The 66,888-nt window shown below is 54.9% G+C and overlaps 6 protein-coding genes across 14 annotated transcripts in view; 1 reads left to right on the top strand and 5 right to left on the bottom strand.

Moving 5' to 3' along the window:
• RALGDS (ral guanine nucleotide dissociation stimulator) overlaps positions 1-6,058 on the bottom strand; it is a 66,595-nt gene extending 60,537 nt beyond the window's left edge. The window contains exon 1 of the mRNA XM_061199695.1: positions 5,944-6,058. Within this exon, the coding sequence (XP_061055678.1) occupies positions 5,944-5,961 (18 nt within the window). The 5' untranslated portion in view covers positions 5,962-6,058. The remainder of the gene's footprint in view (positions 1-5,943) is intronic.
• Positions 6,059-9,929: 3,871 nt separating this feature from the next.
• GBGT1 (globoside alpha-1,3-N-acetylgalactosaminyltransferase 1 (FORS blood group)) lies at positions 9,930-19,671 on the bottom strand. Of its 4 annotated transcripts, none has more exons than XM_061199698.1 (7): positions 19,228-19,671; positions 18,214-18,395; positions 17,551-17,616; positions 13,095-13,145; positions 12,977-13,012; positions 12,118-12,252; positions 9,930-11,007 (listed from the first exon to the last, which is right to left on the bottom strand). In XM_061199698.1, the coding sequence occupies exons 2-7, from the start codon at positions 18,282-18,284 to the stop codon at positions 10,323-10,325; spliced, it is 1,044 nt and encodes a 347-aa protein (XP_061055681.1). In that variant the 5' UTR covers positions 18,285-18,395; positions 19,228-19,671; the 3' UTR covers positions 9,930-10,322. The 4 variants fall into 4 exon arrangements, with proteins under 4 accessions (XP_061055681.1, XP_061055680.1, XP_061055682.1 ...); XM_061199697.1 differs by having other exon boundaries at positions 19,242-19,671; XM_061199699.1 differs by lacking the exon at positions 19,228-19,671 and adding an exon at positions 18,920-19,210.
• Positions 19,672-36,860: 17,189 nt separating this feature from the next.
• LOC133097666 (ral guanine nucleotide dissociation stimulator-like) lies at positions 36,861-41,661 on the bottom strand. 4 transcript variants are annotated; one of them, XM_061199689.1, is made up of 5 exons: positions 40,454-41,661; positions 39,455-39,652; positions 38,791-38,889; positions 37,792-37,985; positions 36,861-37,608 (listed from the first exon to the last, which is right to left on the bottom strand). In XM_061199689.1, exons 2-5 carry the CDS (start codon positions 39,643-39,645, stop codon positions 37,583-37,585), a joined length of 510 nt encoding a protein of 169 aa, XP_061055672.1. In that variant the 5' UTR covers positions 39,646-39,652; positions 40,454-41,661; the 3' UTR covers positions 36,861-37,582. The 4 variants fall into 4 exon arrangements, with proteins under 4 accessions (XP_061055672.1, XP_061055669.1, XP_061055670.1 ...); XM_061199686.1 differs by lacking the exon at positions 40,454-41,661 and having other exon boundaries at positions 39,455-40,326; XM_061199687.1 differs by lacking the exon at positions 40,454-41,661 and having other exon boundaries at positions 38,791-38,886; positions 39,455-40,326.
• Positions 41,662-41,758: 97 nt separating this feature from the next.
• MRPS2 (mitochondrial ribosomal protein S2) lies at positions 41,759-45,342 on the bottom strand. The gene is made up of 4 exons (XM_061199685.1): positions 45,270-45,342; positions 45,056-45,181; positions 44,432-44,561; positions 41,759-42,880 (listed from the first exon to the last, which is right to left on the bottom strand). The coding sequence occupies exons 1-4, from the start codon at positions 45,307-45,309 to the stop codon at positions 42,271-42,273; spliced, it is 906 nt and encodes a 301-aa protein (XP_061055668.1). The 5' UTR covers positions 45,310-45,342; the 3' UTR covers positions 41,759-42,270.
• A 939-nt stretch (positions 45,343-46,281) lies between these two features.
• On the top strand, positions 46,282-50,773 carry PIERCE1 (piercer of microtubule wall 1). 2 transcript variants are annotated; one of them, XM_061200888.1, is made up of 3 exons: positions 46,282-46,494; positions 47,524-47,602; positions 49,969-50,773. In XM_061200888.1, the coding sequence occupies exons 1-3, from the start codon at positions 46,352-46,354 to the stop codon at positions 50,116-50,118; spliced, it is 372 nt and encodes a 123-aa protein (XP_061056871.1). In that variant the 5' UTR covers positions 46,282-46,351; the 3' UTR covers positions 50,119-50,773. The 2 variants fall into 2 exon arrangements, with proteins under 2 accessions (XP_061056871.1, XP_061056870.1); XM_061200887.1 differs by having other exon boundaries at positions 49,934-50,773.
• A 4,314-nt stretch (positions 50,774-55,087) lies between these two features.
• Positions 55,088-62,858, bottom strand: PPP1R26 (protein phosphatase 1 regulatory subunit 26). Of its 2 annotated transcripts, XM_061199682.1 has the most exons (4): positions 62,753-62,858; positions 61,733-61,954; positions 60,638-60,758; positions 55,088-59,815 (listed from the first exon to the last, which is right to left on the bottom strand). In XM_061199682.1, exon 4 carries the CDS (start codon positions 59,350-59,352, stop codon positions 55,783-55,785), a length of 3,570 nt encoding a protein of 1,189 aa, XP_061055665.1. In that variant the 5' UTR covers positions 59,353-59,815; positions 60,638-60,758; positions 61,733-61,954; positions 62,753-62,858; the 3' UTR covers positions 55,088-55,782. The 2 variants fall into 2 exon arrangements, with proteins under 2 accessions (XP_061055665.1, XP_061055667.1); XM_061199684.1 differs by lacking the exon at positions 61,733-61,954.
• Between the last annotated feature and the right edge of the window lie 4,030 nt (positions 62,859-66,888).

The raw sequence follows: 66,888 nt of genomic DNA, 5'->3' as shown, positions 1-66,888 counted from the left end.
CCTCCCTTCCAACACGCCACGCTGTCCTGTGGTCAAGGGGCTCCTTCCTGGCTACCCACAGCCCTCATCCCTGTGAACTAAACTAAACTAAAGCAGCCCCTAAGAGGCCCACAGGGCCGATTGCCTTCCATCCCCATGGCACCCCATTTCCTCACACTGGGGAGCAGTGAGCCTCCACGGGTTTAGTGCCTGTTCCAGGACACTGAGTGCTAAGCACTGAGCTGGGATACAGACACAGGTGTCCATCTCCAAAGCCAGTGAATGGCCTTAACCACGAGGCCGCCTGCCTCCCCTGGACCATGGAGATGGATGCAGATGGGCAGATGAAGAAGCAGTGGCTGGCCGGGTCCTGGTCCCTCACCCTCCCACCCCAAGGCCCCATAGGTGGCATAATTTATGCACTGAATGGTGAACACACGGGTACAAGGGTAGCTGTGACTACAGATGGGGAAACTGAGGCTAGTAAGAAGGGGCATGCCAGGGTCACACAGCCAGTCTCCAAGGTGGCCCAGAACAGAAATCCTCTATTTCAGCACTCTACCCGCCGCCCACCTCCAGCAACACCCTGCCTTGCCATCCTGCTCCAGGCCCAGGTTACTCATGGCTTCAGGATGCAGGGGGTGCAAAGCACAAGACACCATGCTCCCCCCAACTCTGGCTGGTACTGGGCTCCATCTGCTGTGCCCTTTGACCCTGCATTTTATGACATTCTGCTACCATCAACTGTCACTCAGGTGTCCAGGAAATAGCCGTTGCTAGGGGACTGGCCTGATGCCCGCTGGCTGGCTGGCAGGGTGGGGCAATGGGGAGGGGGGAGCAGGCTAGGGTTTCCCTCAGGAAGACTCAGAGGGTGAGGCTGCTGGGTGGAAGAGGAGGGTGTGGGGGATCAGCCACAAAGAGTGGCTAAGGCATACACACAGGCCATGGGAAAGCCCCAGCCCTGAGCCTTCCTGCAGGCAAGTATTTTGGGGACCTGTAGTTGCCAAGCAACTCCTCCAGGTTGCCATGGGAACTCTCCTTTCTCCTGGGACTTATCATTTTTAGGGGGATGCCCTCTCCTCTCCACCTCCTCACCCTGGCTTGGCTGCCCTGGGAGGAGATATTGACGCCCCAAAACCTTATTCCCCCACCCCCAGGGAGACCACTCAGCCGTGACTGTAAGAGAAGACTCTTTGAGGTTCAAAAACCCAGAACCCTAAGAAAATGCAGAGAACAGAGTCCAAGGCCTTCATTAGAGAGGGGTGAGGATGAAAGGGGTTCATTAGCTCTGTTTACGTCTCCACGCCTGCTGTTAACCACCACCTTGGGGCCTGCCCTGCCCTGACCGTTGGGAGCTCACTGTAATTGGAAGGAATTTGCCCCCAGTGCCCATGCTGGGCCCCTCCCAGGCTTGTCTGCACGCAGGGACGCGCCCTCACCAGCCCTGCCACTATCTAGCTGTGGGAGTCCCTTGGCCTTCCAGGGCCTCAGTTTCCCCACCCAAAAGGGAGGATGGCAGCAGTGCTGATCTTGCAGATACAACGAGACACTGCAGCCCAAGGCCGGGCGCAGGGAAAGTGCCATGGGCTGGCTGTCGTTACAACAGGCATCTCCGCAGCCCGGGATGGGGGTGTGGGAGTGGCCTAGAACTCTACAGCGCGTGGCCCCATGGCCAATGTGCCACTGCTGGCCGAGCGGCCACCAAACCCAGGTCCCCAGGCTCCCAGCCCAATGCCTTCCCCATTGGATGTATTGCTTGTCCTGTACCCTTGTCCCTTGTGTCTATGGTCTGATCCCCTCAGATGGGAGCCAAGGTGCTCCGCACGGGCCAAGTGCTCAGCTCTGAGGCCCTGGATGAACATCTGCTGCGTAAATCCCTCAGTGACCCACTGCCAAGGCTACTGGCCCCGGCCTTGTGAGATGCGGAAGCGCCCAAAGGACACAGTAAGAAACGGCCTCCACTTCCCGGGCCACGGCCACGCGGGGCACTTTGCTCCATCTCACTGATGCCTCGGGGAGCCCAGGGGCCCTGCTCCTCAGCTCCAGATGGTACTCCCCGCTTTGTACAACCGGGCAGAACCCCACCAGGCGGGCCGTGGGAGAGCTCAGGCAGCATCGCCCCCTCTTTGGGCAGGGTCTCTGGGGAAGGGACCCCTCAAGCCTTGACCTGCTCGGCCTGCCCACCCATCCCCATGGCTGCCTTCTGTGCTCCCCCCAACATCTGGGACGCACGGTCACCGGCCCGGCGGTAATGGGAGAGCTGTCTGGAAACCGCCAGTGTAATCATAGCTGCAGGGCCCCTGCAAGCAGCTGAGAAGGGCCGGCTCAGCTTGCAGGTGAAGCAGGAAACGAAAAACTAACCCTTGTGGGTCTGACCGAGCCGGGCTCCGTGGCTGCCCATCCAGGTCGCCACCCAGTCACTACCCCGGGTCCCCGCCTTGTTTGATTTCCTCCACAGCGCGTCACCCCTGAACTGACTGTGCTCCTGGTCTGTTTACAATTTTGTGTCTGTGATCTCCTCGCAGCTGGAAGGTGAGACCTTTGTCTACGCGCCGCGGCTGCTCAGAGCCGCGCCGGGGCGGCCGCAAGGAGGGCACAGCGCCACCTGCTGGTGCTGCGCCAGGACGCGCCGAGCTGGGGAGCCGGGCTGTCCCTGACAGGGCATCCCCAGGCTCCACTCACACCCCAAAACCTCCAGCCGGGGGCCAAGCCCCGGAGACCTGATCAGACCCCAACTGCTGCCCCCATCCCTGAGGACACCTGGGTACCTGGCCTTCGGGGGTAGAATCACTCCAGTGCCCTTATTGTGGATTGAACTGTGTCCCCACAAAAGATAAGTTGAAGTCCTAACCTTGTGCACCTGTGAATAAGACCTTATTTGGAAGTAGTCTTTTTTTTTTTTTTTTTTTAGGAGCACTCTTTTTTTTTAAATTAATTTTTACTGGAGTATAGTTGATTTACAATGTTGTGTTACTTTCTGCTGTACGGCAAAGTGAATCAGTTATACATCTACATATATCCACTCTTTTTTAGATTCTTTTCCCATATAGGCCATTACAGAGTATTGAGTAGAGTTCCCTGTGCTATACAGTAGGTTCTTATTAGTTATCTGTTTTATATATAGTGGTGTGTACATGTCAATCCCATCTCCCAATTTATCCTCCCTGCCGCTTTCCCCCTTGGTAAGCATACGTTTGTTTTCTACATCTGTGACTCTATTTCTGTTTTGTAAGTAAGTTCATTTGTGCCATTTTTTAAGATTCCACATATAAGCGATATCACATGATATTTGTCCTTCTCTGGAAATAGGGTCTTTGCAGACATGATCAAGTTAGGCTGAGGTCATACTGGAGTAGGGTGGGCCCTAATCAAATGACCAGTGTCCTTATAAGAAGAGGGAAAACTGGACACATACACACAGAGGAGGCCACGTGAGTATGGAAGCAGAGTTTGGAGGGATGTATCTACAAGGCAAGGAACATTAAGGATTGCTGGCAACCACCAGAAGCTGGCAGAGGCAAGGAAGGATCCCCTCCTAGAGTCTTCAGAGAGCATGGTGCTACCAACATCTGATTTTGGACTTCTGGCCTCCAGAACTGAGAGAGAATAAATTTCTGTTGTTTTGAGTCACACAGTTTATGGTACTTTGTTACAGCAGCTAAAGGAAACTAATACACCACCCCACCTCCAGTGGACCAAGTCCCACCTCTGCTACCCCGGCCAAGTGCAGCCAAGCCAGTGTTCCAGGCAGAGCCCAGGAACCTGATGACCATGCAGGTGACCCGGGGCAGTGAGGATGGAGTGCAGGTGAGCACTCAATAGATGCCAGACCCAATCATCATCCTCATCTTCAGCATCATACTTCCCCTCCTCAAATCAACCCTGACCACAGGACATTTCCTTCCGGAATATCTCTCTGCACCCACCCATTGCCTAGACGAATCCCACCAATAACCCGAGAATGATCTCAGAGACAGACCCCACCCTGATTGAGCCTCAGTTGAGACCACAGCCCAGCCTCCTGGGGGACCTCGAGGCAGAGGCTCCCAGCTGAGCTGAGCCTGCATCCTGGTCACAGACAGTGAGAGGGTCAGTGTTTGTCCTTGCACGCGCTAAATTAGGGGAATGCTGTCACATGGCACAGACACCAGGACATCCTTCCAGGTCTTGCCCTGCCCTCCCCCCTGCTCTCCTCCTCAGCTCTCCCAGCCACACTGGCTCCTGTCTCACTTCCTCCTGGCTACAAAATCTTCTGTTTCCAAGTCTCTGCACCTTTGACCTTCCCCCAGGCTCACTGCTTACAGAGTGTGCAGGGCTGGCTGCTCTTGTCTTTCTGGTCCCAGCATCAATGTCACCATGGAGGCCTTTTAGACCCTCCAGGGGCTCCTGGGCCTCCTTCCAGGGCCCTGACTCATTCCCTAGAGCACTTGCTCTTCTCTCTCACGTGGATTTGCTTTCCTGCTTTTGTCCATCTGCCCTTCTAAGCTGTGAGCTCCTGGGTGAGTGCCCAGGGCACAGTAGCTGAATCAATAGAGGATCTTGGAGCCCCCCTCCTGCCTCTGAGCAGCTCATATTGTGGACCTGGAGGCTAGTAATAAAAGGTGCCTGTTGGGTCGGAGGCAGGGGGATGCCCAGAATGACTCCCGGGTGTCCCTTCCCTGCTCCAGTTGCTCCATTGAGCAGAGTGAGCACAGCCCGCCCCCTGGTGGTCAGCCCCAGCACTGCAGCCCCAGGCAGGAAAACCAGAAAACAAAACACACACCTTTGTTTGGGCGTAGTCAAGGCAGCGACTCTCCCTGCCCCAGAAGGGCAAAGGAGCAGGACCTGCCGGCTCCAGGGACGATGTGCAGGACCTCAGAAGCCTCTTTTGCTCCCCTCTTTCCCGCCACTGTCCTGGTGTCCAGTTCACTCCGGAGGCCTCCCCACTCCCACCAGGGCAGTGACTCCACCCACTTCCAAATGAGGAACCCCAGGTGCCAACAAAGATGCGGTCCAGTGCTCTGCCTCATTCTGTACCACCCAGGTCCCCAGTTCCCCAAGCCCCCAGGCTGCCCTCTGCTCAGAAGGACCTCGAAGGAGTAGAAAGCATTTTCTACTCGGAAGACTTGGAGCACAGTGGGTCAGGGATGGAGAACCAAGGCCAAAAGACTCTTCTACGAGCTGCAGGACCCTTGGGATCACCCCATCTATGCACCCCAAATTACAGTAGAGTAAACCAAGGACTTCTCTCCTGTAATTCCCTCCACACTAGGGGGGAATCTCATCCTAGTTCCAGGTGCCCAGAGTGGTGGATGCAGGACCCCAGAAACTGTCCTGTCCAGGCTGCCCTGGGGATTGTCCCTGCCTACGCCGACCCCTGGGAACCTTGGAGACGCCCAGCCCGTCTGCCTGACACCTCTGTCCCTCACGCTTTGAGCCCTGAGCATGTTGCCAGGAGACTAGATGGTCCTGCCCCGTGGTAGAGCTGCCTCCAACAGATTTCTTCTTTCCCCCTTGTCACCTCTGTGTCCACTCTCCTCTGAATCTACGCCATGGTCCCCACCTGTGAAGTCAATGTGTGTGTATGTACCTGTGGGCGCGTCGGGATGCCGAGAGGAAAGGGCCCCTCATGGGTGGGGGTGGACAGGTGTCCCCCAGAATCTTAAGGGCTCTCATTCCCAAAGGAAACCCCATGGTAGTGGCTGAGCCCTGGCATTGGAGGCTGGAACCCTCCCTTCTCTTCTGGACTCTGCCCACCTCGTGGCCCCGGGCCAGTCCGTGTCTTTCTCCTGGCCTCAGTTTCCCAACTGTACCAGGAAGGGTTGGACGCGGAACTGCTGCGTAAGCGCGCGCTCAGCGTGGACTCGGCGCGGTGCTCCTTCCCGGCTGGATGGGGTGTGGGCGGGGGGGGGGGGGGCGGGCACGCGGTCCTTCCTCCACCCCCTGGCGATGGGGAGGGCGGTCGCGGCCGGGCGGGGCACTCACCTGGCAATCTACCATCATCCTCAGCCCTGGCAACACATCGCCGGCCCCAGGGCGGGGCCCAGGGCTCGCAGAGGCCGCTCGCCTCGGCCCGCGCGCGGCGCAGGGGGGCGCCCGGCTGCGGGGCTCATGGCGCGGCCTCCCGTCCCCGCCGGGCCCGGGGCTCCGCCAGCGCCACCGCCGCCGCCAGCGCCGCTCCCATTGTCTGCGCCGCGCCGCCGGCCGCTCGGGCCCCGCTGTTGGGTTCCGCCCGGGCTCCCGGGCTCCGGCCGGGTGGGCGGGGACCTCCGCGGCCCCGCCCCACCCCGCCCCTGCCCTGCCCAGCCCAGCCCACCGCAGGTGTGAGGGGCGGACCCCGCCGCGCGAGCTCGGGGACGCGCAGCGGTCTCCCTCTCGCTGGGTGACGTGGGTGGACTCCGCCGGGGCAGCAGGGCCTAGAGTCTACGGCCGGGAGCGCACACGGGGCCTGCGCGGGCCCGTGGACGGCGCGTGCACGTGAGCCCCGCCTTGCCGCGCGCTCGCGCGCAGCGCACCGGGGAGTCACAGCGCGTCTCCCACCTCCGCCACCTGTTCTGTTCCTCTTGTGCCCCCTAGGACCTCCAGCCGCCCCAAACCCAACCGGGCGGGGGCTGGGCCGGGTGGTAGTGTAGACCTGGAGATGTGAAATTGTACACCCCCATCCTTCTGTCCTACCCCGTGTGCCACCTGCTGGGGCCAGCTCAGTGCATGGCTGGGACAGGCAGTCCTGGAGGCGGCAGTGGACACGGGGTACAGAAAAGAAGGTCAAGCCGCCCCTACCCCCGCCACACTCCCTTCCTTGTTTTCCTGGCAGGACTTCCGGACACGAGGTCCAGCCTGCCGCCAGCTGCAGCCCTGGCTGTTGAAAGGGGGCTGGAGGAGCCCAGGGAGGAGGGGCCCCCCACTGGGTGAATGGCTGTCGGGGGTAGTTAGTGTTAGTAAGAACACCCTCTGGGTGCTCAGTGATTTTGACTTTTTTAATTTGTGAACAGTGGCCCCAGCACTGAAGGTCACTCAGCTCTAAGTGACCAAGTGACCAGCTCTAAGTGAACGGGGGACTCAGAATCATTGCTCTTCACCTTCACGGAGCCCGCGCTGACCATCAGAGGCCTTGTCCTGTGTTGGGCACCCTCAGCCAGGCCACCTCCTGAGTCCAAGCACTTTGGGCACCTTCCCCCTGCTTTAATCCCCAACACTCCCTCCCAAGGTCAGAGTGGCTGGCCTTATCTTCAACGGAGGAAACTGAGGCTCTGAGAGTCACCACACGAGCTTGCCTGTCACAGGGCTGTGACGTGGCCCCCCTGTGGGTTTCAACCCAGATCATTCTGACCCCAAAGGCTGTGCTTCCACAGGAGTCTGAGGAGGTGGCCTCTGAGCCCAGCCTTGGAGCTGAGTCCCTCTTGGATGGGGGGCTTCAGGGAGGGGCGCTGCAGGCAGGGGCTCTGAGGGGGGAGGGCTTGGTGGGGTCCCTGGGGGAGGAAGGCTGTAGGGAGGCTGGGGTAGGGGTGAGGGGTGTACACACTGGGGAGGGTGTCTGGACCAGACCACACAGGGGTCTGTCTGAGTGTGGGGCAAGGAGTTGGGGGTCATTGCAGGTTGGGGGCAGCAGGGGACACGATCCATGTGGTTTTATCAGAGCCACAGCATCTCAACTGGAAGGAGCTTAGTGGGTGCGCTATTCACCCCACCCAAGCGTGCATCCCTTAGATGCAGCCAGGGATGGGGTCTGCCTCAGTTTCCTCCTGTGCACAGTGGGGGCTATGGTGGTCATCTGCCCCCTCCCAGGGTTGGGCATGTTGCCTAGCTAGGTCCCAGACCTAGCTACTTCTCCAAGTACCTGCCCAGAAGTCAGTGCCCAGAGGTCTCCCAGCCATAATCCCATTTGATCATCACCCCAGGGCCTCAAAGAGATGGAGTAACCTGCCCAGCATCCCTCGTGTGCTAGGACAGACTCAAACCCGTGTTCTCTCAGCTGCCTCACATTCATGCAGTCATTCAACAAACATTCATGGAATGCCTCCTGGGTTTCGGGTACCAGGGTAAACCTGGCTGACCGCCACCTGTACCCTCTTGGGGTTTACCAACTGGGGAAAGGGGTGGAGATGGGCAGAACACTGTCAATGATGACATAGGGATGAGGATTTATGGGAACACTGAAAGGCACCCACCCTGGAGGGGGGAATAAATCAAGGCAGGCTTCCTGGAGGAGATGTCAGGAGTTTGTCCCCAGGAATTGGCCAGGTGATTGGACAGGGAGGCCTGACCAGCAGGCCGAGTGAGTGGAGGTGTGCACGGCCGGGCCCTGTGGCAGAGCAGGGATGCTGGACTGTAGGGAGTGGGGAGGTGGTAGGTGGCCATGAGGGGACGGCAAGTTTTAAGTTTCAGGGGCCTCCATGGCAGGGGGCACTGCAGACATTTTGCATCTGTAATTTTGTCTGTTTCTATTTCCGGCACTTCCCCTCCCTCTGCTGGGTCGGGCCTGTCTCCTGCCACCCTTCCCACTCCTACCAGGCCCCTTACTTCTTCCCACCCACGGAGCAGCTCTGGCCCCAAGCCCTCAGCTCCTTTTTGGAAAGTAGCCAGGACCCTGGTTTAGGTCCAGGAGTTGGGCACTGTAACTCACTCCACTGTGTCTGAGGCCTGCGCCCTGGGATGGGGACCAGGGTAGCCATAGTGCCTGGGGTTTGGGCCACGGCTGAGAAGGGCCCATCAGCTGGGCTGGGAGTGAGAAGGGGCTCACTTCCCCGCTGCAAGGATGATGCTGCCCGGGCCTCAGGGCCTCAGGGCCACCTGCTCCTGAGGGCTTCTCTGGTCTCCACATCAGGGGCCCTCTCCCTGCTCCAACATGGAAGCTCCTTGAAGGCAGGGCCTGCTCATTCAACACTGCTGGCCTCACACACACCGTGGGGCAGGTCCAGGCACCATGGTAAGGTGCTCCCCACTAGGGACACATGGGCCATGGGTCCACCCTTGTCTCTCTGCCCAGGGAGCCCCTCGGGGCCTCTCCCTGACCATGCTCTCCAGCGCAGGCTGTCTCCTCACTGCGGTCACTCAGTCTGTCCACACTCTTGTAGTCTGTCCTCGCTTGCCGCCCAAAACACAGGCTGCAGGAAGAGTGGACTTGGGGCTGGCCCCAGTTTTGCCAGGGGTGGTCAGGTGGGTGGGTTCCTGCTCCTCCCGACATGGCCACAGACTGCACCGCCCCCCGCCCTCCGCCTCTGCCTTACGTGGCAAAGATGCTGCTGCCCCCAGGGGAGTGGACACTGGGCTGCCCCCCACTGCATCTCTGTCCCACCAGGCAGAGGGAACCACCGCAGGGCTCTGAAGCCCCTCTAATCCTGGGCCTGCACCATGGCCTTGGGGCCCCACGCCCGCCAGGGGCATCCCAGGGCTGAGGCTGACCGCGGATGCAGGAACCCCGGCAGACATATTCGCTATGTGCTCAGGGACCAAGAGCCCACAGGGTATCCAGCTGGTAGGCTCTGCTCCCCCCGACTCAGGAGAGCAGCATATCCGGCGACATTTCCACTTCACCCATCTCCCAGGAGAAGCAGGGTGAAATCCTGTCTGTTGCAGCGGCCAGCATCAGCCCAGGTTCTCTGGAAAACTGTACCCCGACCACACCTACCCGAGCTGAGTGTATTTGCAATCCAGGCTGTCTGCATCCCTGCGGGCTGGTGGCCAAGATACTTGGATGTGCAGGTGAAGAAACCCCGGTTAGGGCCGAGCACACGCCACCTTTATTAAAAGCTGCCCAAACCCTCTTACAAAGGAGGCGGCTGGTGCCAGGGAGTGTGGTGCACCTCAAGGGAGGTGGGACATGAAACCAGAGAGAGCCTAGACCTGGTCGATTTCAAAGGCTCACTCAGGGTCCTGAGCGAGGAATTGGCTCCGTGTGGCTGGGGGACATCACAGCACCCAGGACCTCTGCAGCCAGAGAAAAGGGGTCCGGGATGCCTTGCACACGAGTGTTAGAAGTGCAACTTTAAGGGCAACAGGCAACAGAAGGGGGACAGAGGGGGAATTTGAGGTACTGGGCGGGGCTGAGGCTCCAGAGCCCGCCGCAAGGCACGTGTGCTGGGTGAGGCCTGCCGGGCCCTGTCTTCTTCCACCTCTGGTCTCCCCTCCTCCTGTCCTGCTGTTCTTGGGCCACAGGCTGTGTGATCTTGGCGTTCTCCTCATATGCACACCGCCCTTCACAGTTTACAAAGGCCTTTACAGGCCCATTTTCCCATTGGATTCTGCCGGCAGATTGAGAGGTAGACAGCACAGGGCTGGTCTCACTTAAGGCTTGAGAAGTGAGGCTCCGGTGAGCTGGGCGCTCACTGGGGTCCCCCCTATCCACGGCAGCCCCGGCTCAGCCGTCAGCTTCTCAGCCAGTCGGTGTCCTTGTCCAGGGTAGAAAAGCGGATCAGCTTCAGGCTGGGGGGCTGGGGCTTCCTGTCATCCCAGAGGTACTCGGGGGACAGCACTTTGGAGGGCTTATGTGAGATGAAGCGGCGGTTCAGGTGACTCTCCTCCTGCCAGGCTGCCATGATGCCGTTGGCCTTGTCTGCCAGGATGCCCATGTGGCAGCCCCTGGTAAACTCGTACACCCTGGCCACCCGCCCCCCAAAGACCGCCCCGCCATAATAGAAGTCCCCCTCGCCATCCGCCACAAAGGCGGTGGAAAGAGGCCGGCGCTCGTAGGGGAACTGCTGGCGGGGGACAGCGAAGTAGCCGGGGTGAATGGCAGCTACCAGGTCCCCCAAGGTCTCGGGGCCCCACGGGTTCCGGAACACCATATCCACATCGAGGCAGAAGAGGTAGTCGATCTCCCGGTGCACCCTCTCGGCAATGTGCTGGCTGATGGTCTCCATCCGGCGTGTGGAGATCTCCTCCCAGCGGGAGTGCCCCTGGATGGGGGTGATGCTGACGAGGCGGCCGGAGCCCAGCCGGACCCGAGGAATGGCCGTGGGGTCGTTAGTGAAGACATAGTAGTGCACCCGGAACCCCTGCATGAAGAACTGCTCGGCTGACTCCAGGAAGTGCTGGACGAACTGGGTGTACCTGGTGGAGAGAATCCCATCATGCACCATGGCCTCAGCAGGGCCGCTGCCTGGGTCCCCACTATGTGCTGGCACCACACGGACAGGGCTGGGGTTGGCCAGGCTGGCGTCCACCTCCCAGCTTCCCATCTCAAGAAGTCACTCAGGTCCGCCCCTCGGGGTCCTTGTCTGTCAAATTCCCACAATCTTAGTACCAACCTCTTAAGACCGTCCTAATAATGATACTTGATGACTCATATTCACAGACTGAGCTAACTTTTATTGAGCACTTACTAAGTGCCAGGCAGTGTTCTAAGGGATTCTTCTCTCCTTCTAGCCTCATAAACTCCCTAGAAGGCAGGGACCACAGTCCCCACTTCCTAGGCACAGACACTGAGGCTCAGAGAGAGGAAAGTAGCCAAGAAGCGGGGAAGTGGCTGAGTCAAGGGAAGGTGAGTGGTGCTGGGTGCTGGGTGCCGACTGGGCCGGGGGTGGGTGGGGAAGTCCCCTGACCCCCGCTGGGCCATCCATCATCTGGCCAGTGCTTAGTTGCTGGGGACCCATTAGGGTCCCTCTCTCAGGAGTCCCAGAAAGGGACCCAGAGGGAAGCTGCCAGGTGATGGCTCCTAAAGGAAAGGGCAGGCGGGGTGAGGAAGGAGAGGGGAAAACAGGAGGTGTCCAGAGAGCCCGCAGGCTGGAGGCTGGAGGAGAGAGGGTCCCCAGGGCAGGGTCAGCTCTGCCTGGGTCTCTTGACCTGCCTGTGGCCTGACCACGGACCCCCAATTCTATGAGGTGGTCTGGGGGGCTTTCCACTCCTTCACACCTGCCTGGATGCTTCAGGGGAAGCAGAAGGGGTGAAGGGACAAGGGTGTCTCCTGACAAAGGCTTCCGCTGCTCCCTCACCTGGGCTGCCTCCCCCTCCCCCCTTCCATGCCAGGGCCAGACCCCCTTCCTCCAGGAGGCTCCCCTCCCACCAGCATACTCCACTCTGTACCTTCCCACCTGCACAGCACCTGGTTCACAGCCTCCCTGGTGCCCGGGTTGGGGTCCTGTCTCTCCCCAGACTATAAATTCCTGGGGCTCAGAATTTATAACCCCCCCTCCCCCCAGCCCAGCCCAGCCCACTACTCACTTCCCCACGGCAAACACTGTGACCCCGATGGTCAGGTTCAGCGGCTGATAAATACGATGCAGAAGCTCGGGGTCGAAGGTTCCCTCGGAGACAATGGGCGCTAACCAGGGTGTGAGGGTCAGGAGCTCTGTGGGCCTGGCAGCAGAGGAGGCCATGGGGGCTGAGACCCTCCCCTGGGGAAAGCCTCCCTCTCATCTTGGCCCTGCCAAAGCTGTGTGACCCTGGGCAGCTTCATCCCTGTCTCTGGGCCCCAGTATCCTCATGTGGAAAGTGGGGATAGTCATAGCTACTTCCCAGCATGGTCAAGAGGACCAGGAGTTAATGCATGTCCAGCGTCTAGAGGAGCCTGGCATTTCCGGTGCCCGCTAAGTGCCTCGGAGACGGGGGTCATCAACGTCATCATCAATGATGGATCGAGCACGACTATGCAGAAGGCACAGTGCTCTGCATTATTATTATTATTATTTTTGGCCTCGCCACGCAGCTTGAGGGATCTTAGTTCCCTGACCACGGATTGAACCCAGGCCCTCAGCAGTGAAAGCACGGAGTCCTAACCACTTGGACTGCCAGGGAATTCCCTGCTCTGCCTTTTGCAAACACCGTCTCATCTCGTCCTCCAACCTCCTATCAGGTGGGTATTATTATTATCCACCTGTGCAGAAAAAGCCCAGAGTGGTTGGGTAACCTGTCCAAGGTCACACAGCTAGTGACAGAGCTGGACTGGAGCCCAGGTCCCAGACTACCCAGACCCCGAGGCCAGTGGACACCTCCAGTACCCCAACTTCCAGATCAGAGGCCTGTGCCCCCGCCTCTACCCCAGGTGTCCCCATTCTGTGCCCACGCCCTAACCAACACCTACTTTTGCTCTAGCAGCTTGGGTTGAGGGTACTGTGACCTGCAACCAAGAAGGGTGAGTGGTTAAGGGGAGGCAGCCCCCAACCCCGGGGCCACAAAGGGGGAAGTGACGGTCTGCTTACGGTGTCACGGGCTGGAATGGCTTCTCCCCCTTGTACTGCAGCTTCATGTTGCTGGTGGGAGAGGTGAGACAGAGCCATCAGTGCCGGCGGGGGGCAGAAACACTCAGCAGGGAAGGATGAGGTCGAGGTGAAGCACCCTCATGGGACAGGCACCCCCAACCCCCCAGACACCCTTGACCCTCCCCCACTGCTCTGTCCACTCTGTCGGGGCTGGACTCCTATAGAGGCGGTCTGTCCAGGGTCACCGTGTGGCAGGGCAGTGATTCCAGCCTGGTACCATTTGTCTCCAAAGTCTTTTTCTGTATCTCTTTCAAACATATTGCTCTGGAAGAGCCTGGGCACTGGGGAGAAGGTTTGCGGAGCTGCAAAGGCCCGGTGAGCCCAGTCCTGCCACTTTCTAGCCTGGGTGGGCGAGTTACTTAACCTGAACCTACGGTGATGGTCAGTTGAAGGACCCAGTTACACAACCACCAATCAAGGCATCGCTGTGAAGGTACGGATTTTGTAGATGTCAGTAACATCTACACCAGTTGACCCCATGTAAGGATCATCCTCCGTAGTCTGGTAGGCCTGATATGGTCAGTTGAAAAGCTACAGCATAGAACTGAGGTTTCCCTGAAGAAGAAATTCTGCCGGTGGACAGTAGTGTCAGCTCCTGCCGAAGAGTTCCAGCCCACCCTTCCCGATGGCCCGCTCTGTGGATTTCAGACTGGCTCAGCCACCCCACAGTCGTGTAAGCCGATTGCTTTCAATCAATCAATCAGTCAGTCAGTCAGTCTCCCTCCCTCTTCCTGGTCCTGTTTCTTTAGTGGAACGCTGACTGATAACACCCATTTTCCCTCATCTGTAAAATGAGGCAGCACCCTTAACCCTTAGAGCTGTCGTGAGAGGTAAGAGAGGTATGTGAGTCGGGGCCTGTCAGCCAGTGCCCAGCACGGAGCGAATGGTAAGGGCAGCACCCTGGCCCCTTCTTGGCAGGCTGTCTGTGTGGCCAGCCTCCACTAGCTGTGGCCAACCTGGGGGGATTAGGAAGGAGGGCTGATTAAGGAAGGTGGTGGCCGGCGATAGGGTCAGACACAGGAGGCTGCTGGTGACATGCCTCTGGCTCTGCCACCAGCTGGCTGGAGAGACCAGGGGCCGGACATCTCACTCCTCGGGGTTTAGTTCCCTCACCCTTAAAATGGGGACAATAATGTCACTCCCCAGGGTGGAAGTGAGGCCTGGGGAAGGGAAAGGCTTGCCCAAGGCCACCCAGGGACCGGGTCAGAACCTGTTCCCGCAGAGGCCTGCGCTCGCCTGTAAGGCTCAGACCACCTGAGGATGTGGGTGCCTGCCATTCACTTGGGTCTCTTCAGTACGTCACCTACGACGGGATGGCTTAAGCCTCCTGGAGCTTTCCTAGTTTTTTCAGTCTATGCTTTGTGTGTGTGGTAAGATATACATAACAAAGATTTCCCATTTTAACCATTTGAAAGTATACAGTTCAGGGGCATAAAAGGACATTCACATTGTTGGGCAACCATCACCATCATCCATGTCCAGAACTTTTTCATCGTCCCAAACTGAGACCCTGTCCCCCTGAAACACTAACTCCCCATTCCGTCTCCCAGCCCCTGGTAACTATTATTCCTACTTCTGTCTCTATAAATATGACTATTCCAGAGATCTCTTAGAAGTGAAACCCTGTTATAGTTGTCCTTCTGTGATCAGTCTATACTCTGGAAGCAACAATTTTTAAAAGTTGATCCATCCAGTTGGCCCCCTGCCCTAGTTTCACACAGACAAGCACATTTCAGGTCCCTGCTCAGAAAGGGATAGGGGGACTTCCCTGGCCTTCCAGTGGTTAAGACTCCACACTTCCAGTACAGGGGGTGTGGGTTTGATTCCTGGTCGGGGAACTAAGATCCTGCGTGCTGCACAGCACAGCCAAAAATAAATAAAGAAGACAACATCTTCAAAAAGAAAAAAGAAAGAAAGAAGAAAAGAAAGTGATGGGACTCTGAGAAGGTGGTCAGAAGTGAGAAGGGGAAAGGGGCCCTTGTTCCACACTTCCCTGGCCATCGGTATTTCCCTTCCCCCCACCAGCCTGCACACGCTCCGCTCTGGCCACTTTAAAGGGTTAGACATAAGAATTCCAAAGCCACAGATGAGCCAGAGCCAAAAAAAGGAACTTCACATTTCCCAACCTCTGAAGGTCATGAAACTAAAAGTAAAGAAGAGATCCAAATGAACAGAGGGGAAGATGTGACCATTTCAAACAAACAATAATCTCCAACTTTAATCTATTAAAAAAAAATAACTCAGTAGAACCAAAAGATAGACAAACTGCAAAGAAAAAAAATGTAGCAAGCACTTTCGGTCAAGGGTGGTGATAGAGGACCCGCCAACAGGCCAAGGAGAGAAGGTGCTGGAGCAGGCGAGTCACCAAAGAGGAAATTCAGTTAATGGGAAGGCGTGGGGGAGGTGAGGGCCTGGGAGGAACCAAAGAAATGAAATTTAAACCATATCGCACTTCCCACGTCTGGAGTCAGCAAGGTGGTTTGCTTTTTGTTTTTCATAGCACCTAATACTTCCAGCACCAGCCCCGGTGCAATGCAGCTGCAGGGGGGTTGGGGGTGGTGGTGGTGTGTGTGTGTGTGCCATGGTCCCCCTGTAGAGCAACCTGACGCGATGGATGGACACCTCAGCCATATCCTTTGGCTCAGAAACTTACCAAAGGAAAGGATCTTTAAGATGGAAAAAGCTGCATATCCAAAGTTGCTCATTACGAACTAATTTAGAATGCTGGGAAACTGCAAACAACCTAGATGCCGCAAACTTGTTGGTGGGAAAGGGAGAGGGATTCAAGAATTAGGGCCCAGTCCCTGGGTGGAATAAAATGATGGTGACCAGACGCCAAAAAAGAAAGCCAGTTCTGGGGAAACTGGATAAAAATCACAAGAACATTGTGGCCACAACTACTTTCAATATCAAGCAGCCTTTCTGCTTTTTAGAACAATCTGTTCAAATAGAAAGCGTAGCAACCAACGAGCTGACAATGAACTTTGGAGTCAGAATATGACTTGGACCAGCAAGACACAAGAGGGTATTTTTTTTTTCTTTTGTCTTTTCTGTTATCCAGCCTCCTAATTTACTGTATTCTATGTTTATAATAGTGAAACACACTTTGTTGTTAGTTAGTAGTCTATGATCCAGATTTTAAACTTTCCTTTTGCTGTCATGAAAAACAAGACTGGGCGGCCAAATGTCCCCTTGAGACTGTCCCAAATCACCTTTTTCACTCTTTTTTTTTTGGACTTTGAAAATTATTGTTATTAGCTTTAATCTGATGACATGGAGGACTTGGCTGGGAAACACACTGGTTCTTATAAACCAGCACTTATTTGGGGCATGAAACAAACCACGGTGAGAGAAGGCCACTGGGATCAGGCCGTCGCTGTCACAGAACAACCTGCCCAGGGCAGAGAATTATTCACTAACGACAACAGCGCTGGGGCGATCTGAACGGCAGACTGTTTGATCCCATCTTGGCAAGTCTGAGATACATTTGATATCGGATATAAAAAGTGACGCAATCAATAGGAATCATTTCAAGTTCTAGATTCATCTATAACCAAATCTTTTTCACTCTTAACTGACAAAATGTCAGATTTGTTATGTGGGGGAGACTGGTCACATGTCCATTTGTTCTTTGAAGCCACAGAGAACACAAAATTGAGCAAAATGTCAAGTCCTGGACTTCCCTGGTGGCGCAATGGTTAAGAATCCGCCTGTCAATGCAGGGGACACGGGTTCGATCCCTGGTCCAGGGAGATCCCACAGGCCACGGAGCAACTAAGACTGTGAGCCACAACTACTGAGACCACATGCCACAACTACTGAAGCCCGCGCACCTAGAGCCCGTGCTCCGCAACAAGAGAAGCCACCGCAATGAGAAGCCCGCGCATCTCAACGAAGAGTGGCCCCGGTCGCCACAACTAGAGAAACCCCGTGTGCAGCTAAGAAGACCCAATGCAGCCAAAAATAAAAAAATAAAATTAATTAAATAAATAAATTTATTAAAAAAAAAAAAGTCAAGTCCTAAAAGCACTCTTTCCTGAGCACCTCCTACGTACCAGGTGCGACACCAGGATATTTACAGGCATCATTACAGTACCCCATGCTCTGCCTGGCTCGGGGGGCACCTCTATCATCCCATTTTACAGATACAGCAAGTGAGGCTCAGAGCTGTGCAACATGCTCAAGGTCACAACTGTGGAGGGGGCACTGCAAGGACACCCAAGGACTGAAACAGGGGAATTTCACTCCACATTTGTGGCAGCTCATAAATTACCTACGTGCTTATCACACTGCTCAGGATCATGAGCTTAGGACCTAAGAACCTACAAAGTGACCTTAAAACCCCTCTCATCTCCTCCACTCCGGGGGCCCCCAATATTCCCTGGACCATACTTACAAGATCTCTGGGCAGGGGAGATAATAGGGGACATAGGAGACCGACAGCCAGTTCTCGGCATACACCCTGGGAAGGAAATAACACCTGTTGACTTGACTTTGCACCTGAGGATGAAAACTCACTTTGCTGCATGTTAGTGGGAATGCAGGCCCCGAGTGGTGCACCTGGGATACACCTCCCCTCCCGCCCACCCCGCCCCCGCCCAATCATTCCTTGGGTCTGGCTGACCTCGGAGGACAAAGCCTCCTGGTCTTCTGCAATGAGTCATTAGCCATGCAGCCATTCATTCCTGGGACAGGAATGTTCTTGACGCCAGGCCCTGCACACTAGGGGCTGGTGGTGGTGGGGGGCAGCCCCCAGAGCTTTGTGGGAAGAACACATAGGGTGAATTCTGGAGCATAAACAGGAGTTCCTCATTAACATGGCTAGAAGAATAGTCCAGGCAGAGGAAAGAGCAAGTGCAAAGGCCAGGAGGCCAGTGCAAAGCAAAATCCATAAGCCAGGCTAGTTCAGTCTTACTGGGGCTGGGGTGAAGGGACAGGTGCACCGAGAGAGGTGGGTGGGACCTGGGAATCCTGTGAAGGGGTCAAGGTTTGGGGGTTGAGATGCTGAGAGAGGGAGGGGTCTGGGGTAGGGAGGGAGGGCTCCATGGGGCATGCTCACCACAGAGAGCAGAGGGCCATGCCCACCAGCAGGCAGAACCCCAGGCCCAGGGCTAGTCTGGGGCAGTGCATCGCTGGGTGGGCAGCATCTGAGCCTGGGTACCTGCAGAGTCTGGGTGTGCCAGCCCACCTCTCTCAGGGGTGTCAGGCTCGGAGCCTGTGTCTCCGGGGTCCGGGAAACACCTGCAAAGGAATGCTCCTTAGCCACAGGACAGTGGCCCCATTTTTGCTGCCCTGCCCTCCCCTGGGCGGCCCCACCAGGGGAATGTGGATTCCAGTTGTCTCCTGGTCCTGCTGGACCCAGGCCCAGATCTGGCAGTTCTGAGGGACAGAGGCTCAGGACTCAGCCAAAGCCTGCTGCTGTGCCTTGCGAAAGGCGACTGGCTCCCTGCCTTGTCTCTCAGGTCTCCCTGCTGACCTCCTTCTGTGATGAGCTAAGGGCGGCCATCCTAGGGACTAGGGCAACAGCGCTTGGGGGGGGGGCGGGGCTTGGAGAAGGATTCCAGGGGAAACTGCGAGGACGCCGGAAATCAAGCCCAGAGCCCGCACCACGGGGACACACTCGGCCTGGGGAGGGGGTGGTGCGCGGAGAGGGGCGGCATAGATCCCCCGGGATGGGGGTGGGGGCAGGGGTGGTAGCAGCGCATTCCTCCGGGAGAGGGGGCCTGGGCTCTCCCGGGACCGCGGGAACGCGCTTCAGCTCTCACCCGCTCGGCGGTAACCTTGGGCAAGGCGCTCTCCTGCCCGCTCCACCACAGCCTCGGCGTCCTCCTCAGCTATAGGGGGCTTGGTGCGGTGGCAAGACGCAATCCGCACCGCCCCTGATGTGCGGGAAGGGCTCTAAAGCGCTGGGTCCGGCCCGGGTCACTGAGAGCGCGGGACGCCTGACAGCTCTGCGGGGGTCCGCCCGAGGTCAGACAAAGATCCCCGGGCCGGAGTTTTGGGGCTTTGGCCCCGGCTCGCCCGGTGGCCTCTGGCAGGCCCGCTCCCTCTCCCTCTCCCTCCCTCTGCGGACCTCCGTTTCCCCACCCGGGTTTGGGGCGCGGCGTCCTCCAAAGCTCCGCGTCGACCGTCGGCTCCGCTGGTTTCTTCCTCCGGTGGGGCCCAGGCCGCCGGGGCCGCTCCGCCGACGCAGAACCACGCCCGAGCTTCGGCCGCCCCAGCCGGGGATCTGCACCCAGGAGCTTGGGGCCGAGACGCGCACCTCGACTTCGGCCGGCCACTGCAGGCTCCGGGCTCGCGGCGCTGCTCCTCCGGCCGGGCGCGGGGCGGGGACAGGGAGCGGCGCGGGAGCGCGACTGTCCCTGCGGGCTGCAGACTCAGCCCCTTGCGGCCAGACCAGCGTTAGAACGGACGCAGGGGCGCAGCCCGGCCCTGAAAACAGGGTCTCGGTTCGCCTGCAGTCCGGCGAAACCCAGGGCCTGTCGGGCGCCTTTAGTAGCGCGCTGGGTGGGGCCTGACTCAGGGCCCGCCGGGGTCGGGGCCGGGCGGGGTTCGGGGGAGGGGAAAGGAGCCGCGCGCCCCGCCCACCGGCCGCAGCCCCACCTACCCTCCTGCGTGCCCCGCCCACCTACCGCTGCTCCTCCTACCCACCCGCCCGCCCCGCCCCGCCCCGCCCCGCCCACCAGCTGCAGCCCCCAGTCGCCAGCGGTACACGCGCGCCGGGGTCCCAGGGCCTTTAACCTCTGCTGGCTACCTGGGTCGTGGCCTCCGACGCAGGGGACCCACCTTCCAGGCGAGGAGCGCGGGTCAGGGAACTCCGGGCTGGGGTGCGGGTTTGAGAAATCAGGGAAACGATTTGAGGGAAAAACTTTATTGTTTCTAGAAGAGCCTCGAAGCAATTACCGGATGGGAAACCAGTTGGACGTCGTACTTACTTTCCGGGTTAGGATCATCACTCTTTTGCTCAGGGCCCCTGAGGCTGGCACGCCGGCCTGGAGACCGTGAGCGGCTCCCGGAATCCCTCGGAGCCTCTGTTTCCTCCCCTGTGAAGGGAGTTGGCCATACTTTCCTACCAAGGCCTGTCCGAGTTATATTGACCCTGGTTCATCCCAGGGACTCCAGGAGCCCCAGGGGGACCGTCTTATATGTCTCCAAGTGTAGGCCAAGCGCAGAGGGTGGAGGCAGAGGCGTGGCGACGGAGGGGGCATTCAGAGGGACAAAAAGGAAGGCACCCTGATGATAAATAAGGGAGCAGTAACAAGGGCCGGGGAGAAACCCGATACAATTAGGATGAGGTGAAAGCTATAGGCATTCAGTAGAAACCGCAATTCGAATTGTGAATTTTGATCTTTCCCCGGCTGTCTATGGATTATGCGGTGGGATACTCTCGTGATGCTGGGCAGCATGGTGGCAACTCTGTCAGCCACTCCATCACCAGGCTAAACAAGGATACACTCATGACCATTCTGTACCCTGACAACCGTTCTGTTTTTCACTTTCAGTATAGTATTCAGTAAATTACATGAGATGTTCAGCTCTATTATAATATAACCTGCCAGCTAATGTACGTATTCTGAGCAAGTTTAAGGTAGGTTAGGCTAAGCTATGATGTTCAGTATGTTCTCACCTTAGGATGGGTTTATCAGGATGTAACCCCACTGTAAGTCGAGGAATATCTGTGCAGAGAAACAGCATGGGAGACAAAACAATAATCAAGGCTCAGAGATGTTATAGCTTTGTTCGAGGTCACAATGATGCAGCTTAAAGTTGCAAACACAGATCTGCCTGGTGCATGGGCACAGCGTCCCAGGTCCTTTGTGGGTGTCATTGCCTGTGTCCTTGGGATTTCCCTTGAGGACCTCAGGTTCCTGTAAGGCAGGTTTTTTTTTTCCCCAGAGTCTGCAGGGGCCAGGCACAGGCCCGGGGAGCTTGTGACCTCTGGCTGAAAGGTCGTGCTTCCATTTTTAGCTGCAAACACCTGATTCCCTGGGACCTGGTCTGGGACCAACTGATTGGTTTTTCTCATTCAGTTTGTGTTTTTACAAAGTTCTCTGGTGTACCTTCCGGACACTGGTCCCTCCCTGGTAATAAAGAGGTGAGCCAGGGACTTCTCTGGTGGTCCAGTGGTTAAGACTCTGCGCTTCCACTGCAGGGGGCATGGGTTCAATCCCTGGTCTGGGAACTAAGATCCCACATGCTGTGCGCCGGGGCAGACCCAGCCCTGGGGTCCTGGCAGACACACCAGCATTCTGTCAACAGGCAACAGCCATCCCCTGGCCAAACCAGCATTCCCTGTTTTTCCTGTCACCCTTCCCGCCAGGAGAGGACAAATTCAGCCTAAGGACAGCCTCAGGGCTGGTCTGGGAGGAGCTGGGTGAAGAGGTGAGGGAAGATAAAAGGTCCCTGGACTCTCCTCTTGGAGAGTGACTCGGCAATAGGACCCTGTTACCCTCCCCTTCAACTGAGTTTATCTACTTCTATAAACCAGAGAAAACAGAGACATATATAAATTGCTTATATGCATCGATGGTCATCTGTGCCTGTCTCTGAGAGCCCTGCAGGGGACACCCCCAGGAGCTGGCAGGGGGAATCTGGTGTCCTGGCAGTGGGAACACTCAGACAGCGGTCCCCACTGCCCTCACCACCGCTTAGTGGGCTATGACCGAGTTAGTGGGATAGCTGGGACTTTTAAGTAAAATAGAAAACATTGGAGGGTAGCCCTCCCAGGATGAGCCAGTGTTTCACGGCCTATGAGTGTGTGTGTGTGTGTGTGTGTGTGTGTGTGTATACACTGTTTCAGATGTGAAGTGGTGAAGTGTGTTCCAGATGGGGATAGGCCAGGGAACAGGCCACAGCCTGTCTGTGTCGGGGAGGGCCTCTGACATCCCTGCTCAGGGCTCCATTTCCGAAGAGGAGGCGGAGCCAGTCAAGGGAAAGGGGATGCAGGGGAGGGGAAGCCTTGTGCCTTTGGACCAGAGGGATCTGGCTTTAACCCCAGGGCTGCTACTTACAGGCCAGGAGGGATCTTGGCATCTCAGTTTCCCACTTAGAACAAGGGGGAACTGTAGTCCCCAGCTCAGAGGTTCTTGTACAGATGCTCGAGGTCTGCCCTCAAGCTCTGGGCCCACATTAATGCAGCTGGAGGATGCCTGAACCTTCGTCCCAGGGCCTCACCAGGCAGTGACCTCACCCAGCCAGCTGCTCTGAGCCAGGCAGGCTCTTGGGTCATCTAGCAGCCTGGCCCCAGCAGCCTCCTTGCAGCTCTTGGGCAAGCCCTCATCCATTGTGAGGGCTGTGAGGAAGAGTCCAACTTCTTCCTTTGCATGTGAATATCCAGTTGTCCCAATACCATTTATTGAAAAAAACTATTCTTTCCCCATTGAATTGTCTGGTTGCTCGTCAAAAATCAATTGACTACAAATGCGAAGGTTTGTTTATGGACTCTCAATTCTATTCCATTGATTTGTTATGTCTATCTTTATGCCAGGACCACACTGTCTTCATTACTGTAGCTTTGTAACAAGTTTTGAAATCAGGAAGTATGCGTCCTCCACTTTTGCTCTGCTTTTTCTGTGTTGTTTTGGCTATTCTGGATCCCTTGCATTTCCAAATGAATTTCAGCATTGGCTTGTCAATTTCTGCAAAAAAAAAAAAAAAATGGCAGCTGGGATTTTGCTGTGGATTGCATTGAATCCGTAGTTCCATTTGGGAAGTATTGCCATCTTAATAGTATAAAGTCTTTTGATCCATGAATGTGGGATATCTTTCCATTTATTTCAGCCTTCTTTAATTGCTTTCAATAATGTTTTGTAGCTTTCATTGTATAAGTCTTATACTTTTGATCCTAAATTTATTTCTGAGTATTTTATTCTTTTGGATGCTATCGTAAATTAACTTGTTTTCTTATATTCATTGTCAGATTTTTCGGCGTTAGTTTTAGAAATACTATCGATTTTTAAATTGACATATAACAGTATATTAGTTTCAGGTGTATAAGATAATGATTTGATATTTGTATATATTGCCCAATGGTCACCACAGTAAGTCTAGTTAACATTCACCACCTCACATAGTTACACGGTTTTTTTCCTTCTGATGAGGACTTTCAAGAACCACTCTCCTAGCAAGTTTCAAATATTCAACACAGTATTGTTAACTCTAGTCACCATTCTGCACACTACATCCCCAGGACTTATTTATTTTATAACTGGGAGTTTGTACGTTTTGACCCTATTCATCCATTTTGCCCCCATTTACTCCCTACCTCTGATAACCACCAATCTGTTCTCTGTATCTATGAGCCCTTATTTTTTTTTTCTTTAAGATTCCACGTATAAATGAGATCATATGGTATTTGTCTTTCTCTGTCTGACTTGTTTCACTTAGCATAATACCTTCAAGGTCCATCCATATTACTGCAAATGACAGGATTTCCTTCTTTTATGGCTCAATAATATTCCATTATATACATACCACATCTTCTCTATCCACGCATCCATCAATGGATGCTTACGCTGCTTCCTTATCTTGGCTACTGTAAATAGTGCTGCAATGAACATTGGGGTGCATGTATCTTTTTGAGTTTCATTTCCTTTGGGTAAATACCCAGAAGTGAGATTGCAGGATCACATAGTAGTTCTATTTTTAATTTTTTGAGGAACTTCCATACTGTTTTCCATTGTGGCTGCACCAATTTACATTCCCATACAATTGATTTTTTTGGTATTTATCTTGTATCCTGCAACCTTGCTGAACTTGTTTATTAGTTCTAATAGTTTCCCCCCGTATTCTCTGTGATTTCCTATATACGTGGTCATGTAATTTGCAAATGGAGATAGTTTTACTTCATCCCCTCCAGTCTAGATGCCTTTTATTTCGTTTTCTTGCCTGATGGACCTCCAGTGAAATGTGGCACTGAGCTGGCAAGACTGGTCACTGCTCATCTCGTTCCTGATCTCAGGGGAGGCTTCAGTCTTTCCCCACTAAGTGTGACGTGAGCTGTGGATTGTTCCCAGATGCCCTATATCAGGCTCAGGAAGTGCCCTTCTGTTTCTAGTTTCTTGAGTGTTTTTCTCATGAAAGGATGTTGGGTTTTGTCCAATGTTTTTCTGCACTTAGTGGGAAAAGCTTTTACAGCAGCTTTTAAGCCATGAAATCATCTGCCTCCCCCTCTTCCTCTGTGTTTCTCCCTCACCAAACACACAGAACCTCCCTGGAAGCAAATCAGAATCCAAATATTTAACACTCACTGCAAGATGGTTAAATGATTAGTGTAGCCCTCTTGATCCTGTTATCCTTGCCCTGGCTGCTGTGTAACTGGGGGTGGACCAGCCTATTGGACACCACAAACAAGTGACAGCTAGAAATTCAAATATTAATGATGATTTCCAGGGGTGGCGGCTCCCTCTTTCTTGCATATGCCACGATTGCCTCTTCTCTTTGCAGACCGTAGAGTGAAAATATTTAGCATCAGAGGAGAGGATTGTGCACGAAATAGCATGTATTAAGTTGTGTGCTAAAAGGTAACAATGAATGGGCAAAAGACTTGACTTCCCCAAGACATGTATTAAAGGAATGATAACATATTCTGTGCAGACCTTCCTGTTGTGGAAGTCCGCATTCAGAAAATCCTGTTTTTAGTTTATTTTTCTGAGGCCTTATATGTCCGCCTCTCTGTTCCAGGAGTCTGCATGCTGACCGTGTTGTTGGCCAGCCTCATGAGTGTAAGCTCTCTGACCACATTCTGGATTGTTGCAGGTAAGAGGGCTCTGGGGGTCTTCTGTGTGTCTTTAGCCAGGACAGTGTCAGCCAGGCTCTTCTCAGAACACCAGGCAGCGCTGGCAGAGCCCAGAAGGCAACACCAGGCTTGCATACCACCGGGCACTGAGTCTAAGGCCTCAGATAACAGTGATTGTAAAGGGGAAGCAGGAAGGACAGAGGCGAGTCAGGGCCCTCCACCAGGATACACCCGTGTACACACACACACACACGACTTATACACATGTGCGTGTAGACACACACGCACGTGTGTATATGTTGTGTGTATATATAGAGAGAATTGATTTTAACATGCGGGCTCATGTGAGCAAGTGGGCTGGCAAGTCCAAAGTCTACAGGACTGGACACTCCGGCGGGCTTCTAGATGCTGTGTCTTCTTTTTTTTTTTTTCCCCTGTAGAGTATTTAATTTAATTTATTTATTTGTTTGTTTGTTTATTTTTAACATCTTTATTGGAGTATAATTGCTTTACAATGGTGTGTTAGTTTCTGCTGTATAACAAAGTGAATCAGCTATACATATACATATATCCCCATGTCTCCTCCCTCTTGCGTCTCCCTCCCACCCTCCCTATCCCACCCCTCTAGGTGGTCGGTCACAAAGCACCGAGCTGATCTCCCTGTGCTATGTGGCTGCTTCCCACTAGCTATCTGTTTTACATTTGGTAGTGTATATATGTCGATGCTACTCTCACTTCGCCCCAGCTTCGCCCTCCCACTCAGTGTCATCAAGTCCATTCTCTGTGTCTACCTCTTTATTCCTGTCTTGCAACTAAGTTCATCAGTACCAATTTTTTTTTTCAGATTCCATATATATGCATTACCATACGGTATTTGTTTTTCTCTTTCTGACTTACTTCACTCTGTATGACAGTCTCTAGGTCCATCCACCTCACTACAAATAGTTCAATTTTGTTTCTTTTTATGGCTGAGTAATATTCCATTGTATATATGTGCCACATCTTCTTTATCCATTCATCTCTCGATGGACACTTAGGTTGCTTCCATGTCCTGGCTATTGTAAATAGAGCTGCAATGAACATTGTGGTACATGACCCTTTTTGAATTATGGTTTTCTCAGGGTATATGCCCAGTAGTGGGATTGCTGGGTCATATGGTAGTTCTATTTTTATTTTTTGAAGGACCCTCCATACTATTCTCCATAGTGGCTGTATCAATTTACATTCCCACCAACAGTGCAAGAGGGTTCCCTTTTCTCCACACCTTCTCCAGCATTTATTGTTTGTAGATTTTTTGATGATGGCCATTCTGACCAGTGTGAGGTGATACCTCATTGTAGTTTTGATTTGCATTTCTCTAATAATTAGTGACGTTGAGCATCCTTTCATGTGTTTGTTGGCAATCTGTATATCTTCTTTGGAGAAATGTCTATTTAGATCTTCTGCCCATTTTTGGATTGGGTTGTTTGTTTTTTTGATATTGAGCTGCATGAGCTGCCTGTATATTTTGGAGATTAATCCTTTGTCTGTTGCTTCATTTGCAAATATTTTCTCCCATTCTGAGGGTTTTCTTTTCGTCTTGTTTATGGTTTCCTTTGCTGTGCAAAAGCTTTGAAGTTTCATTAGGTCCCATTTGTTTATTTCTGTTTTTATTTCCATAACTATAGGAGGTGGGTCAAAAAGGATCTTGTTGTGATGTATGTCATAGAGTGTTCTGCCTATGTCTTCCTCTAAGAGTTTTATAGTGTCTGGCCTTACATTTAGGTCTTTAATCCATTTTGAGTCTATTTTTTTGTATGGTGTTAGGGAGTGTTCTAATTTCATTCTTTTACATGTAGCTGTCCAGTTTTCCCAGTACCATTTATTGAAGGGCTGTCTTTTCTCTATTGTATATTCTTGCCTCCTTTATCAAAGATAAGGTGACCATATGTGTGTGGGTTTATCTCTGGGCTTTCTATCCTGTTCCATTGATCTATATTTCTGTTTTTGTGCCAGTACCATACTGTCTTGATTACTATTGCTTTGTAGTATAGTCTGAAGTCCGGGACCCTGATTCCTCCAGCTCCGTTTTTCTTTCTCAAGATTGCTTTGGCTCTTCAGGGTCTTTTGTGTTTCCATACAAATTGTGAAATTTTTTGTTCTAGTTCTGTGGACAATGCCATTGGTAGTTTGATAGGGATTGCATTGAATTTGTAGGTTGCTTTGGGTAGTATAGTCATTTTCACAATGTTGATTCTTCCGATCCAAGAACATGGTATATCTCTCCATCTGTTTGTATCATCTTTAATTTCTTTCATCAGTATCTTATAGTTTTCTGCACACAGGTCTTTTTGTCTCCTTAGGTAGGTTTATTCCTAGGTATTTTATTCTTTTTGTTGCAATGGTAAATGGGAGTGTGTCCTTAATTTCTCTTTCAGATTTTTCATCATTAGTGTATAGGAATGCAAGAGATTTCTGTGCATTAATTTTATATCCTGCTACTTTACCAAATTCATTAATTAGCTCTAGTAGTTTTCTGGTAGCATCTTTGGGATTCTCTATGTATAGTAGCATGTCATCTGCAAACAGTGACAGTTTTACTTCTTCTTTTCCGATTTGGATTCCTTTTTTTTCTTTTTCTTCTCTGATTGCTGCGGCTAAAACTTCCAAAACTATGTTGAATAATAGTGGTGAGAGTGGGCAAACTTGTCTTGTTCCTGTCTTAGTTCCTGATCCTGAAATGGTTTCAGTTTTTCCCCATTGAGAACAATGTTGATTGTGGTTTTGTCATATATGGCCTTTATTATATTGAGGTAAGATCCCTCTATGCCTACTTTCTGGAGAGTTTTTATCATAAATGGGTGTTGAATTTTGTCGAAAGCTTTTTCTGCATCTATTGAGATGATCATATGGTTTTTCTCCTTCAATTTGTTAATATGGTTTATCACATTGCTTGATTTGTGTGTATTGAAGAATCCTTGCATTCCTGGGATAAGCCCCACTTGATCATGGTATATGACCCTTTTAATGTGCTGTTGGATTCTGTTTGCTAGTATTTTGTTGAGGATTTTTGCATTTATGTTCATCAGTGATATTGGTCTGTAGTTTTCCTTTTTTGTGACATCTTTGTCTGGTTTTGGTATCAGGATGATGATGGCCTCGTAGAAAGAGTTTGAGAGTGTTCCTGTCTCTGCTATATTTGGAAGAGTTTGAGAAGGATAGGTGTTAGCTCTTCTCTAAATGTTTGATAGAATTCGCCTGTGAATCCATCTGGTCCTGGACTTTTGTTTGTTGGAAGATTATTATTATTTTTTAAAATTTTATTTATTTATTTATTTATTTATGGCTGTGTTGGGTCTTCGTTTCTGTGCGAGGGCTTTCTCCAGTTGCGGCAAGCGGGGGCCACTCTTCATTGCGGTGCGCGGGCCTCTCACTATCTTGGCCTCTCTTGTTGTGGAGCACAGGCTCCAGATGCGCAGGCTCAGTAATTGTGGCTCATGGGTCTAGTTGCTCCGCGGCATGTGGGATCTTCCCAGACCAGGGCTCGAACCCGTGTCCCCTGCATTGGCAGGCAGATTCTCAACCACTGCGCCACCAGGGAAGCCCCCTGTTGGAAGATTTTTAATCACAGTTTCAATTTCAGTGCTTGTGATTGGTCTGTTTATATTTTCTATTTCTTTCTGGTTCAGTCTCGGGAGGTTGTGCTTTTCTAAGAATTTGTCCATTTCTTCCAGGTTGTCCATTTTATTGACATATAGTTGCTTCTAGTAATCGCTCATGATCCTTTGTATTTCTGCAGTGTCAGTTGTTACTTCTTTTCCATTTCCATTTCTATTGATTTGAGTCTTCTCCCTTTTTTTCATGATGAATCTGGCTAGTGGTTTATTAATTTTGTTTATCTTCTCAAAGAACCAGCTTTTAGTTTTATTGATCTTAGCTATTTTTCCTTCATTTCTTTTTCATTTATTTCTGATCTGATCTTTATGATTTCTTTCCTTCTGCTAACTTTGGGGGTTTTTTGGTTCTTCTTTCTCTAACTGCTTTAGGTGTAAGGTTAGGTTGTTTATTTGAGATGTTTCTTGTTTCTTGAGGTAGGATTGTATTGCTATAAACTTCCCTCCTAGAACTGCTTTTGCTGCATCCCATAGGTTTTAGGTCGTCGTGTTTTCATTGTCATTTGTTTCTAGGTATTTTTTGATTTCCTCTTTGATTTCTTCAGTGATCTCTTGGTTATTTAGTAGTGTATTGTTTAGCCTCCATGTGTTTGTATTTTTTACAGATTTTTTCCTGTAATTGATATCTAGTCTCATAGCGTTGTGGTCGGAAAAGATACTTGATACGATTTCAATTTTCTTAAATTTACCAAGGCTTGATTTGTGACCCAATATATGATCTATCCTGGAGAATGTTCCATGAGCACTTGAGAAGAAAGTGCATTTTGTTGTTTTTGGATGGAATGTCCTATAAATATCAATTAAGTCCATCTTGTTTAATGTATCATTTAAAGCTTGTGTTTCCTTATTTATTTTCATTTTGGATGATCTGTCCATTGGTGAAAGTGGGGTGTTAAAGTCCCCTACTATGATTGTGTTACTGTTGATTTCCCCTTTTATGGCTGTTAACATTTGCCTTAAGTATTGAGGTGCTCCTATGTTGGGTGCATAAATATTTACAATTGTTGTATCTTCTTCTTGGATTGATCCCTTGATCATTATGTAGTGTCCTTCTTGGTCTCTTGTAATAGTGTTTATTTAAAGTCTATTTTGTCTGATATGAGAATTGCTACTGTAGCTTTCTTTTGATTTCCATTTGCATGGAACATCTTTTTCCATCACCTCACTTTCAGTCTGTATGTGTCCCTAGGTCTGAAGTGGGTCTCTTGTAGACAGCATATATGTGGGTCTTGTTTTTGTATCCATTCAGCCAGTCTATGTCTTTTGGTTGGAGCATTTAATCCATTTACACTTAAGGTAGTTATTGATATGTATGTTCCTATTACCATTTTCTTAATTGTTTTGGGTTTGTTATTGTAGGTCTTTTCCTTCTCCTGTGTTTCCTGCCTAGAGAAGTTCCTTTAGGATTTGTTGTAAAGCTCGTTTGGTGGTGCTGAATTCTCTTAGCTTTTGCTTGTCTGTAAAGGTTTTAATTTCTCCATCAAATCTGAATGAGATCCTTGCTGGGTAGAGTAATCTTGGTTGTAGGTTTTCCTCTTTCATCACTTTAAATATGTCCTGCCACTCCCTTCTGGCTTGCAGAGTTTCTGCTGAAAGATCAGCTGTTAACCTTATGGGGATTCCCTTGTATGTTTTTTGTTGCTTTTCCCTTGCTGCTTTTAATATTTTTTCTTTGTATATAATTTTTGATAGTTTGATTAATATATGTCTTGACATGTTTCTCTTTGAATTTATCCTGTATGGGACTCTCTGTGCTTGCTGGACTTGATTGACTATTTCCTTTTCCATATTTGGGAAGTTTTCAACTATAATCTCTTCAAATATTTTCTCAGTCGCTTTCTTTTTCTCTTCTTCTTCTGGGACCCCTATAATTCGAATGTTGGTGAGTTTAATGTTGTCCCAGAGGTCTCTGAGACTATCCTCAATTCTTTTCATTCTTTTTCCTTTATTCTGCTCTGCAGTAGTTATTTCCACTATTTTATCTTCCAGGTCACTTATCCATTCTTCTGCCTCAGTTCTGCTATTAATTCCTTCTAGAGAATTTTTAATTTCATTTATTGTGTTGTTCATCATTGTTTGTTTGCTCTTTAGTTCTTCTAGGTCCTTGTTAAACATTTCTTGTATTTTCTCCATTCTATTTCCAAGATTTTGGATCATCTTTACTATCATTACTCTGAATTCTTTTTCAGGTAGACTGCCTATTTCCTCTTCATTTCTTTGGTCTGTTGGGTTTTTACCTTGCTCCTTCATTTGCTGTGTATTTGTCTGTCTTCTCATTTTGCTTAACTTACTGTGTTTGGGGTCTCCTTTTTGCAGGCTGCAGGTTCGTAGTTCCTGTTGTTTTTGGTGTCTGCCCCCAGTGGGTAAGGTTGGTTCAGTGGGTTGTGTATGCTTCCTGGTAGAGGGGACTGGTACCTGTGTTCTGGTGGATGAGTCTGGATCTTGTCTTTCTGGTGGGCAGGACTGCGTCCAGTGGTGTGTTTTGGGGTGTCTGTGAACTTATTATGATTTTAGGCAGCCTCTCTGCTAATGGGTGGGGTTGTGTTCCTGTCTTGCTAGTTGTTTGGCATAGGGTGTCCAGCGCTGTAGCTTGCTGGTTGTTGAGTGGAGCTGGGTCTTAGCGTTGAGAGGGAGATCTCTGGGAGAGTTTTTGCCGTTTGATATTACGTGGAGCTGGGAGGTCTCTGGTGGACCAATGTCCTGAACTCAGCTCTCCTACCTCAGAGGCTCAGGCCTGACACCTGGCTGAAGCAACAAGACTCTGTCAGCCACCTGGCTCAGAAGAAAAGGGAGAAAAAAGAAGAAAGAAAGAAGGAAAAATAAATAAAATAAAGTTATTAAAACAAAAAATTTAAAAATTATTAAAGATAAAAAATAAAAAGTAATAAAAAAAAGAGAGAGCAGCCAAACCAAAAAACAAATCCACCAATGATAACAAGCACTAAAAACTATACTAAACAAACAAACAAACAAACAAAAAATGGACAGACAGAACCCTAGGGCAAATGGTAAAAGCAAAGCTATACAGACAAAATCACACAAAGTAGCATACACATACACACTCACAAAAGGAGAAAAAGGAAAAAAAAATATATATTTAAAAAAAAGGAAGAGAGCAACCAAATCAATAAACAAATCTACCAATGATAATAAGCTCTAAATACTAAACTAGGATAAACATAAAACCAGAAACAAATCAGATGCAGAAAGCAAACCTCAAGTCTACATTTGCCCCCAAAGTCCACCGCCTCAATTTTGGGATGATTGATTGTCTACTCAGGTATTTCACAGATACAGGGTACATCAATTTGACTGTGGAGATTTAATCCGCTGCTCCTGAGGCTGCATGGAGAAATTTCCCTTTCTCTTCTTTGTTCGCTCAGCTCCCGGGGTTCAGCTTTGGATATGGCCCCGCCTCTGTTTAGGTCGCCTGAGGGCATCTTTTCTTCGCTCAGACAGGACGAGGTTAAAGTAGCAGCTGATTCGGGGGCTCTGGCTCACTCAGGCTGGGGGGAGGGAGGGGTACGGATGCCGGGCGAGCCTGCAGCGGCAGAGGCCGGCGTGACGTTGCAGCAGCCTGAGGCGCGCCGTGCGTTCTCCTGGGGAAGTTGTCCCTGGATCACGGGAGCCTGGCCTTGCGGGCTGCACTGGCTCCTGGGAGGGGTGGTGTGGAGAGTGACCTGTGCTTGCACACAGGCTTCTTGGTGGCTGCAGTAGCAGCCTTAGCGTTTCATGCCCGTCTCTGGGGTCCGCGCTGATAGCCGCAGCTCGTGCCCGTCTCTGGATCTCGTTTAGGAGGTGCTCTGAATCCCCTCTCCTTGCGCACCCTGAAACAGTGGTCTCTTGCCTCTTCGGCAGGTCCAGACTTTTCCCCGGACTCCCTCCCGGCTAACTGTGGCGCACTAGCCCCCTTCAGGCTGTGTTCACGCAGCCAACCCCAGTCCTCTCCCTGGGATCCGACCGAAGCCCGAGGCTCAGCTCCCAGCCCCTGCCCACCCTGGTGGGTGAGCAGACAAGCCTCTCGGGCTGGTGAGTGCTGGTCGGCACCGATCCTCTGTGCGGGAATCTCTCCTCTTTGCCCTCCGCACCCCTGTTGCTGTGCTCTCCTCTGTGGCTCCGAAGCGTCCCCCCTCCGCCACCCCCATCTCCGCCAGTGAAGGGGCTTCCCAGTGTGTGGAAACCTTTCCTCCTTCACAGCTCCCTCCCACTGGGGCAGGTCCCATCCCTATTCTTTTGTCTCTGTTTTTTCTTTTTTCTTTTGCCCTACCCAGGTATGTGGGGAGTTTCTTGCCTTTTGGGAAGTCTGAGGTCTTCTGCCAGCGTTCAGTAGGTGTTCTGTAGAAGCTGTTCCACATGTAGATGTAGTTTTGATGTATTTGTGGGGAGGAAGGTGATCTCTGCGTCTTACTCTTCCGCCATCTTGAAGCTATCCTTAGATGCTGTGTCTTGCGGCAGACTTTCTTTTTCAGGAAACCTCGGTTTTTTGATGGCTTGTAAGGCCTTCACCTGATGAGGCCCACCCTTTAAGTAATCTCCTTTACTTAAAGGCAAGTCAGCCACACCTATAAGTACCTTCACAACATGTGTGGACTAAATCACCAGTTTGATCGAATGACTGCACACTATGGCCTGGGCAGGTTGACATGTGAGACCAACTGTCACGGCCCACCTTCTTTTGACTTGGTACCCACAGCTCTGCTGTAGCCATGTTGAGTCTCTAAGTGAAGACAGTAAGAGAGTCGTTCTCCCTCCTAGTGAGACACGTGGACACTCTCCCCAGGGCATGCAGAGTGCTGGGGTGATGCTTACTTTTCTCCTTGACAACCTGTAACTTAAACCCTGTGATGTGAGGGTAACAGTTATTGGTGCATCTTATGGTCTATGTTATGCTATATGGTAAGAAGATAAAGGAAGGGAAGAAAAGAAATGTATTTGATGCGTGCACAAGTGTGTGCGCGCACAGTCTACAGTCGTGAGGTTGGTGAACTTTTTGTCCTCTTGCAGCACCAGTGCCAGCTCGACTACCAGCTCCCAAGCTGGCACCACTGTCAGTGCCAGATCTTGTACCAGTGCTAGTGCCAGATCTGGCATTAAAGGCATTTCTGGTACAAGCCCGACAGCTAGAGGTAGCACCAGCTCCAGAGCTAGAGCCAACTCCAGCACCAGCTCTTGCTGCATTCCGGAGCTGGAGCTGGCTCCAGGGCCACCTCCAGATTTAGAGCCAGTGCCAGGTGCAGAATGAGAGCCAGCTCTGTCACTAGATCTAGAGTCAAGTCCAGTGAGAGAACTAGTTCCAACATCAGCTCATGGAAAAGCCCTCAAACTCCAGTGAGCTCCACAACTGGCTCTAGCACCAGCTCCAGGGCTGGAACCAGCTTTGGCACCAGCTGTCTCACCAACTGCAGGGATGGAAGCAGCTCTATCATCAACCTATTTGCCAGCTCCAGCACCAGCTCTAGAGTTTGGATCAGACCCAACACAAATTCCAGAGTAACAGATAACAACAGGAACTGAACTCGAGTCTGCTCCAGCACCACCTCTGGCAACACAGCTAGAGCTACAGGCAGCTCTAGAGGTAGAGCTGTCTCTAGAGCTAGTGTCAACACCAGAACTAGCTCGAGCATTAGCTCCTGAACTAGAGAGAGCTCCACTGCCAGTTCCAGGTCTAGAGCCAACTCCAAGCACCAGCTCAAGAGCGCAAGTGATATCTGGAGCCAGCTCCAGCCAAAGCTCCAGACTCAGTGTCAGTTCCAGCACCAGCTTCAGCCCTGATCCATTGCTAGAGCCAGTTCTATTACCACTAATAGTTCTGGCTCTCCAGAACTAGAGCCAGAGCTGGCTCCATAGCCAGAGTCAGCTCCAGCACCAGAGTTCGAGCCAGCTTCATGGCTACAGTCAACTCAGGCTCCAACACTGGCATCAACTCCTGAGATAGAGCCAGCTCCAGCTTCAGCTCCAGTGCTGGTCCTGGCCAGGGCTGGTGTTATCCCACGAGCTGGAACTAGCTTGAACATCAGCTGTCATGTCAGCTCTATCTCTGGAAGATAGAGACAGCTCTATCACTGACTCCTGTGCCAGCCCCAGTGATAGTTCTCATGCCCACTTTAGAGTGAGAACCAGCTCAAAGCCAATTTAGAGCCAGTGCTAGGTGCCAAGGAAGAGGTCGCTCCAGCGCCAGCTCTACCATCAGCTCCAGAGTTACAGCCATTCCTGGGACCAGCTCCAGAGCGAGAGTCAGCACCAAGTGCAGAGCTAGAGCCTGCTCCAGCCACAGTTCAAGGACCAACTCCAGAGCCAGAGCCCCCATGAGAGCCAGCTCCTGCAGCAGCTCCAGAGCAAGAGCTGGCTTGGGTACCAGTAGCAGACTTAGAGCCAATGCCAACTCGGGAGAAAGAGCCAGCTCCAGCAACAGCTCTAGCACCAACACCAGAGCTAGATCGTGCTCTGGCACCAGCATGATGCCATTTCAGAGATAGAGGCAGCTCTGTCACCAACTCCTAGGCCAGATTCTGTGCCTGCTCTAGTGCCAGAATCTGCCCTGACACCAATTCCAGAGGTGGAACCAGTGCCAGAGCTACAACCAGCTCCACCACCAGTTTTAGCACCAGCTACAGAGCTAGAGCCGGGACTGGCTGTACAGCTAGAGACACAAGAAGCAGATCCAGCACCAGACCGGAGCTGGAGTCAGCCGCACAGTCAGCGAGAGCTCCAGCACCAGGGACAGCTCCCGCGCCCTATCCACCGCGAAATCCACAGCTGCTTCTGGCACCTGCTGTAACATTAGCTCCGGAGGTACAGCCGGCTCCAGGACCAGATCCACAGCTCAAGCCAAACCAGTACCCACCCAGGAGTCAGCTTCAGTGGCCGCTCCAGAGCCAGAGCCAGAGCCAGAGCCAACGACCGCAATAGCTGTACCACCAGCTCTGGTGCCAGTGTGAGAGACAGCTCAAGAGCGCTGTCCAACTGCAGAACCAGGTCTAGACCGTCTCTGGAGGTAGATCCGGCTCCAGCGCCTTCCCCAGAGCTAGAGCCAAGTCCAGCATCAGCTCTTGCATAAGCTCCAGTGCCAGTTCTAGGAGCAGAGCCACCTTTGAACTAGAGCCAGCTCTATACCAGCTTCAGCACCAGCTCTAGAACTGGGCGGGGCTGGGTGTGGGGCTGAGGGGCGGGACAGTCCTTTCTGGGTAGGTCACTCCCAGGTCCCTTCATCACCTCCACTCCCAGCTCCTCCTCCTCCCTCCCTGAGGTCTCGGCCTTTGGGGCCTCTGAGGCCCCGCTTTCCCAAGCAAGGCTCAAAGTGGGCAGAGACTGCTATGTTGGAAACTGTGGCCAATACCTTAAAAACTGTATATGTTTTGACCCAGAAAATCCACCTCATGGATTCTGCCCTAAATAGAGATTTATGGACGCAGATGTTCCCTTCAGCATGATTCTGAGAGTGAAAAATGGCAAATGGCCCATGTCCCATAGCAGGGGCTCTTCGGAAATTGATTTGGGGCCCCAGAAAATGCGGAGGAGGAAGACGATGGACTGATCAGCATCCCCCCAGGGGAACCAGGTTCCAGAAGGGCACACGTGCCCGGAATCCTCCCCACCCGACACCCACAACTGCACACGCACACATGTGCACGTGGGCACACACACCATGCGAGAATTCCTGTGGGTAAACTCCTGGGATTAGCTCTGCAGGTAAAGGGTTGCACCTGTGGAGCTTTGGGGTCCTGCGCGCTGTTCTCCCAGAGAGGAGTGTCCTTCCACGCTTCCCTCTAGAGGATCTGCTGGGCCTCTGCTTCCTCACACTGTCCCCAGGGCTGGTCGCCACCAGACTAGAAACCTGTCAGTGTGGTGTTGACAACGCTGTCTCTACAGTGTTTACATCTGCATGTCCTCATCGGGAGGTCAAGCATCTCTGACCTGTACCGACCACATGTGTGGCCTCTTGTTGGAACCGCACGTGTTTGTTCTTTGTCCCTTTTAAAAATATTGACTTTCAAGATTTGGGGGACCACAGGGGTGTCAAACCTTTCTCTGGCCCTGGGATGTGAGGAATGCTGTTCCAGTTTGTGGTCTGTCTTCCCAGCTTTCTATGTGTTTCTTGTTTCTGTTTGGCCATGGGAGGAGCCAGGCGTTTCCCTTCTGTCTTCTGGCTCTGGGGCTGTACTCAGAACAGGGGTCTCTACCCTGAGATCACACACATATTTACAAAAGAGACTTCAAGTTGTACCTCTCATCTTTAATCCATCTGGCATTTCCCTTTCATATAACAAAAATGCTATTTCAAGTGAAAAAAGAAAACAAAAATTAACTACTCCCCTCTTAAAATATGTGGCCTACACAGAAAGCCACCTTGTATAATTCCATTTATAGGAAACATCTAGAACAGGTAAAGACACAGAGACAGAAAGCAGATTACAGGTTGTCAGGGGCTGGGGGAGAGAGGGATGGGGAGTGAACGCTTTGGCTCAGGGTTTCCTTCTGGGGAGTGAAAGTCGGCCCGAGACCCTGGGGAAGGTTGCACAGAACTGTGAATATACTCGATGCTCCTGAAATGCACAATTTAAAATTTAAAAAATTAAACTTGGTTCTGTGAAGACGTAAAAGACACCATAAATAATGTGAAATGAAAAGATAAAATTAAAAACCAAATCAGAAACAGTAACAGGGGAGGGGAAGGAGAGTGCGGGGGTGGGGGGGAGCGGGTAGAAGTGGGTCAGGAGCTGACGCTGAGCATGGTGCCAGAGCTGGTTCTCCCCGCAGGGGTAGTGGGTCCTGAGCCGGCTCTGGGTCTCCTCCGGAGCAGGTGCAGCCATGGGCCCCGGATGCAGAGGTGCTGACGCAACTGATGGTGACGCTGGCTCCTGCTCTGGTGCCGCCGCTCGAGGCGTCCCTCCAGCCACTGATGGAAACGCCTCCAGCTCTGGATCTGGCTTTAGTTCTGTTGCTGCTTCTGCAGCTGGATCTAGGTCTTCAGATTGTACACGGGCTGGTGCTGGAGCCAGTTCTAGATCCTGAGATGGCAGTGACCGTGCAGGAGGAGATCAACGTGCCTGCCTTCCAAACGTGCCTTTCCAAAGAAAGGAAACAACCCGCTGCCTTTTACAGAAGTTCCACTCCAGGAATCTGCGACAGGATGTCCTCCCCGACAGCGGTCCCCACGTGGGCGGTCTGAGGCAGCCTCGGGGGCTCCTCCGTGTCCAGCACCGACCCCTCCCCTCACGCTCACACACACCCACCCCGATCTCCTCACCCTCCGGCTCTGCCTTGGTGAGCTCTGTGTGCTCCAGCTGGGCCAGGAGAAGGTGGGCCCGGCGCTCCAGGTCGGAGCCGGGCATGTTGAGCTGCACGTAGGCCACCAGCTGCTTGAGGCAGGGGAAGTCCGGGGGCTGACAGAAGTCCTCAGAGTACTGGTCCAGCCAGGTGCCCAGGATGGAGGAGACGGCACTGGGGGCAGGCGGGCGGGCAGCAGAGTCAGGGGCCTGGCCTCTCCTTCCACGCGGCCCTCCCCTGGCTCCCCCATGGGGGCTGGGCTTCTGGGCCCGCCCCTGCCCCACCTGCACTGGGCTGCCAGGCAGGGGCAGGCCTGGTCGGCAGTCTTGGCAGGAAGGGGCCCTCCATCCCTGGTGACCACCTCTCCCTTCCTCGGGGGAGCCTGACTCTCTCCTGTCTGCCCCCAGCCCCCCGGGCCCTCCCCACTGGAAAGGAAACTGCAGGAGGGCAGGGAGGGCCGCGCCCGCTCTGTTCATTGCGCTGGGCTGGCCGCACACAGTAGGCGCTGCGTAAACAGGGGAGGGAGGAGGGGACAAGCAGAGCGTGCCCCCTGCCCGGCCTTCACGGGCCTCGCGCACCGGCGGCTGCCTTAGTCTCCGCGCCGGAGTGCGGGGCTCGTCCTCCCAGGGACGCTCTTCTTGGTGGTGGGGACGTAGCCGGCCCCCTGACCCTGACTGAGCTCCCGTGAGCCCCAGCTGAGCACTCACACTGGGCTGCGAGGCTTAAGTGTCAGCAGCTTGGCCCCCCACACCTCCTGTCCTGGGCCCCGGATCTGAGCGGGGATGGATGCTCTCAGGGGCCGGCTCTCAGCCCCCAGCCTCCCCTCTGCTCCCTGGGGACATGGGACCCCAGCCACAGCTCTGACTCCTTTCCTCCTGCAGGAGGAGCCCCCAGACCTCAGCCCTCTAGCGGGAATCACAGGATGTGTGGCAGCCAGGGTTCTGCCCAGCCCCTCCCATCGGACGCAAAGTCTACTCACTTTTTCAGTTGGTCCTGAGGTCCGCCGTCCTCGCTGGAATAAGGGAGGATGCACCCGTATCTAGAGGAGGCCGTGAGGGCGTCACATCTACCGTACCTGCTATGATGTCTAGTGTTACTGGCTGACCCCCCGACTAGGATGGAAGCCCAGGAGGGCAGGGATTTTTGTCTGCACCGTTCACTGAATTAAGCCAAATGCCTAGAAAAGTGCCTGCACACAGTAGGTGCTTCGTATGTATTGCTGAATGAATGAGCCCAACCAGCACCTTACAGATACCTGAGTCGGCCTGGGCCCTCAGCCAGCCCCCAGCCAGCCCTGCTCTGGCTGCTCCCAGGAAGGACCCCTGAGATAGAATCTGGAACCTCCTTTACAAATGGGAAAACTGTTCTGCCCAGGGGCTGGAAGCAGAGAGCTTCTCCACGGGGCAGAGGAAAACCTTAATTAAAACCACCCCATCCCTCAGCAGCCCTTTCCACAGGGCCAGCGCCGGCCGCACTGTCCACGCTTATCCGACAGTCCTGACAGCCCTGGGAGGTCGGGCCTCTGGGCAGCCCGGCCTTCACGTGAGCAAACTGAGGCTCAGAGAGGTAAAGCGACATTCCCAAGACACACAGCCAGTGGGTGGGCGGGGAGCCGCTGTGCCGGGGAGGGGCGGGGCGCTCACCTTTGGAACAGCAGGTCCAGGACCCGCTGGGTGGTGGTGAAGGCTCGGTAGGTGCACAGGAAGATGGTGACATAGGAGAGGTCGCTGCCCTGGAAGGCGGGCACCAGATGCTCCACCAGCTTCTCCAGCGTGCCTGCCTTCACGGTCCGCACCTTGCAGGTCTCATACAGGTTCAGGACCAACTCATTCATACACGGGCTAATTTTCAGACAAAGGAGGGACAGTTCAAAAAACAGTGTGAGAATACTCAGGCTCGTATGTTGAGATGCAACAGTATGTAAAGAATTGGCTTTGCACGTGGCCAGGGCCAGGCCTGGAGAGCACTGGTGGTGAAGGGAGGGGCCCAGCTCCTTGGGTTGGGACTGGCCACTGGAGGCAAAGTCCTGGGCTGGACCCTGGGGAGTGGCCCCAGGTGGCGTCTGGCCCCAGCCATCTGCAGGCCTGATTCTAGAGACCCCTCCACACCCACACTCACCACGAGCCTGTTCTGGCCCGAGTGGGTGGCGTGGTGCACCTGCCCTCACCCACCCTGGCCCCAAATCCCCCCCTGAACCTGGCTCTTCCAGGCCCCTGGGACACCAACCACTCAGGGCACAACTCTGCCAGACCCCAGGAAAGGTCAGGTCTAATGGGCAAGTCGTCACCGCGGCAGCAGGAGGGGAGAGCTCAGGCCCTTGCTCTCCAGGCCTTCGGGGCTTCTGGCCTCTCTTGGTGTTTATCTCCAGGTTGGCAAACTTGGAGGTCCCCTCCTGCAGGGAGGCTGCATCTGTATCTAGAGGAGGCCGTGAGGCTGTCACATCTACTGTGCCTGCTGTGATGTCTATCGGGGCTGGCTGACCCCCGACTAGGGTGGAAGCCCGTGCTCTGCCTCCCCCCTCCTTTTACCTGAGCCCCTCTGGAAGTGCGCCCCCGGGCCGGCCCTGGCCGCTCTTGCTGGAGCTGCCCCGATCTGGGCTCCGGGCCCCGTCAGCCCATGCCTCCCTCCAGGTCCTCGCGTACCTGAAACCACCCAGCTCATCTGTGTCCGATCGTCCGCCGAGTCACCTGCTCAGTGTGGCCACCCCTGTCCGCCCTGCTCCCAGCGTCCCCAGGACCGGCAGCACAGCCAGTGACCGATACACACTCTCATTGTCCCTGCTGGTCTTCACCGGCCTGTGTCTGGTGCAGGTTCCAGGGGGATCCTCAGGGGACAGAGGATGGCCAGGGCCAGGCAGGCCACCATGGGGAATGCGGTGGGGTAGGGGCGCTCCGGGGAGCCCGCCCTCCAGGGCTGCTCCCCTCCACCCAGCCCGAGTCAAGGGCGAGAAAACAGGGCCCCCTTGTGTGTCCCTCGTCGCCCTGCCCAGTGCTGCCCTCCCCAGACGGCCTGCTTTTGAAGGGCGGTGTGGACCCTCCGCCTTGAGGAGGCCCAGTTCACGTTCCAGGGCTCCCGTCCACGGCCAGTGAGCCTTCTCACACTGCGCTGATCTCGAGGGTCTTGGCTGCCCACTCCGGCCTCCCTGGAGCGCCGAGCAACAGGCCCGGCCAGCTCTCTCCAGAGGAGTTCGGGAAATCTCACCCGCACACACCGAGGGAGGTATCTTGTGGGGGTGAAGTCTTGGGGGGACCCCTCAATTTACCTGTGAATTTGCATGCCCATACTTCATGTTCACACATTAAAGCAATGCCTGTCAGTTGGTGGTTTCAAACTGGTGTTCAGCTCCTTGCACCTTCCAAACTGTGAACCCTTCCAGAAAACATCAGCGACCTCCACCTTGCATGCCCCCCCGAAAGATGCTGAGCGGGCCCTGCGACCAGTCTTCCTGCCCCCGTGTGCCACTGTAGGGCGTGGAGTGGCACGCATCCATCCACATGAGGCCATCCTGTCCTGACCCCACCAGACCCTGCTGCCTGGACCCTCGGCAGCAGACAGGGTCCTGGGGTGGTCAGGTACACTGGGAGCCACGGGGTGGGGTCCTGGAAAGCGGGGACCCACACCTCATCCCAGCAACACAAGTGTTGCCAAGGAAGGTCCCACAAATGAGGGGGCATCAAAAAGTTCCTGTGAACAGGGTCCCATCTTACCCGACCACCTGGGGAGGATGCCTGTTCAGGGCACGGGCAGGACACGAGGGCCTCGAGCCTCAACACCGAAGACGGTGTCGAGGGGCAGCTGGTGCTGTCCCATCCAAACCCACGTGCACATGCCTGCCTGTCTCCCTGAAGCTCAAGGACCCAGGGGGCAGGAAAGTGTCTCGTGTGCTCCAGGGGCCCCGTGGGTGCCGATGAAAACCAACCACACAGACCACACTGCAGAACCAATGGTCCAGGTCCCCGTTCTGCCCAAATCTAAGTTTTATTCCTGTTGAAATCATGCTGTCTGCTTTGCCCAGCCTGTCCTAACCCGGATGGGATCTTCTTAGTGGCTCACCCTGCAACCTCACGTTATAAAATAGCCCCTGAAACCAGGCAGCAGGGAAGCAGCCCAACCTAGGGGTATTTTGGTTGAGAAAAGTCAACCTGGTGAGAACCTTCCTAACATACAAGGGACTCATCTCGAGGTAGAAGCAAGGACTTCAAACTCCAGGGACGGGATGTTTTCCAACGGGTCCTTTTCAGGCAGGCCACTTGCCCAGTGAGCCTGCTGGGCCCTCGGGTCTGAAGTGGAGCCCCGGGCGGGCAGCTGCTGAGAAGCGCTCCTAGCGGCAGGGACCAAAAGCCTGGAACAACTGGGAAGGTGCTAAGGACCATGCCGGGGGTGGGGGTGGGTATGGGGGTTGGTTCCCGGCTTTGGAACAGACTCGGCTGCTGCTTCACTCGGGAGAAGAGCAGGCAGGTCAAGGGGAATGACCCAAGTCCAGCTCGGCCTGCACTCCCGGGGAAGGAGGGTCAGCTGGACCGCGGCCCTTGGCGCCCTCCTGGCCCTGCAGTCGGTACAGGGCCTCGACCTGCTTGCGCTTCTCTTTGGCCCGGCTGATGGAGGTCCGGAAGAGCCTGCAGAAGAGCTGCACGGCCTCGGGCGAGTCGTCGTTGCCCGGGACGGGGTACGTGATGAGCGACGGGTTGCAGTTGGTGTCCACGATGCCCACGGTGGGGATGTTCATCTTGGCCGCGTCCCTCACGGCTATGTGCGGCTCAAAGACGTTGTTGAGTGTGTGCAGAAAGATGATGAGGTCTGGCAGGCGGACCATGGGGCCCAGGAGGAGGGGCGCGTTGGTCAGCAGGCCGCCCTTGAAGTAGCGGGTATGGGCGTATTCCCCGCAGTCCCGGGCCGTGTTCTCGATCAGGTGTGAGAACTGCCGCTTGCGGCTCACAAACAGGATGATGCCCCCGCGATAGGCCACGTGGGCCGTGAAATTCAAGGCCAGCTGCAAGTGCGTCGCCGTCTGTTCCAGGTCAATGATGTCCTGGTCCAAGCGGCTCCCGAAGATGTACGGCTCCATGAACCTGCCGGACACCCACCAAGGCCAGTGTGAACCAGCCCCACGTGGCCACCTCCACCCGCCCTTTCTCACGCGCCCCCCCCAGCCCCGGGCCCCTGCACGGGGGGCACGGCAAGCCCAGGGCTGGTACAGTCTGCAGCCCTCACCATGACGACGGCAGCGGGGATGCTGTCCCAGGAGTGACAGCCGCGGGCAGTGGGAGGGGGAGGGGGAGGGGGAGGGTGGGCGAGCAGGGCAGGCTGGGCTGCAGGCCACTCCACGTCTCGGGCAAGTGGCTTAACCCTCTGAACCTCCACCTCGCCGCGCGGGGTGCCTAACAGACTGGACCCACACGGATGTCTGGACACGCAAACGTAACGTCCGGACAGTGTCCCATCAGGGGCTGCTCGTCTGGCTCCCACCCTTGTCATTACCATCATCTTTGAGGCTTTACAACTGAGGCCCCCCCGGCCCCCGGGGCGGGTTGGGGGACCAGAAAGGCAGTGGGGTGCCCCGGGCTGCAAGTGTGGCGGGCTGGAGCAGGAGCCAGCCAGGCCTCGGAGGGAAACGCTGAGGGCACAGACCCGCTGGCCCGGGCCGAGGGACAGGGGTGCGAGACCGCCCTCTTGCACCCCCCCCCCGCCCCGTTCACTCTTCTGCTCACTCCCGCCTGGATTCTGTCTCTTCCTCTCCAAAGAGCCTTCCCAAGGCCCCACGTGCCCTCACCTCGGGTGACTTCCCGCAGCACCTACAGTGACGCACCCTCCTCCCATGCCCCGGCCCCTCCCCCTCTTCTCAGACACTCAGACGCTGGTTGCCCAGGGCTCCCGCCTGGGACTTCCTCTCTCCTCCCTCCTCCACTCCACATGTTCTCAAAAGGTCCTGATGCGGCGGCCCCCGGCCCAGACTGCTTCTCCCTAGTGCCTGCGTGACATCCCCACTGGGGTGACCGAAGGGTCACCCTCACCGGACCCAAGTTCCTGATGTGAAGGATGTCGACACCCAAGTTTCTGATGTGAAGGACGTCGACACCTGCTCTGCGCTCTGCTCAACCGGACCTCCGGCTCTGCCCCCATCACCCCACATCCAACCACTGCTCCGGCTCTGCCGGCGCCGCTGGGCCCCTCACCTTCCCCCTGAACACCTACAACCGCCTCCCTCCCTGGCCTCCTAACTGCGCCTCCAATCCACGCCCAACCCAGCCGTCAAAATCGCCATGTGAAAAGACTGGGCCAGTCACCACTCCTGTGCGTGCCCTCGGAGACCCCCCTCGAGATGCCGACGGCCTTGCCAGCACCGCCCTCCAGGCTGGCCTGTCTGTCTGGGAACCAGCAGCAGCGGGCCTGACCCCACCGAGGACCAGGAGCCCCACAGCAAGGTCCACGGGGTCTGGGTGTCGGGGGGAGCAAACGGGGCCTCAGAATAAACATCTGCCTCTCCTTGGGGCTCAATGATCCCATCTGGAAGAAAAGGGAGCTAAACCCTCTTAAAACAAACTGAAAGAGCGGCCCTGGACCCCAAGGCAAGGGTCCCGAGCCCCCCGGGCACCCCTACACTCGCCAGGGGCGTCACCTACCTGTGCCGACAGCCAGCTTTGTGTCCCAGGTGCACCCGGGCATCGAACAGACTTCTTACAGAAAACAATTCCTTGACATTGAAGAAGTCGAAGTGCTTGAGGGGCTCGCTCAGGATCCTCTCATTGAGATCTGGGGCGGGGAGGGGGAGAGGATGCAGGGTCTGGACCCCGGCTCCCAAGCCTGGGGGCTGCGGGAGGGCAGATGCTGAGGGTCCCCAGGGGCCTTTTCTGGAGGCTCGGGGCGGAGGCCGGGATCTGACCCCGGCTTCGCTCCTGGGTAAACGTGGCCGAGTCTTCACTCGGAGAGGAGGGGAGCCGGGTGGTGTCTGAGGTCCCCGCGGTCCCGCCAGCCGCCCGCGGGAGCTCCCCGGCCGCGGTTCGCGGGGGTCGGGGGTGGGGGGTGGGGGGTGGGGGGTCGGGGCGGGCCTCGGCCCTACTCGGCGGTGGGGCTGCTCGGAGGGCTGCAAGCTCGTGCGGCCCAGCACGTGGGCTGCCAGGGGCGGAAGGCCGCCCTTCGCCCTCCCCGGTCCCGCATCCTCCAGGGGTCCCATGGAGACCTAGGGCGCCCAGGACTCCCAGCAGCTGGGCAATTTCAAACCCCCAGGACCGCAGGGCCAGCGTTACCGCTGCTGCGCTCGGGCTCCCGGGCCGCGGAGGCCGCGGCGCTCCCCAGCGTCCTGCCGCTCGGCCCCGCCGGGCCCGGGGTCGCCGTCTGGACGAGGTGCAGCTGGAGCGGCCGGCGCCGGACACCTGCGGCGACAGCAAACTCGTGGCGCGCGCCCGCCGCCCGCCTCCCTCCTTCCCTCCCTCCCGCCGCCCGGCCCTCCCGCCGCCTCACCCGCGCCGAGCAGCCGAGGTAGGACCGAGCCGGGCACCATGGCGTGGACTCCGGGAGGAGAACGGACGGACGGACGCGGAAGACGGGCAGGCGCGGCCCCACGAGTGGCTCCTCCTTCCGGCTGCGGCCCGCGCCTTCGCCGCAGCGCCACCTGCAGGCCCGGGGGTGCCACTGAGCGCCCGCCGCCTCTCTCGGGCACCCCAGCTCTGGACGCGTCCCCGCCCCTTGGCCCCAGCCTGCCCCACCGGGTCGGAGCACGCAGTCCTTGGGGCGGGCGGGGACTTGCGCACCAGGTCTGCCCGGGCACCGTGGACCCGCAAGGAGCGTGGGGCGGGCCGGGGCCGGGGTCCTGTCGAGCTCGGGGTCTGGATCCTCCTCCCCTTCGCCCCCTCCCTGCACAGTGCCCGGAGGCCGAGGAGGTTCCCAGCCGTCCCGCGGGAACTCGCCGGGAGATGGGGACCGTCTTCACCTGCGGCCAGTCCAGCACAACCTCCCGCTGTCCAAAAGTGTTTTAATTTTTAAACATTTGGCTTAGAAAGATTCCATACAGTTAGGCAAATCTGGAGTTTTAATTTTAGATGCAGCGTACTGGGGGGCCTGAAGTCGGGGGTGGGGGTCAAGGAGTAGCCCAGGCCCACGCGGTGAGCGTCAGATCGTTACAGCGGAGCGGCCTTAGAGAACCTGAACTCCGCAATTTGCTGATGAAGCCCCAGGCCCGGGGTTTCATCTGCCGAGAAATCTGCCCCCCAACGCATTTGGGAAAATGTTGGCGCCGAAGGCTACTGATCATAGGGTACCCGGCACTGCGGCCCCAGGAAGTAATGCCCTATTATCCCGGCCAGCCCAGGGCCTCGTGGCTCGCCACGGAAGGTTCTAGAACCTCGGACTTCTGCCCCACACGCCGGCGGCGAGCGGCCTCCGACCCAGGAGGCGCGGCGCCTTTAAGGACCCCGCCCACCCAGTCAGGTGACCGGGCCGTCGCTTAGCAACAGGACGCCGCGCGGATCCTCGCGGCCCAGGGCTGAGAAGCTGTTTCCTGCCTGCTCTTTCTTCCCCCCGAAACTCGGGTGGACCGAGGCGAGATGTCCGAGGAGGACCCCCAGGGGTGCGCGGAGCAGGAGGAGCCCAAGGCCAAGGCCCCCCCGGAGAAAACCAGCGACTACTACCGCGTGAGCGAGGACCTGCCGGCCAGGTTCAACAACCCGGCATGGTTTAGGGGCTACAGGTGAGGACCAGGGAGTCCGGTCAGGGTCCACCTGGCATACGAAGAGGAAAGAAAGGGCTCCTGGTCCAGCCGCCAGCCAGGTGCCCAGCTGGTCCTGCGCTCTGCTCAGATGGCCCTTTGTGCAAGAACCCGCAGGCCCCCTCCTGGCCCCCAAGTCAAAAGCGGGGTCAGCTGTTAACCACCAAATGAGCGCGGAGGTGCTGCCTGCGGCTTGCGACTCGCGGGTGGAGTGAGTGGGCCTCCCGCCAGCGAGGTGGGACGGGGTTTGCCCAGGGGAAATCACACAACTCGGGCTGATCCCAGCCGCACCCTCTAGGGCGGGGCCAGTCTCCTCTCCTTTCTAGGCGGAGAGGACCTGTCCTCCTGAGGTGCATGGCAACACCTCCATCACCAGGCTGCCGAGGGGCGTGGCCTGCCAGCTGTTCCAGTGCGCTGCAGCCTCTTAAGACACAGCTGGGCAGGCTGTGCGCGCCTTCCCTGCTCTCCCCCCTCCCCCCTTTAGTCCCTCCACGATCCCACAGAGTTGGCTCTGTTAGCATCTTCATTTCCCAGGAGGGATATCTGGGTTGTAGAAAGACAGATCCCAGAGTTAGTATGAGGCAGAGCTGGGGTGTCTGAGCCCACAGTTACTAGTTAAACTGCTGTACCAATAGCATCAGTACTAGAGACTGCAGGAACATTTTCTCCTGGAGGCTCAGAAGTGGAGGGACCCCCCCCCCCGCCGCCCCCGCGAGTGGCAGGCCTGGAGGTTGAGTCACAGCTCCCAGCCTACCCACCCACCCAGGAAATGACAGCATGGGCCCAGGTCCCCCTGGGGCTGAGGGCCAGCACTTGCCACCTGGGAGTTCTTTAGGGCTTTGGCAGAGGTCAGCAGAGGGAGTCAGGGAGGCTGAGCCTGCCAGGAAGGCCAACCCTGCACTCCACAGGAGCCCATTTCCAACAAAGCTCCATCAACCAAATGTGTTAAAGCTGTGGCTTGGGCAGAATTAAAACAAATGAGTGGAAAAGAGTATTTTTCTCATCTGCTAGGACCAAGGAGCCTCCCTCAGTGTACAGGACCAGTAACCAAGCTTATGGGAGCAGAGCACCCACCGTGCACGAGATGCCGGTAAGGAGGAAGCAAGGAAAGGTGCGCAGGTGGGGCATCTCTAGGAGGAGGCTGAGACTCTGGATTTCTCAAAAGAGCAACACATCAGGAGGGGGAGGTGCAGAGAGGCCCGCAGTTCCAACATTATGAAGGGGGAGGGCGCACCTCAATTCCTTTGGGGACAGGGCAGGGTAGAAATAAACGAACAAATGAATTTAGCAATGAAATGATTTAAAGGATGAAAAAAGGTCATGTAGGCTTCCTTACAACATCCCAAAGGGCTGGCCCCATTCACTCGTACAACCAGCCAGCTCTCATAACTTAAAGCAGTAGGTTTTGAGGCAAATAAATGAAGAACTGCTTTCTTTTTGGAGTAACACCGTATTTTATGAAATATTTAACTTGTGACCTTAAGAGGCAGCACTGGCTGATGAAAGCAGAGGTTACAAAAGGACCCCGGGATCTATGCACCTTTGGGGAACCTGACCCCTTTTTGAGATCAACCTCACATGGCAGGGAGCCTCCTAGAACCCCCTGATGCCCCTGCTGGGTCCAGGTGAAGGGCAGATGGACCAGTGTAAGCATCCCGTGGGTACCCAAGACAGGAGGGCCTCCCATTTTGGGGCTGGCAGTGTTGTTGTTTTTCTTCCAAATTATTCATGTTAAAAGATCATGATAATTGCTTATTTACTTGTTTTTCATGGGGGATAGAGCTTTTATGAGAAGATTATTTATCTAGAAAGTTTCTAGAGCATTTAAAGGTCATTCTCCCAGGATCAAGGGATCAGGTATTTCCATGAAAAAGACTGACACGCTTACAAACATAGGTCCAGACGTTTTGCTTTTATAAAAAAGGCCATTTGCTGGTCTTATGAGGCAGTGGGACGTGAAGCACCGAGGTTCTCCGGAGGCAAGTTTAGAAGTTTTTCCTGCTGCTTATCGACCTGCTTTATCTGGAACCTGGTTTCCAGTTTCCTGACCTGAGTGTGGCCGCGGGACTCAACCAGCAGCCCTCAGTGTTTCCTTCCCGCGTGGGAACAGAAAATAAAAATGCATTCTTTGGGATTTAGAAAATATACTGAAGGAAACTATTCTTAACGACACTGTAGTGGTGGATACACGTCATTCATTATTCATTTGTCAAAACCCAGAATGTACAATGCAAAAACTGGACCCTACGTACGCTGTGGACTTTAGTTAATGATGACCCGTCGCCATTGGCTCAGTTGTTCTAAATGCACCACACTGATGGGAGATGTAAACAGCAGGGCAGCTGCGTATGCTGCCGGGGAGGCGATGTGGGAACTCTTCACTCTGCTCAGCTTCTCTGTAGACCCCAAGCTGCTCTAAAAAATAAAGTCTATTTAAAAATGCCCTGGGAATTCCCTGGCATCCCAGTGGTTAGTGCTCCTCACTTCCACTTCAGGGGGCACGGGTTTGATCCCTGGTCGGGGAACTAAGATCCCACAAGCTGCAGGGTGCAGCCAAAAACGAAACAAAGCAAAACAAAGCACAAAACAAAAACAACAACCACAAAAAACAAACAAAAAAATGCACTGAAGGCCATTTCTCTTGGTACTTGCTTCCTGCCAAGGAGACAAAACATCAAGTGATCTACTTGACACGAGGGGAGCCTAGAACAGGCCACCTGTCCCAAGTGTACTATCTGACAGTGGTCCGGGCCACTTCTGTCAGAAACCTCGAGGTCACCTGGGGATGCTGTATTGCTGAAATGACTCCTACCCCTGGGTGCCCGCACACACTAGCGGCCTCATCTGTGTTCTCACTGCACCTCCACCTCGCTAGGTCATCCCCTCCCCAGACCCCTCGGCTGGGGGTGGGTGTGTGGCCATCAGAATTGTTTTAAAGTTCTACAAGGGATTCTAATACACCATCAAGGTGGAAACCTACTGATGTTATCTCTTTTCCACTGAAGAGAAAACTCAAGTTCAGAGAGGTCCAGTAACTTGCCCTAGTTGTACAGTTGGCAAAAGCTGAACTGGGAACAGCTTTGGGCCTGACCCATTGTAACCATATTCAGGTGTGGCAATGCCTTGCCCAGGTGGCCCCATAATTGATTCTTCTATCCATGTAATAGTGAAAGGAGGCACCATTAATCATTATTCCCTGACATTAGGCATAAATTGGGATGATTGGGGCAAACTAGGCCAGCCATCCTGCCCACCCTGGCTTCTCTGCTTCCTAGGATTGGAGACGACATTTTCTTACAAAATAAGAATTTAAAAACATTTTCTTACAAATTTTTATTTTTCTTCCAAAAATACCTAATGACTGATTGCTCAAGAGTGTTATCATGTATCACTAACCCTAGTGTCCCCTTTTCACTTCCAGAAGGTATTTTATCCAAATTCGTATAAATTTTCTAGACAAGTTGCAGCTGGTGGAATGTTCCAGAACAATACTTTCAACGTCTACATGGAGAAGAGCATTGTGACGGGTCCGGACAACTACATCACCTTCTACGACCGGCTCAACTTCCACCCCAGCTACAGGGTCAGCAAGCCGTCCATCTGTGATTGAGGGGCCTCCCGGCTCTGGCAGAGATAGTCTGGACAATTGGCGGCCCTAATCTTTGATAATTTGCCCAATTGTAAAGGGACACACTTCACTGCTTTCCCTGAAAGTATTTTTCCTCTCTAGGTTAGAAAAATTTGCAAACGGGGCTATGATGCCCTACTTTCTCTGTTTTACATCTAGATGAAGAAGAGCTAATGGCTTGACTTTCCATTAAAAACCTTTCCATGTCCCCAATCCCTGACTCAGGTATAATCAATGAGTAGGGCGGTGGGCATCCTGGGACCCCGATCTCAGTCTGAATGCTGGGAACGCCCGGAGAGCCCCACCTACATCTTTATTTGGGAGCCATTTTTATACTCGTGACAAACTACGCGTGGTTTCTGTTCTCAAGCATCCTGCCGAGCCACGGAGGGAGGGTAGGATGCCCAGCCTGGGTGTGGACGAGGGCTGGGCGAGGAGGCAGAGGGGACCTCAGGAGGAAAGCTCCAGGCGGGACCAGGCAGGAGGGCCCTTACTGGCCCTGACCCGGGCCGAGCTTGGAGTGATATTGAGCACCCCCTGGCCACGAACAGGGCCGGGGCAGAGGCGGAATAAACAAGGTTGGTGAGTGCTGCTTGTTGCTGAGGGGTGAGGTGTACGTCGGGGTTCCCCGCTCGCTGTTCATTGCCCCTTTTCAATAAAAAGTTTAAAAAAAATCAGGTGGGGAAGACCATGTTTTTCTCAGGTGGGGGTAATAGCTACATAAAGTGGATTTCTCTCTCCATGTAGTTAGTTCTCAATCAATGTTTACTATGATGTAGAGGGTCCTCAATAAGAAAACATTTTCTACGACAATATATATCTTCCAGACATAGATTCCTCCCACCTTCCTTTATGACAGGTCATCACAGGAAATCTGGAAGGTGTTGGAACCAGACAGAAGAAATCATTGTTACAGACCATCGTCGCTACCTTGTTTACAAAGGTTTTCACCCAAAGGGATTTTACTCACATATGAATTTGGGAGGAAATGAAATACCGTGACCGGTTATTTCTTCATTAAAAACTTATTATTACACAAAAGTAAACATTTCAGCAACATTCTTAACGTTCAGTTTGGGGTGGAAATGGTTTCCAGAGAAAATCAATCTATTGAATAGAGAAGGTACCAAGCTGAGTCTGGAGCCAGGGTCTATGTCATATCCTTCTCCTTAGCTGGAAAAGTAGCACAGACTTCAGGCATCACACTGAAAATGCCTTTTTTTTTAACAACCTTTCGTTAAAAATACCAAAATCCTCAGAATGTTTCTGTATTTCTCCTCTGTTGAAATAAAAAAAGAAAAACAAGAGCTCACCAATCCAATTTCTAAACTCATTGAAAAGGACAAATCCCTTCCTCTGCGGCTGGCTGGGAAGCGCAGGGGATCCAGGGGAGGATGCAGCCGTCAGGGGTTTCCCCTCCGAGCTAGACCTGGTGAGCACCTGCGCTCCCGGAACAGGACAGCGTGTGTAGGTCAGGGCCCGGGCTGGGACAGTCGGTCGAGCTGACATCCACAAACAAAACATGCCAAGCACGCCAGTGAGCTTTACGAAGTTACTTCTGGCATCAAAATCGGGCATTGAAGTGCTTTAATTGTCATAGCCAATAACCAATATTTCTGTATCTGTTGCTAATGAGTTAATGGAATGTTAGACTCTGTACGTAGAATAAATGTCTGGAAAGATGGACAACCGAAGTACCTCTGGCATAACGTACATGCCCGTCTTCCTGAAAACTCACCCACCATCTCCAGCTCAGGCTCCCAATTCCCACGTGCTCCTGGCGCCTGGGCCCCCGCGAGGTGCCGTGCTCCCCTCCACTTTGGTGTTTCACGGTTTTTGAAGAGCTTTGACAGTGTCACCTCAACTGATGCTCACGCCTAGGGCAGGTCTTGCTCTACTCCATCTATGGATGGGAAAATTAGGGTCCAGAGGGGGTGCCCTGCAGCAGGTCCTGGGCTTGAACTCGCCTTGGGGGGTTCTGGGAGGGGCCAGGTCATCAGCATCTGACCCCATAGACACACCCTAACTTCCTACATGTTTGCACGAGTCATATATGAACTCCAGTGATTATCATGAAATTTATCTTTTTAACATATTTTCAAACTGGAATCTTTATGTGTGAGGGAAAATAAAAGAGTTTAGATAGACAGGTCTAATCCTAAGTTACAAGAACATGCCTTCTGTTCGGCATTATAGCATACAGAATGGGAAGAAAATGACACCCATCATTCTTCTGACCTTTGTACTGAGTTCTTTTGAAATCTTAAATCCAATCAAAACAATTACGGGAAAGGCGATCCAAACAGGGTAACAAAAACCAGTTTCCACGGGTTATTAAATAAACTGCACGGCAATTCCAGAGAAACTCTTTCCCCATCCAGGAGTAGGTCTTTACTTTATCTGGCCTCTATTCCACTCTGAAATGAAACATTGACAAAGCTTCACAAGACTTTACTAATCGCTTAATTTAGCGGCTGAGTTGGCTTAAAACCAGTAACTCCTTACTCTAAAAGTATATTTTCATTTGTTTGTCTATTTTTCTTCAGTGATATTTAATCTTTTATTTACAGTCAATTAGAATAAATGGTTTCAAATACATAGTAAAATATGTTGACACTGGGAAAAAAAAAATCCCGCTGTTCAGCACACAAAACACCAGAAATCTCAAAGATTCTGCAAATAATATAATATTTCCCCCTCCCCGCCCCCTCTACACAGGCCTTTAAATTAATTTCAAGGAGAGAGGAGGATCAAGGTGGCAATACTTTTTATATGAGCAGATAAAGTGCTAGTATTTAAATTGAGGGCCTGGTTTCCCACTGCGAGTGTGTCTCAGCTTTTGGGAAAACCTGTTGATAACTCGGATTCTGAGCAAAAGAGAAAGTTCAGAGCAACTCTTCTCTTTATTTATTTTTTAAAGTTTTATTTATTTTTGGCTGCATTGGGTCTTCGTTGCTGCGCACGGGCTTTCTCTAGTTGTGGTGAGTGGGGGCTACTCTTCGTTGCGGTGCGCGTGCTTCTCATTGCGGCGGCTTCTCTTGTTGAGGAGCACGGGCCCTAGAGCGCGTGGGCTCAGTAGTTGTGGCGCATGGGCCTAGCTGCTCCGCAGCATGTGGGATCTTCCCGGACCAGGGCTCGAACTCGTGTCCCCTGCATTGGCAGGCGGATTCTTAACCACTGCGCCACCAGGGAAGTCCATGAGTCTTGTCTTTAGGAAGACCCTCTCCTTGATGAGGAGACGCGGGTGGTGAACATCAAACACTAACCTCCAGGACTTCCCCCTCTTCCCACTCCCATCCTATTCTGCTGGGACTTCTGAAACGGGCCCATTCTTTCCAAAGAAGGGGGCAGTTCCTGCAGCGACACAGTGACCCCAGGATGACCTAACCCAGAGCATTAGACACCTAAAAAACCGGGTCTCTCCCCCTTCTTTGCATTAGGTGAAATGAACCTGTGGCCCCAGGTACGTAGACGCCCACCCCTTCCCCACTGGGAAGCAAGAGGGGCTCTTTGGTTCGGACTTATCTGTAGGTCTTAGTAATTACAGCTTGATTTGGTACCACAACCTCCCCGAGACTCTTCCTACAAATGCGGGCACATGTGCCATCTCATGCAGCAGCTCCGGGGATGCTGTGATGCACGGATGCGGGGTTGGGCCCGGATCATCAGAGGAGCTGTACCAGGGCTGCAAACGTCTAGACAGCCATCACTCTGTGACAGTGCTCCCGTCTGCCCCCCACTGCAGCCCCCTTTGCAGACAGGGTGCAGGGGGACCTCGGACCTTGGCCCCAGTGTGTGACAGAGTTGACCTAGGATGTTGGGGAGAGGGAAAGCAAAAGGTTTCACGCAGCGTGGCTTGTTGGCAATCCAGGGATGGGCCCGCACAATCACGTTTATGTCCAGTTTGTGAAAACCAGGCATGGCCTGCACTGCCAAGTAAGCACACAGACCGGGGCTGGGGAGGCAGGGGGAGAGGAAGGTGCAAAGGGTCTGGGGGAGACTGGGATGGGCCGCTGGAGCAGAGGTGCTCAGGACTAAACGCACGATGGCACAGGAGAACACTGGCAGGTCCTAGACATTGGGTTCTCACGTCAACATCCTGCAAAGGCCACTCTGCACAGGACAGACTACATCAACTGATTTGTGAGCAGTGCTTGATTTATTAGCATTAAAAAAAAAACCGAAAACAAAAAAACCAGTTCTTATATACAAAACAAGCTGACTTTCGTTTTCAAGTGTTAAAAGCACTCCTTCAAAATTAAATGAAATTTAAAGCATGGATTAATGAATTGTTTTTCCGGGAAGCACTGAAGTGAATGAATATTCGACAACGGAAATATCGAATGCACAGCATGTAGGCACCGGACGGTCGCGGAGTCCACAGGGCCTGCTTGTCACAGCATCTGACCCAGTGGACACTGCCTGTGTGCTGGCACACGTCCCCATTTGGGTACAGAAGTGAATTCCCGCTAAGACCTAGGGGGGCACAACATGTAGAAAATTCACTTGCACATTAGAATAACAACTTCAGCTGCAAATTAAACCTTGCTCCAGGCCCACTGCAGCTAAACTGCTGAGTTGTCACACTCGGGGCAGCCGATCAAAGTTCGCTGGACGATCGCGGGTAAACGTCAGTGCTCAGCCTCACGTGTGCAGGTTCCCACCTGCTTCTTCTGTAGCTGTGGGCACCGCAGCAGCCTCAGAGCACAAGGCACAGGACGCCACGCTCTTCCCTGTGTGCGTGGCACCGCCGCGCACACACACCGAGAGCACGGGCACGCCCCTGCTGGTGGAGCACAGCCCCAGCGAGCCCAGTTCCCGGAGGGCGCTGGGCTTTGTCCTCGGTCCTCAGGACTCCGGGCGCCAGAGATCAGGACAAGGGCATTTAAAACACACGGGCTGCCTGGTACCTTTTTAGAGCTGTGATTAAAAACGAAGGACGGCAGCTCCCGTATAAAAAGAGCTTTATTGAGCTGGTAGAATCATGTCATAATTGAACAGGACTGGACATTAAACAACACAGGCTTCAGGTGTGAACTGGTGACCGGCCCTGAGATCTCACTCAGGATTTCTACGTGCAACTGGCATGGCCGGTTTGCTCGCTGGCCATTGTGCTTTGAAACGCTTTTTCAATCGAAGACACCTCGGGCCTCTTGGGGGCCTGCGGCCTCTTTTACGTAAGAAGTGCTGCCCAGGAGCGTCCCAACCAAGATGGCTGGGGCGTTCTGGCGCGTCTCAGGCGGGCACCAGCTGCTGCCTTCCTCAGGCCCGAATTGTGGCCACGACTGGCCATGGCCACCAGCGATCAACCCCAAGTGCAGGGGCAGTCGTAACCAAGCGTTTGCTGATCTAAGACTAGTGCGGAGACCACGGAAAACTGCCCCGAGGAACGCCCTACAAAATCCAACAATGGTATTCGCCAAAAATATTTTTTACAGCACTTTAAATAATTTACAAAAAGCCTACAAAAAATCATATTTACCAGGACACATCTGTTAAATAAAAACATCCTTTCGCGTTAGTGTACATATATACAGGCTGTACAGGGGCCTCCAGGGCTCCGCCCTTTCATTAGGAGCGTGTGACATGTGGGGACAGGCACACACATGCTTCGCCCACACTTGCCGCGGCCAGGAGCGTGCTCACAGCTGGAGGACGGGGCCCTTGGCCAAGGGGCTGCCGCCCTCCTCCACAGACGCATCACTGAACTCGCTGGCGTCACTGCCCAGGGCCTCTTGGTCTTCGTCGTCTCTGTCCACCCCACTCCGCCTGTACCGCAGGTCTAAGATGCTCTCCTCCGGCCCCGAGTTCCTCCTGTCGGGCAGACTGAGCCCTGCCTGGGACTTCCTGGGTGGCCAGCGGCCACCCTCCTGCTTCACCAGCAAGTGGGAGCTTCCGAACACTGGGCCGTGGCCAGCCTGGGTCTCTCGGAAGGCCGAGAAGGATGGGCCCTGTAGAGGCAGACTCAGGGGGGGACTGAAGAGGCTGGCCTGCTTCCCCCCCCAGGAGACACTCTTCCCGAAGTGAAACAGCTGCGTGGAGAGCAGCGGCGAGAAGCCGGCAAAGGGCAGGCCTCTCTTGGGGTCCATGGCGAGGCTGGGCGAGCCCCGGGCCTGGCCCTCCAGCCCCTTCTCTCTCTGGCCCCTGAGGCCCCCTTTCCACGCCGCCGCGTCCCTGCCTTTCGTGCTCAGCGCCCAGGTGCTCTGCAACCGGCTCTGGGGGGCGAAGTCAGCCCAGGGCAGGGCGAGGCCGGCCCGGGGCCTCCCTTCCCGCTCGGCGCCCGGGGTCCGTGCCAGTGGGCTCCGGCTCTCTGCCCGAGTGCCAGCCTCCATGCAGCTCGGGAGCTGACCCAGTGCGCTTTCCCCCGCAGCAGCCTCGGCCCCCCTCGGGCTCTTATCTTTGGGCGCATAGGCGGTTCTCCTACTGGCTGGGGACCCTTTGGCAGATGCGGTCCCGCTGGTGCTCCTGGGCGGCACCAGTTCGCATCTGGCCAGGGCTGCAGGGCTGCAGGCCTGCTCGGCGCGGGGGCTGCTCCTCCCGGCCGGAGCGAAGGCTCTGCCCGGGCCCCTTGGTCCCTCGGCCGGCTGCAAGGGCCCCCTGCACCTCTGGCTCCGAGTGCACATGCCGGGCTGAAGGGCCGGGCCGGGAGGTGGCACTTTCCGGCACGGCAGCTCCGGCCTGTCCCCGCTCCCCGTCCCGAGAGCGGTGGGGCCCCCTCCTTGAATTTCTGATCCGCTCACGGACTCCTTGGCCTTTTCGGCCAAAAACTTCCTAATCTCCAGTTCAATGCTGTCATCACTGTCTACAGAACTACTGTCATCAGACAGGGAACTGGGGCTTGGGGCCGGACCATGAAGTTCACGGGCTTCCGATTCACCAGAGAATAGGCTCCCTCCTGCGGCTTGGCCCCTGGACCGGGCAGCCGGGGGCGCGTCCTCGGCTGCCACGCCATCTGGCTTTGCTCTCACTGCTTCTCGGCAGAGAACGTGCGAGGGTCTCCCCGGGCTCTCTTTTTTGGACTTTGAGAGGCAGCTTTTCAGCAGATGTGGGCTTCGGTCTTTCCAGTCTTTGGGGAAGCCCCCTACTTTATCCAGGAACTGCGTCTCCGTGGTGCTGAACCTGACCCTCTTCTTGCAGCCGGCTCTGGGGTCTTTGCACCTCTTCCGGAGCCTCCGCTTGGACCGCAGCAGGTCCTTGATGGCCGTGTCCAGGTCCTCGTCGCTGTCCAGTGAGCTGCTCTTGTCCTCGGAGCTCTCCTTCTCATCCACGCGCCTCGCCTCGGCCGCCTTCTCGGGGCCCGGCAACACGGTACCCTGCGTGACCGGGGCCCCGTGCTCATCACCCGGCACGCCCGTCCTGCAGGGGAGAGGCTGGCCCCAGGTCTCACCCTCCCTTCCCGGGGCCTCGCCGGCTTTCCCCTGGCTGGGCTGCGCTCTCCCCAGGCTGCGGTCGGCGTCCCGGGCGCTCTCCTGCGCCTCGGCCGTCTCTCTGGTCCTCTTGGGTGCGCACGGCCGCACGGCGGTGCTGCCTGCTCCGCGTTTCCTCTTGCAGCTCAGCGACAGGTCCGGCGTTTTGGAGGCCGAGGCGCTGAGGCCGGGCGGCAGCAGCGGGCTGTGTGCCGGCCGCGGGCACGTCTCCGTCCTGGGCAGCAGCCCCCCTGACTGCGCCTTCAGAGCCAAGAATGTCCGGATTTCCTGTTCGATGCTGTCGTCGCTGTCCACAGAGCTGCTGTCACCGTCGGAGCAGGAAGGCACGTCGGGGGGATACAGGAGTGGGCTGGCGGGCGGGGGTCTGGTGCCGCCCTCCAGGGGGCCCGGCAGGATCGTTTTGGAAATGTCCAGGATCGCTTCAGCGCACATTAGCTCCGCGGATGTGTCTGCGCGGCACGGGGACCCGTCCACAAACTTGCTTTCGGCAGCCGTACTTCCCGGAGGTGCGGGAGCCACGGTTTCCCTGGGAGGCCTGGAGGGGTGGTCGGGGTCCAGGCCACCCGGGCTGAGGTCCGCGGTCCTGGTGGCCACCGGCTTCTTCTTGCCCGGGGTCTTCCCGTGGGCTTCGGGCCAGGTGCTCTTGGTGCAGAGGCCCGCGCCGTGTGCAGGGGGCCCGGGGCCCTTCTCCTCCGCAGGCAGGGCCCTCTGCGGCGGCTCGCCACCCGCCTCCTTCCTCTTCTCTAGCTGGTACAGCTGGATGGCCTCCTCGATGCCATCATCGCTGCTTGAGTCGGCCGCCTCAGGCACCAGGGCCGCGCTCCGGGCTCGCCTCCCCCTCTTCCCTGAGCCGGTGCCCCTCCTGACCCCGCCTTTACCAGGGGCTGCTTCTGCAGCGCGGCCCGCAGCCGTGGCGGGCTCAACGGTGACCCTGGACCTGGGGCCTCTGGGCAGCGCGCCAGCCTTTGCGGACCTGGGAGGTTTCCGGAAGATGAACTCCTTACAGGCGCCCGCCAGCTCCTGCTGCTGCGCCTTGCCCGTCGGCTCTTTGCTGGATCTAGACGCCGATCTGGCCGAGCTGTCACTGGGCTCTGGTTTTCTGTCGGCAGGAATGTCACATTTTTGGGTTTCGTGCTGCCTCTTCTCACTGAGGAACTGTTCGATCTCCGCCCGGATGCTCTGCTCGAAGGAGTCCTCACTGCTCACGCTGAGTGGCGACGCAGAGCCCCGGTCCTCGCCGACTCCCCCGTGGCCGCCGGGGACAGCAGTGGGGCCAGCTGCGAGGTCTGGGGGACACAGGGCGGTCGGGGCGCCGCTGGGAGGCGGCTCTGGTTCGCATCGACTGGCTGCGGGCGGCCGGGCGGCTCCGCTCTTGGCCTTCAGGTACTCCTGGATGGCTTCCTCGATGGCGCGGTCCACGGAATCATCACTGTCCGAATCCGGCACCAGGGGGCCAAGGTCCGCGGCCTCCTCCTCCCCCCTGGGGTCAAAACCAGCAGCAAGACCACAGGCAGCAAAGGCGGGGCTGGTAGCCAGCCTGGTGCCGCGGCCCCTCTCCACCCTCTGGCTTCTCTGCCGGGCATGCTCGCCGCTCATGCCCAGGGCGGCCCCCCCGTCCCCCTGAAGCGTGCTGATGACCATCTGCACCTTGGCGCTCACCGCCGCTCTCGAGACGCCCTCTTTCGGCTCTGAGAAGCATCCGGGAAACCTACAGCTCCCGGGTGGGCCAAAGGCCTCCCATTTGGACGGCAGAGCAAGCACAGGAGGGGCATTCATGAGAAACATCCTAGCCGATGGGACGCGCAGAGAGGCGGCACTTTGCTTCTCTGCCTGCTTCACATCCTGGAGGAGAGGGCACGCCGGGATGGCGCCCTAGGTCAGGTCACGGAGAAGCGGTGGGCCTGGTGAGGGTCCAGCCGGCCGCGGGTCCCAGGGCAAGTCACTCACGCCTCCCGGGCCTCATCTCCCTTGGCTGTAGACGGAGGACGGCCACGAAGCTTCATGAGAAAATGCTTCCGAGCCACCCGCAGTGAGCTCGCGGAAGCTCACATGAGTGTCCTTTCCCCGTCCCTCTGTCCATCTTCTCCGGTACAGGAACAGAGGTTTTATTTACCTCCAAAAGTTGTCAGGAGGTGCCAATGAGATAAAGACTCAGTGCCTCTCTGCAGGTGGAAAACAACAACCAGTATGAGTCCAGGTTCAGTGAGACGTCGTGGGTAGGTCCAACCTTGACGCGAATCAGCAGCTCCTGAAATGAGAAGTTACTTGATGGGAGCATTTAAACATTATCTCCCCAAACAACTTTAAAGAGTCACTTATACCAAAGCCTCTTTATTTTAAAACGTCGAATGTATATTTACCAGATGGTCTCACGGGACCGTATGATTATTTTTAGGAAATTAATATAGAAGTTGCCCCAAACACAGTCAGGCGCCCCTTTTCACGCTGTGTGGTTTCTCCACAGCTTTTGTATCTCAGACCAAATGTGGCTGGGTTGGCAGAACCACTGGCATAGTCTTGGGAACACTTTGAAGACCTGCTCCCAACAGCCTTTACACTACAGGTCTGGGAGGGGAACATAACGCAGGCTGTACGCAGCCGATTAGAAAGATGCAGAATACATCATATAACTGTCAGTTCTTAACATGTTTCTCTGACCTCTCCCGATCCCCTGCAAACTGGAATGCAAAGTAGCCGAGATGCAAGAGGAGAGCTTGGCAGTGCTTGTGGAAACAGGGAAATTGAGTTCCAACCCAAAACAGTGCCAGGCAAGGCGGTCACCACCCTGGAGCCTTGGGGGGTGGCCGGAAGTGGCCTGTGTGTTTGCTTTGCTTCCCATGCAGATCCTTCTCCCCCAGGAGCTTCCTTCCTGACGAGCACAGAATCCTGTGTTTACACACCACAGTCCTTTCCAGGAAAGCCTAGCCCAGCCACCTAGGCACAGACGTGCCCAAACAGGTGGGACCAGCAATTAACCAGAGGGCACGACCAATTCAGAAGGAAGTCCTTTGCTATTACTATTTATGCTCAAAAAGTGAGACTACAATGTAAAAGAATTTGCTGCAATTACCTGCGATTCCCTTCAAGTCCAGGTTCAGTGTGACGTTTGCAGAACGGTTCAGGGATTGGGTCTTCGTCCCCCCACCGCTACGCTGTAGCATCTTGTGCCCACTTTTTAAACAGACTTTTGACTGCCAAGATTAAAGAGAATCAGAGACCTAATTCAGAGGCTGAAACTACAGATGGTAAATATTTTGGGGGAAAGAAATCACATTAATTTAAGGGCTCAAAATTCAATTTTGGAAGAACTTACCCTGAGGCCAAACACAGTTAACCACAACTAATTCCCAACTCTCCTGGGCCATCGGTCTGATACTGTAGGATGGTGATGGCAGGGAGCATGTGAGGCTATGTATCAGTCCCCAGATTTGAGCACCCATAACAGTCCATGATCTCTCCCACAGCACCACCCTCCAGGGAGATTCCCTCCCAAAAGCAGTGGGGAGCAACAATGGGGAGGGGGAGGGGGAGGGGGAGGGCTCTTTTCACTGGGCTGTGCCCACCTTGCTGTGGTCATTATTCAAGCTGCCTTGGCAAAATGACAGAGATTACGAGACATCTGCATAGGCCTTGAACTGTGAAGAGTCTACATAAAGAATATTAACTTCTTAAACGGCACTGCTATCTGAAAAAGTGGGCCCAAGGATGAACCCAAGCTGCAGTGGTTTCCACTCCAGGTAGCGGAGTGGGCGGCAGGAAAAACGCTGCTCTCTCCTCATCACCTTGACCCTGTTCATAGCTCTTAAATGACTGTCCAGAGCTCGGACTCCTAGTGAGCGGTTTTCTGAACTGTCAAATTACCTAGCGCAAGAATGAGGTTAAAAATTCAGAGGGCGTCTCCAGCGACAGCTTGTGGCTTTAAAACGATCACCTACATGAGATGAATCATTCTGGAAAACTCCCCGAAACTGTACTTGGAGAGACCGTGGGCTGAAGCCTGGGGGCTTCCGCTCTGTCAAACTGCCACCCTGCTCCTCGAGAACCCCGGGACCAGGTCTGGAGGGTGGCTGTGAGGACACCCAGCCCTGCACCCCAAAGCCATGTGGTGCCAGAATTCGAACAGTGGAGGAGGGCACCTGGGTCTCTTCTCAGTCTAGACACCAACCTCCAGGAGGACAGAGCCTCGCTAACGCTCATCCCCTGGCCAAGTCTGGCTCCCCGCACGCGATGTGGCTTCGCCATAATGCTGTGCAGCTCCGGCTCTTCCCTCCCAGGCTGGACTTTCCCCAGGGTTAGGGAGGTGAGGGTCAGGATGCAAGGCCCAGAAGGAGGGCCCTCGCTGGAGGGCCAGCCTGAAGTGGGCGTGCGCTGGAATTCTGGCCCTGGCCTGCGGAAGAGGAGACTTTACTACAATACAGCAAGGACGGCTCCCCAGCAAAGCTGCAGGGCCATTGCCAGTGCCTGGGGGGCCGGAAGCCAGGCGAGACCCTCCCGGCTGACCCTGCCCTGTCCTCTGCTCCCGGCCTAGGGGCGCTCACCCCCAGCGCAGCCTCTGCCAGGAGAGATCCCGGCGCCCGGAGAGGCGACCCGGTTCTCTGGCAGGAAGGGGTCGGGCCTCCACGCAGGGCTGCGCCCGGGTTATATTCTGGGCTCGGTAGGTTTGGGGGCGAGGGGCCCGGTCACCCTCCGGGAAGCTGCACGGGGCGGGGCGCAGGGCACGATCTCAGCGGGAGGGCCGGGCCCCGGGCCCTCGGCCGCGCCGGAAGCTGTCCCGCCGCGGGCCCTCACCTGCGCCTCACCTGGGCCCCGCGACCGGCCGGCTTCGAGGAACGCGGGCGCGCGCAGGCGGGGGGTCCGGCCAGGAGCCGCCTCTGAGGCCGCGATCCCCGCCCGCCGCGCCAGCTAACTACCCGGCGCCGGGCCGAGCCCGCCCCGCCCGCCGCGGCCCCTACCCCGGCAGCCCGGCGCCGCGGTGCGGCCTGCATGCCCGCCCTCCGGCCAGGGCCCCTCCTCCGACTCGGCCCCGCGCCGGCCCCCGCCCCGCACGCCGCGTCCCGGGGAGGCGGCGGGGTCCCGGCGCGGAGGGGCCGGGCCGCCGGCGCCCGGGGCGCGCGCGGGAGGGCGGGGCGCGCGCGCGCGCGCGCGCGGGGCGGGGCGGCCCCCGGAGCTCCCTCCCCGGACCTACCGGCGGCGGCGGGGCTGTGGCGGCCGCACTCCGGAAGCCGTGCCCGGTGGCTGGGCATCATGGGAATGGCACGGCCGAGTTCCGGGGGAGGCGCGCGGCCCGGCCGGACCCCCGCCCGGCGAGCGCGCGCCCACCTGCCGGCCGCGCTGCGGAGGAGCCGCGGGCGCCGCGCGCCGCCCCCGCGCCCGCCCTCGCGCCCGCCCTCGCGCCCGCGCCCGCGCCCGCGCTCGCGCCCCGCGCCCGCCCAGCCCGGAGGCGGCCCGAGCCTCCGGAGACGTCCCGCCCCTCCCCAGCCTCGAGCCGGCCCCCCGAAATGCGCCCGGTGCGGTCGGAGTGAGTAGTCGGAGTGATGTCTGACCCCCAGCCCACTCCGGCCAGAGGCTGGGGCCCTCCGGTGCTGTTTGGGCGCCCTCTCCCCTGGCCCCCAACTGCCCCGGGAGCGGGGGGCGCGCGCTGAGTCAGTGGCCGTGTTGGCAGACGCCGCCCTGCCTCCGCGGTCCCCGGTGGGAAGTTCAGGCCGGGAGGCGCACGCATGGGCTACTTTATCGTGGATGATGTTACTATGTTCATCAGCAGTCCTGTTACTAGAAGCTCCTACACGGCCAGTGTCCGCTGTGTGCCTAGCACCGTGCCTCCTCCTTCCTCCTCCTCCGGGCTGGCGGAGGTGGTTCCTTGCCTTAAGTCTGCGCAGAGCTCAAGTCTGGCTCCCTGGAAGCAGCGGGTCCCTCTGTGCCCCCCTGCCCACCCAGTACCCCAAGCTCCAGTGCTGCAGGGCCAGCCTTCTTTCCAGGAAAGCTGCCCAGGCCTCCCGCTGCCTTTGCCAAATGCTTCTCTGTGTCTGCGCTTCCTGCTTCACCCCAAACTTCGGGATAAGGAACCTGAGGCTAAGAATGGATAAACAACCCGCCCAGGGACCGGGGTCCTGCAGCAGGGAAGCTCGGTAGACAGCCTCATGTGTAGTGGAAGCCCAGGACTTCAGAGCCGCAGGGGACCTGGGAGAGCAGAGCATCCCTCAGTCATCCAGGAAATGGTCACTGAGCACCTGAGCGTGAGCAGGCCCTTGGCCTGGACTTGGGGGTCTGTGGAGGCTGGGGTGGAGGCTGGGGTGGAGGCTGGGGCACCCTGTGACTGGCTCCATAGGCGTACCTGCCGCCGGGTTCCAACAGGAGGCAACAGATGTTAAAGACACATCTGTCCTGGGCGTTTGGCCTGTTTGGGAATGGGCAGGGAGCACTGTCTTCCAGGAACACCCCCCCTCCACCCCCGCACAATAACATAAGTTCTGTTTTCTGGTCTCTTCGCTGACTGGCCTTGAAGTTCTTTCTGGTTTTGTTTGATTTTTCTAACAGTTCAGAGATCTTCACCGGAGGCCTGTGGTGTCCCACTGCTACTCAGGGTGCTAGGGCTGGTGGGGATGGAGCCCCGCCAGCGGGAGGGGCAGGTTGAAAGCAAGACACAAAGACTGTCTGTCTTTCCATCCCTACCGGCCTCCGTGCCCCTGACCCAGACCTATCTCGGGGTGAACTGGGGTTTCGTTTCCTGTCTAAAAAGTGCCAGAAGTTGGACAGGAGAAAAAAATCAGAGGCTTTTTCCTGCAGGAATGAGAAGGGGGCTATTTCTAGCCTTATCCGCCTAGGGAATTTTGGGGCCAAGTGTCAAGAAAGCCATGAAAACATAGCATTCATGCTTCAGAGAATTGTTTAATAAACACTGTCTTCTCACTATGAGTCATACTCTTTCATTACCGAAAGTTTGGGAAAAGATATCTAATTAATAACCTAATGAGCCAGAAATAGGGACTCTAAATATTTTGGCATGGTTTTTTTCACAGTTCTTATTTTTTTAAATTTTATTTATTTATTTATCTAGTTTTGGCTGCGTTGGGTGCGGGCTTTCTCTAGTTGCGGCGAGCGGGGGCTACTCTTCATTGCGGTGCACGGGCTTCTCATTGGGGTGGCTTCTCTTGTTGCAGAGCATGGGCTCTAGGCACGTGGGCTCAGTGGGCTCAGTAGTTGTGGCGCACGGGCTTAGTTGCTCCGTGGCATGTGGGATCTTCCCGGACCAGGGCTCGAACCCGTGTCCCCTGCATTGGCAGCCGGATACTTAACCACTGTGCCACCAGGGAAGTTCCTTTCCACAGTTTTTAAATAGTGCCGTGATGAACATCTTTGCTGATGTGTCCTTGGAAGCCGGCTGAGTTTTCCTCAGGGTAAATTCCTAGAAGAGACCTCGCCTGGGCTGAGGACTGGGATGCATTTTGGCCAAAATGCCCTCCAGAAACGCCCAGCTGACGTACCGTCCACCCACTGAGTGGGGAGCAGGGCTGGACTGTTTCCTTGCATTCGCGTCTGGCAACCTCACAGGTAAAACAAGACTTTTCCACTTTGATTTTAATTTCTTTGCCTGGTGGTGGTGTAGAACATCGTTTTATTTTACTATTGGCCATTTGGAAAATTGCCTGTACGTGTTCTGTGAGCATTTAAAATTTTTCTATTGGGCAGTGTGTCTTTTTCTTGTTCCAGAGTTTTTTGCATTAAGGATTTAGCCCATCTCCAGTGTATACTCGTTTATTTTTCAGTTTGTCATTTTTCTTTTAACTTTGGATTTAGCTTTTGGTTTGTTTTGTTGGCCATGCATGAGTTTTCAATTTGTGTAACCAAATCTGTGAAATTTCCTTTATGGTTTCCGGCTTGGGGGTAAGGCCCAGGGCAGCTTTTACCACGCTGAGATTTTGTAAGCGTTCACCAATTTAATGGCTAAATTTCCAAATAAGAACAATTGAAGACATGGAGGGGCATGAATTACAGATTCCTGTGGAAATCAGAAATCCAAGGGTTTGATGGGTAATAAGCAGATTCTGGAAAGGGAAGTGCTTTCTTCACTCCTTTTTGGATCCACCGACCTTCAGAGACCTATGTATATACACACGCTCGTGCACACACACACACCTGCATGTGCACACAGGCACGCGTGTGTGCACACACATTCACATACACACACATTTATACTGTAACTTTGAGGAAGCTGTATCTCCTGCGTGTTGTAAGATCTTCATCGGAGGAACAAGAAGGACATCTATTTTTATCAAAACTTTCCTGTTGTAAGAGGTGCTGACTTTGGCGTTTAGTTTTCCCCCAATCAGCCTCCTCACTGTGCAAGTTCTGGGTCTCCTAGGATCCGCCCACAGGCCGCCTTCCCCCTGTTCTTACCACCATGAAGTGGGCTCCCTTTTTCAAGGCAGGGGTCACCCTGGCATCTCTGCTCAGCCCAGGCCTGACTCCTCTAGAACGACAGTCAGTAGCTCTGCCGTCTCCCGGGTGGGTGAGCGCTGGCAGCAGGGACCAGGGCGGTGGGTGGGCTTCCAGTCAGGCTCTGGGGCCCTGTGCTGTCACTGCTCCCCTCTGGCCCTCCCTTTGCCCTCTGTCAAGGGAGCAGGGAATCCTTAGGGACTTTCTCAGTTACTCTCCACACGGAGCAGGGGACCCCCAGGAAGACAGCCAGGACCACAGGGCCAGAGTCAGTGCGAGTGACAGAAGCCAGAGGCCCCTTTATTTGTGCCTGTTTTCCCTAAAAGAGTTAAGGGTGCTCTCATAATGAAAGAAACTCCAATGAAAGGAGGCGCCACCTCCTCCCCCTCAGCCCCCCGCCACTGATGGTCCCTAGGGGGGACGTGGGGGATGCAGGCACCCCCGAACCAGTTGATGGGAGGATGAAGGACTGCATCCCCACCAGCGTCTGTGAAGTGTGAAGCCCGCCGACCCCGCTTCGTGGACTCTGTCCCGAGGTTATGGTCACACGGTTCACGCAGGCGGATCTCCACAAAGACGATTCTTCACTTAGCAAAGCAAACCCCACCTACACGGCTGTTCGGAGGGGCGGCGACGCTGACCATCTGCGCCCGGAGCCTCTGCTGGAGAGGATGAGGTGGGTCCACATAAAGCCTTGGCTGGGCTGATCTCACCGGTGGCCGTGGGGTGGCCTGCCTGGCAGAACGGACGGCAGAGTGGCATTTCCCCCCGGGACTTGCCAGCCACCGTTAGCAGTGAGACTTCCTCTGCGGAGTGGCCCCGCGTGAGGGCTGACCGGGAGATGCTGCATTGTTCTGCTGGCTTCTTTATACTGTTTCAACTTTAAAA

Source organism: Eubalaena glacialis, chromosome 9 (genome assembly GCF_028564815.1).
Source record: "Eubalaena glacialis isolate mEubGla1 chromosome 9, mEubGla1.1.hap2.+ XY, whole genome shotgun sequence".
Taxonomy (NCBI): domain Eukaryota; kingdom Metazoa; phylum Chordata; class Mammalia; order Artiodactyla; family Balaenidae; genus Eubalaena; species Eubalaena glacialis.
This window is presented reverse-complemented; position numbering and strand designations above follow the sequence as displayed.

What these genes read in the sequence shown, in the direction of transcription:
- LOC133097666 (XM_061199689.1), bottom strand. Translation starts at nt 39,645, where the DNA reads ATGAATGAGTTGGTCCTGAACCTGTATGAGACCTGCAAGGTGCGGACC. An exon ending in CTGGACCTGCTGTTCCAAAG is followed by an intron (nt 38,890 to 39,454) that starts GTGAGCGCCCCG and finishes TAGACATCATAG; the next exon opens with CAGGTACGGTAGATGTGACG. An exon ending in CCTCAGGACCAACTGAAAAA is followed by an intron (nt 37,986 to 38,790) that starts GTGAGTAGACTT and finishes GCCTGCCCCCAG; the next exon opens with TGCCGTCTCCTCCATCCTGG.
- MRPS2 (XM_061199685.1), bottom strand. Translation starts at nt 45,309, where the DNA reads ATGGTGCCCGGCTCGGTCCTACCTCGGCTGCTCGGCGCGG. An exon ending in ACCTCGGCTGCTCGGCGCGG is followed by an intron (nt 45,182 to 45,269) that starts GTGAGGCGGCGG and finishes CTGTCGCCGCAG; the next exon opens with GTGTCCGGCGCCGGCCGCTC. An exon ending in AAAGCTGGCTGTCGGCACAG is followed by an intron (nt 42,881 to 44,431) that starts GTAGGTGACGCC and finishes GGTGTCCGGCAG; the next exon opens with GTTCATGGAGCCGTACATCT.
- PIERCE1 (XM_061200887.1), top strand. Translation starts at nt 46,352, where the DNA reads ATGTCCGAGGAGGACCCCCAGGGGTGCGCGGAGCAGGAGGAGCCCAAG. An exon ending in GCATGGTTTAGGGGCTACAG is followed by an intron (nt 46,495 to 47,523) that starts GTGAGGACCAGG and finishes CTCATCTGCTAG; the next exon opens with GACCAAGGAGCCTCCCTCAG. An exon ending in CCACCGTGCACGAGATGCCG is followed by an intron (nt 47,603 to 49,933) that starts GTAAGGAGGAAG and finishes TTTCACTTCCAG; the next exon opens with AAGGTATTTTATCCAAATTC.
- PPP1R26 (XM_061199682.1), bottom strand. Translation starts at nt 59,352, where the DNA reads ATGTTTCTCATGAATGCCCCTCCTGTGCTTGCTCTGCCGTCCAAATGG.
- GBGT1 (XM_061199698.1), bottom strand. Translation starts at nt 18,284, where the DNA reads ATGCACTGCCCCAGACTAGCCCTGGGCCTGGGGTTCTGCCTGCTGGTG. An exon ending in CCATTCCAGCCCGTGACACC is followed by an intron (nt 13,013 to 13,094) that starts GTAAGCAGACCG and finishes TCTTGGTTGCAG; the next exon opens with GTCACAGTACCCTCAACCCA. An exon ending in ACAGTGTTTGCCGTGGGGAA is followed by an intron (nt 11,008 to 12,117) that starts GTGAGTAGTGGG and finishes TCTCTCCACCAG; the next exon opens with GTACACCCAGTTCGTCCAGC.